Source organism: Musa acuminata, chromosome BXJ2-8 (genome assembly GCF_036884655.1).
Source record: "Musa acuminata AAA Group cultivar baxijiao chromosome BXJ2-8, Cavendish_Baxijiao_AAA, whole genome shotgun sequence".
In the NCBI taxonomy this organism is placed as follows: Eukaryota; Viridiplantae; Streptophyta; class Magnoliopsida; order Zingiberales; family Musaceae; genus Musa; species Musa acuminata.
The window spans coordinates 11,914,902-11,986,990 of NC_088345.1; the positions used below are offsets into that span (position 1 = coordinate 11,914,902).

General features: G+C 41.6%; 3 protein-coding genes across 8 annotated transcripts; all 3 read left to right on the top strand.

Moving 5' to 3' along the window:
- Positions 1-5,412: 5,412 nt before the first annotated feature.
- Positions 5,413-17,124, top strand: LOC135584362 (uncharacterized). 6 transcript variants are annotated; one of them, XM_065121005.1, is made up of 8 exons: positions 5,413-5,736; positions 6,949-7,074; positions 11,953-12,051; positions 13,685-13,827; positions 14,224-14,332; positions 15,509-15,616; positions 16,510-16,650; positions 16,749-17,124. In XM_065121005.1, exons 1-8 carry the CDS (start codon positions 5,674-5,676, stop codon positions 17,058-17,060), a joined length of 1,101 nt encoding a protein of 366 aa, XP_064977077.1. In that variant the 5' UTR covers positions 5,413-5,673; the 3' UTR covers positions 17,061-17,124. The 6 variants fall into 6 exon arrangements, 5 of the variants coding, with proteins under 5 accessions (XP_064977077.1, XP_064977079.1, XP_064977076.1 ...); XR_010489344.1 differs by lacking the exon at positions 16,749-17,124 and adding an exon at positions 16,098-16,192 and having other exon boundaries at positions 5,414-5,736; positions 16,510-16,647; XM_065121007.1 differs by having other exon boundaries at positions 5,414-5,736; positions 13,685-13,749; positions 16,716-17,124.
- Positions 17,125-31,339: 14,215 nt separating this feature from the next.
- Positions 31,340-34,655, top strand: LOC103995027 (amine oxidase [copper-containing] gamma 2). The gene is made up of 5 exons (XM_065121010.1): positions 31,340-32,752; positions 32,836-32,949; positions 33,434-33,883; positions 33,961-34,058; positions 34,151-34,655. The coding sequence occupies exons 1-5, from the start codon at positions 31,388-31,390 to the stop codon at positions 34,362-34,364; spliced, it is 2,241 nt and encodes a 746-aa protein (XP_064977082.1). The 5' UTR covers positions 31,340-31,387; the 3' UTR covers positions 34,365-34,655.
- An 11,898-nt stretch (positions 34,656-46,553) lies between these two features.
- Positions 46,554-50,727, top strand: LOC135619209 (uncharacterized). The gene is made up of 6 exons (XM_065121011.1): positions 46,554-46,973; positions 47,060-47,207; positions 47,324-47,506; positions 47,595-47,678; positions 49,678-49,759; positions 49,891-50,727. Exons 1-6 carry the CDS (start codon positions 46,735-46,737, stop codon positions 50,325-50,327), a joined length of 1,173 nt encoding a protein of 390 aa, XP_064977083.1. The 5' UTR covers positions 46,554-46,734; the 3' UTR covers positions 50,328-50,727.
- The last annotated feature ends 21,362 nt before the right edge of the window (positions 50,728-72,089 follow it).

The following is a 72,089-nucleotide window of genomic DNA, read 5'->3' on the forward strand; positions in this document are numbered from 1 at the left end:
TTGATATGAAATCCAAAGCTTTGGTTATGTGCTTCTATATGTGTTTTGGATAAGAATGAAATGTGTGCAACGTCAAATGCAACGTTAAGCTTCTGTTTCGTATTTGTTCTTTGATATATTCTGAAATGTTTTATTTGTTATTATATACTTTGAAAAATTTCAATAATCCTTGATATGCTCCGAAATGCTTCATATGCCAATGATATGTTCCGAAGCACTTCATCCGCCATTGATATGTGCCAAAATATTTTATCCGCCATTGATATGCTCCAAAATGCTTCATATGCCAATGATATGTTTCGAAACATTTCCTACGCCCTTGATATGCTCCGAAATACTTCATATATAATTGATATGCTCCGTAACATTTCATATGACATTTATATGCCTTAAACTACTCCTTATGGTAATGATTTGCTCCAACTAATATTACTCTTTTGTTATGAACAAAACATATTTCGAATGAAATGACATTGTAATTTTACATTCGTTGAGTGGCTATCTATGAACTCTTATATCCCAATCTTGTATTTAGTACCTTATTTGCTTTGAAACTGTCATATTTCATCATGGATATGTTAGTCGCTTGTTGAGCTCTATATGCTCACTCCGTTGCTATATAAATTTTTCATGATAGCTTATCGCTCGGTAAAATATTTAAATTGTGCTGAGGCTGCGGAAAGCTATAAGACTTTGGGCAAACCTTTAGTGGATTATATGTTTTTATTGTATAAGTACACTTGGTGTCTAATGGAATGTTGATGGTAAATATGAACTTATGAGTTTTGTAAAAATTTAAATAATCTCTCATGTTTAGGATTTTGGAGCGTAAGTTTAATTTGTATAATGATATGAACATGTGGTGAAAATTAATTTTTGTGATAATATAAAATCCCACACTTGTGGATTTATGAGGTGGTTCTTGTCTTGATGAGTTGATTTCAGATTTTATGATTCATCGAGTGATGTGGTATATGAATTTAAACTACACATGTTTTATGAATTATGGAATTATGGATATGAATGACTTGAATGCTTTCTCAGTATCCTCAAATGTGTAACTAGATTATGGAATGGATTATTGTTGGATCGTGACAGAGTGGTATCAGAATATGATTTAAGGATCTCTGAGATATTTGATATGTTTCATATTTAAAATATATTGAGGTAGAGTGAACTATAGTGATCGATGAAAATTTTCTTTGATGCATTTTAGGAATATAGGATGACAAGGACATTTGGTCCTCTTACTTCATCTACTTTTGATTAATTAAGTGAGATGAAAGGGTTGATCAGGGATCTCAAATCACAGTGGCACAACTACCCTTTTACACCTTGATTCTCCTTTTGATAGGTTCTTGAGAGAACATTTACACCCCATATTGCAACACCCCTCATTTTTAAAAATATTATAAGGTCTTATTTGTAATATAGGGACCTAAATGTTAATATTAGAAATATGATATGATTTGTGAAAGATTCATATTAGGTTTTAAAACAAATGGTGGACATGTGTCACTAGCTAACCTAACGTTCATGCCACATATGTTTGCTCTAAGAATAACACATAGGTTTCTTTCATGCATACTTACCACCTTGTAATCCTTATATTAGCTAAATCTAATATATTAGAGTAGAAATTAAAGGAGGAAAACTTAAGAGTTGCAGCCAACGTGGGTTTGAGAGGAGAAAAGAAGAGGAATTGAAGTAGAAGAAGGAGAAAAAGCTTTGCTTTGGCTTGAGATTTTGCATCAATTCCACACCTTTGAGACTCAAATTTGTTTAAGGTAAGTATTTTAATCCCTTTCTACATAACTCTTAATATCTGATTTCATCTTAATTCTGAAATTTTTGAAAGATTTTAGCTTCATACATGATATTTATTTCGTTTGAGAACAAAATTATGAATCTAAATTTTTTTTTAAAGATTTAACCTTTTTGTATTATTCTAGCCATAACTTTCTGCACCAAATTTTGATTCGGCCGAAACTAAATTTATCTGAAAATAGACTCATACTTCTTTCTTTTGACACTAGAATGGTAAATTGAGAGTCTATTTGCCTATCCAAACTATTATTTAAATTGACCTTATGAAATCTATAAGACAAATAATGTCGGTTTTGATCTTTCAATATTCTGTTAATTATAACTCTATGTTAAAAACACTAATCTATGCAATATATGATTTATCAAAAACTAGACTCATAGATCTTTCTGTGAATATCTAATTTGGAGCATAAATGCCTATTGAAATATCTGTTCAAATCAACTATATGAATTCTACAAAATAGAGATAATGTTATCTGACCTTTGGTTACTAAACTGTTGATAACTCAATGTTGGAATCTCCAATTCTTACGAAACTTTTATCTAAATTTAGATTTATACATCTTTTGAATAACATCTAATTTATACAAATTGGAGTATAACTGGTTATCCAAATAATTCATGCAATTACCTCTCAAATTCTATCAGAATCGAGCTTTGGTCGATTTCACCTATTCTTGTTTCATCTGTTTGGAAATTGATTTCAGCTAAAATCGTTAATTCAGTTGAGCTTTACATTATTGCTTTGAAATTCTTGTATACTCTTGTATTTCAATTATTTATATACCTGAATCTATTATGTAAAGTTTATGTTTATATCACAATGTTTCGTATAGGCACATGCATTCCGTTGTTCCGCATGTCTTTCCGATATGTCTTAATTTATTTTTCATAATACCCTTTTGTACTATGATGTTTGTGAAATTATTTGGACCTTTGCTAGAAATAATAAAGGGATTATATGAACCTTTGCTAGAAATGGTAAAGGGATTATCTGGACTTTTGCCAGAAATGGTAAAGAGTATGTGCTTAGAGCCAGGGATGCTCTAGATTATGCTGGTGGTCATTCAGAAATGGATGGACCATATTTTGTTTGAGATCTCACTTCACCAAGTTTCTGTTTCGTATTTGTTCTTTGATATGTTATGAAATGTTTCATTTGTTATTGATATACTTCGAAACATTTCATACATCTTTGATATGCTCTGAAATGCTTCATATATCATTGAATGTTGATGGTAAATATGAACTTACGAGTTTTTAAAGAACCTCTCATGTTTAGGATTTTGGAGCATAAGTTTAATTTGTATAATGATATGAACATGTGGTAAATATCAATTTTTATGATAATGTAGAATCCCACATTTGTGGATTTATGACGTGGTTCTTGTCTTAATGAGTTGATTTCAGATTTTATGATTCATCGAGTGATGTGGTATATGAATTTAAACTACATATGTTTTATGAATTATGGAATTATGGATATGAATGACTTGAATGCTTTCTCAGTATCTTGATTGGATCTTGGAATGGATTATTATTGGAGCGTGACAGAGTGGGACATTTGGTCCTCTTACTTCATCTAATTTGATTAATTAAGTAAGATGAAAGAGTTGATCGGGGATATCAAATCAGAGTGGCGTAACTACCCTTTTACACCTCGATTCTCCTTTTGACAAGTTCATGAGAGAATATTTACACCCCAAATTGTAACACCCCTCATTTTTAAAAATTCTATAAGGTCTTATTTATAATATAGCAACCTAAATGTTAATTTTAGAAATATGATATAATTTGTGAAAGATTCATATTATATTTTAAAAAAAATGATGGACATGTGTCACTAGCTAACCTAAGGTTAGCCACCTATGTTTGCTCTGAGGATGTCACATAGGTTTCTTTCATGCATGCTTGCCACCTTACAATCCTTATATTAGCTAAATCTAATGTATTAGAGTAGAAATTAAAGGAGGAAAACTTAAGAGCTGCAGCCAACGTGGGTTTAAGAGGAGAAGGGAAGAGGAATTGAAGTAGAAGGAGAAAAAACTTTTCTTTGGCTTTATATTTTGCATCAATTCCACATCTTTGAGACTCAAATTTGTTTAAGACAAGTGTTCTAATCCCTTCTTATAAAACTCTTAATATCTGATTTCATCTTTGAGCGGTACCACCAATACCACCCTTGACACAGTCTCTAAGACTATGCCATGACGGTTTCATCTGTTAGGTCACTATTTGGGCCTTTTTACTTGGCCCAACGCAGCCTAAACTTGAACCCAGTTGACTCCTAATTGAGTTAGCCTAATTACATTATAAACTGACTCAATTAGACTCAATCTAGACATAATATATTATAAGCGAATCCCATGTTGTCCGGCATGTCATTGGTTATTCCGGTGCTTCGTTCGATCCTTCGGCGTATCATCATCTCCTTTCAACGTATTGCCTAATCAACATGTTGTCTTCTCGTAATATATGATCTCCTTAGCGTAATGTCCGATCTTCTTGGCCCGATGCCCGAATTCACGGACCAAAGCATTCTCTACCGATACGTCGATCGATCTTCTGGCTTTGACATCTAATCTTCTGATATGTTTGCTTCTGCCCAACGTCTGATTCCTCCTACTTTAATCGATTTACTTTTTTTGATCGAAGCTAGTCATACATCACTTAAACGGACATCAGATAAACACTATAAATTTATTTCATCGTCAAAATCCGAGATTCAATAATTTTCCGTATGGGGATGTATTAAAAGGTTAGTTTTATAAAATGATACACCGAATAATTCATAATAAAATAAAGGCATTGATCTAAAATTTTATTGATATATTTATTTATATCAATTTTAGAAAGTCATCTCAATCATGTAAAAATTATGATTGGGTTCGTAAACAAAATTATGAAAAGTTCAATTGTATCTGTAGATAAATTTCTTCTCATTTTAATTTTTTTCTAGATATTAAGAGGCACCCACTCTCCTTTCCATTGTTTTTATTTTTTTATTAGTATCTATCGTTTCTCATAGTCTCAAAAATGCTCTTAACATGATATCTCAAAAGTGATCTTCTATCCTTTCCATTCAATCGGTCCATAAGATAAACATATCAATTATAATGTTTTATATAGACTTATAATATTGTTATGGAGGTGTCAAAGATATTATAATTTTATTAAAAAAATACTATTCTATTTTTATTTTTAAATCAATAAGAATACATATTTCAAACCTGATAATTTTATTTATATTATGTTTTGAGTCGTTGTTCTGCAGTTATAATATTTATATGTCTAAAAAAAATACGATAGTCTTATTTTAAAATAACATAACTAATGTAAAAGTCGAGTATAATATTTTTATCAAGATAATAAAAATCATATAATAATAATAATAATAATAATAATAATAATAATAATAATAATAATAATAATAATAATAATAATCTAAACAACCCGTTCCATTCCCCTCCTCGGGATTGGCCCATCTCGTCCGCTGGTGCGGCCACCCAAGCTGTGTTGTTGAGGCGGGTTGGTGGTAGCGACCAGTCTACCACATGTTTGTTATGCGCTGTATAATTGCATTATGCATCCCCAGACGAACAAACGACCCCTAAGAAATCCGCCACCTTCGGTTTATAGTGCCGCCCGGCCTTCAAGATTTAGCAAAAACCATCGCCAGTTCCTCATCCTCGGCATCTTCCCGTCTCATCGTCGGACGACGACGTCTTCCCTTTCTTCCTCTCCCCTTCTCCTCTCTCTCTCTCTCTCTCTCTCTCTCTCTCTCTCTCTCTCTGATCGACACCCTTAACATTATTCTCGCGATCATTCTTGAGACCAGAGGGAGGGATGTCACCGGCGCCTGGGGATTACGTCTACTTCAAGTCGCAAGTCCCCCTTCACAAGATCTTCGTACGTTCCACCCCAACTTCTTATTCTACTTTGCTGTTGTAAGATCTGCGAAGATCGTCGGTCGATCGAACCGTATCTGCTGTGGTTTGTGCATTTTTTTTCTTTTCCTCTTGGAGGAGGAGAGATTTTGGTGTTCTTGAATCGGTGGGCGCGCAAGAACCGTCGGATCTTGAAGTTGTTTTGCTTTGCGTTGCTTGATAGTTTGGATCTGCGGTTCAGGGAAGGGGTTGATGTCAACCCGGTTGTCCGAGACGTAGTTCTTGACCTGGCATTGGGATTCGTTGTTTGGGGTATATGTCGACTTGATTGCCACCTTTCTTGATGGTTGATGTATCGGTATGACAATACATTTCTAGAATCTCTTTCTTCTTTGCTCCTCGATCATCTCACTTGACCTAAATTTATTCGCACTTGCCCGTGCATCGTTCTTTGCCTCTAATAGAATGAGGGAATTTCTTGTTCTTGATTTGGAGATACGTAAGAGCCATAAGATCTTGTAGTGGTAGTGCTTTTCTATAGTTGCATTGCTGGATTTCTAATCTGCAGTCAAGAAAGGGTTTGGTTACCAGCGATCGTCAGCGACATGCTATCTGATTTGGCGAAAATGCGCACAGAGCATATAATGATATGTTACAAATGCTCCTTAGGTGAACCCATTCAACTAAGGTTGCTCTTTATTGTTGGGATCATTAGGTAAGAGTTGATAAGTATATAGTGAATAATAAATGTCAGTGAACCACATTAGAAAACTTTTGATGTCGTAGGAAATTTTGAAGGTCAATCACTCTGTAGTTAGATGGTGGTAAGTCACTTGTAAAGTCTAGGTTTCTGCTTATAACATGTGGTCTCAGTGAAACCTCAATCGAAATGCTTAATTGTTTGCATACCTTAATATAGTTTCAAAATATCAAGCGCTGCATGCCATGTTCTGTCGCAAGACAATAAACTAATATGGTTTAGCAGATTTAGAAGCACACTTAGTGAACTAGTTTATGTGTTTACAAACGCTTGACCCAGTGGGTGGATATGCCATCCCACTCAAGAAGAAGTGTGGGATGGATGTCAGTTTTTGTAAGGCTTCCAATGAAGCCAGGTTGATTCAGGCCACTGATTTTTTTTATTGTGTTATTTCATATCACAGATTTGATTGTTAGTTTGTGTTGTTGTTGCCTATGTGTGTCTTGATCATATTGGCTTAACATTTTTGTGCAGATTGAAAATAAACAGTGGAGATACTATGATTTTGGCCCCAAGACTGTACCTCCTCTTATTTGTATCCCTGGAATTGCAGGCACTACAGATGTCTATTACAAACAGATCATGTCCCTTTCAATGAAGGTACCACAGGGGAATTAGATTTTCACCTTGTAATACTGCTATTTAGTATTTTGTTTTGCTATGACTCCAAAACTGTGTTGACTAGAAAAAAATAGTTAATTTCATATTTCAACTGCCGCTATGATTTTGGAGTTATTTGGAAGTGAAAGACAGTTCTTCATGTAAGATCTTCATTATCATAATACAACATATTTTTAAGGATAAGATCTTTCGGATCATGAGGCTCTCCATGTAAAAATATGGACATAATGCAGCAACTGTATTGGCACTTCCATATTAAGATTCCACTAAAAGGGTTTCCAACTGGATCTTAAGAAGACTCTTTGTCACATCCCGAATTTATAAAAAAAATAATAAATCAGTATTTTATTATCCATAATTTATATAATAAACTCCCTCCTTTTCTTTTCATTCGTTTTTGAATTCAAATCTTTGTCTTTATAGTAGTAAATATTCTATTAATCAGAAAAAATGATATCTTCTTGATAAGGTCACAAGTCTCTTCCACCCAATTTTCAGATCTATTACATAGTAATAAATTATTCTAAAAATAAATATAAAATAAAAACATATCAGCAATCACACATGCTGGTAGGAACCTTAGAAAAATCATAAAGTTAATTTTCAATATTCATGAAATATAAACAAGTATCAATAATTCAATAAGAAAATATATCTATTCATCATAAAACTTATGCATAAGAAAAATGATGATAATTTCTTACATAATAAACAAAATTATGCATCAGCCACATGCAACACATACATAATAACAAAGGCGTACATCATCCGATGGTGTACTCTCTTAACAACGGATAGAGAGGCATATTCCAACAGCGGATGGAGATAATTCATATCGCACTCCCAATAGCGGATGGAGTGGTATCCCTCACCCGCCCAAGTGGGGACACGTTCCTCCCAACAGTGGATGGAGGAACCGTCTAACCATCACGTCTGACGGCTCGTTAATCCTCGAAGGGAATCGCCATACCTGCCCTCGGCAGGGATACATAAACATTCATGATCATTCATTTACACTCATTTAATCACTCATGCATACATCAAGAAATCAATATGATTAAATACTATGAGAGACCATACTTGATGTAAATCTGCTAGACTATGTTCATCGGTGGCTCCGCATTATGATGGGTCCGTAGCTCCTTTCACAGGTTGCACTCCCAATGTGAACTACTAGTCTAGTCACATCTACTACATGATACTCATCATATCAATATCATAAACATAAGAAAATAGAAAACCAATAATTATTTTCAAATGACATCTTCAGATAAAACCTTTAAATTCATTAAATCATCAAAGCATAAAATATCAATATCTCAATTATCCTCAATCAACCAAAACTCTAATTGAAATAACTCAATTGACTTAAACCAAACTCAATTTGATTATGATCTAATAGAACCAACATCAAATCCTTATAGAACCGATTTGGAATCACCCTAGACTGGTCTAATTTAGATTTGATTGATCTCAATTAGGTCAAATAAGTTTGAACTAGTCAAGTTAGTGTGGAATCACCCTAAACCAGCTTTAACTGATCAAACCTGTTTGATTTAGTCAATTAATGAGCTCGAACCAATAGAGAGGGAGGAAATTGGACTGTGTCGTATAATGCTAACCCAAACCGAATCAACCCACCTGAGTCTTGGGCGGGTAACATACACTGCATATATATATTCCACATACACTGCATATACTTGTTCCAAGTACTAAGTTGAGTTGAAGTACGACAGGTTATATAAAAGGAGCGACTATATGTCTAATGCCAATCGTGTAGTTGGGCAGGCTTAACTTCATGAACTAGGCTAAGCCTCACTTATAAGTTGGGCTGAGCCTTGCCATTAAACTAGGCCTTGCTTGGCTCGCGAGTTGGTCCTAGACACATGAGTTGGGGTCGTATCTAACCACATGAATTGGGTCGTACCTACCGCATGAGCTGGCCGACCTAGCCACATGGTTGGGTCGTACCTTACCATATGAGTTGGGTCATACATGGCCATATGGACTGGATCGTACCTAACCACATGAGCTGGCTCATGCCTAGCCATATGGTTGGGTCATACCTTACCACATGGGCTGGGTCATACATGACCACATGGACTATATCGTACTTAGCCACATGGGTTGGGTCATGCCTGGCCACATGGGTTGGGTCGTACTTTACTATATGGGCTGGCTTCTACCCGGCCACATAGGTTTGGTCATGCCAAGTCATATGGGCTAGGTTGTACTTGGTCACATGAGCTAGGTCGTAAATGATCATATGGGTTAAGTCGATTCGATATGATCGATCAACTTGACTCAAGTCAGACCCCAATTAGACTCCTCTTATCAAATTATATTTCAATATTTAAAATTATTAAAGAATGACTCAAATTCATTAATTAAAACTTTAAATTCATGATCTTAAATTTAAAACTAATTACATTATAGAAATTCATACATAATTTTTGAAACATAGATATATCTAATTAAATAAATTAGAACTACTATGTTAATCCAAAAATAAGAATTTTAATAATTAAATCAATATTAAAATTCACTTAAGCTCAAGAGATTGAGATAAATCAAATAATCATTATAACATCTCAAATCAATTATCATTATTTACTACTCATGAAATTTTGAAAGTAAAATATTATTATGCATCATAAAATAATAATAATCTCAATATCAAGATTTCAAAACATAAATCAAAGCTAATTGAAAAAGAAAGGATCCTACCTCTCTTCGATTATCCCTTCCTCGATATCATCTCCTCGGGAAGTCATCTCCTCAATCCTCCCATTGTTAGGTTTAGTGGAGAATGAGGGAGAAGTAGTCCCTTTATATAGGAGAAGATAGATCTCTCCGAAAGGTAAGTAATAATTTAATTTTTATTTTTAATTTATTTTTCGTTTACTTTCACACATAAAGAAAGTAATATAATATTCATATCTTATTGTTCACACACAAAAATGGAATGTAAACTATTTACTTCCTGAATATCAAATCACTCATTAGGAAATAAATCAATTAATAATTTAATTGATTAGTAGAATTCCTAACTTATCCATGTGATTAATAAAACTAAATTTAATTATTTCCTTAACTATAGTACACAGATATAGAAGTTAGTAATAAAGTAATATATCATTTATAGTAATTAATTTATATTAAGGGAGAAATTGTTGGTGATTACACTCTTTGATGCTGTAGTTGCCAATTTCCTTTTGGACTAGTGGAAATTCAAATAACAACACATGATTAGCTATTGTAATACCAAATTAATTATGCATGATATTGAAAGCAAGATTATCATTTTATCATTTATGTAGATGTAACTAAGAGAAAGTGATATGCATAATTTTACAGAACTTTGGATAATACAAAAACTATAGGAGAAAAAGCTACAAGAGTATTTTGGAGCCAGGAAAGTGTAAGGCTCATAAATCCTGTCTTTTTTCAACAAAATACATTGCAGTATTTTTTCTCGCTATGAAACCCTAGAGACTCCCTAATATGGGAAATTGAGGCTAAAGGATAATTAATTAGTTGTGCAGCTACTGCATGTGAGATGAGTATACAATATACTGAAGGTATTGGCTGAACTTGTTTTTTCAATCTCTATGATATTCTAATTTGTTGTTGATCTGTTTTTGTTATGTATGTTGTGATGACTTGAGAAACTTATTATTACATATTTGCATAATTGTTTGTTATAAAATTTGGCAGGATTATAAACTTCTACTAACAAGTGGTTATAAGCACTAAAGCCTCTATCAAGAGATACCATAGAACATCAGAACAACAACCTGCTGATTAGGCACAAGGAGTAGAGTTGTACTCTTCATCAAGTCTTGAGTCCTGTCATTTTGTTATTGGTTACATTTTTACTTGCCAACAACATTGGTTTCAACATGCTCAGGAATGAGACAGTGAAACTTCTTGACCTCAAGTTTTCTTAGTTTCTTTTTTGATGATTTACACTGCTTTCCTAGTTTTGTTTGATTATTTACTTGCTTTTAATCCATGTCAAATACCAACTATTATTACCCAAGTTTCTAACCATGTTCTCAATTTCCCCATTAGTCCTTTTAATACCTTGTATTATACTTGAACTTGCTACTCATAAGTCCTATCTGACATCATTTTCAGCCATTTGATTGGACGCACTGTGAATGTTGCAATAGATAACTCTCTATAATGGTAAATCAATCTTTGCATCATTCCTGAATGAAATATTGGTTTTATCTTCTTTCAGTTAATGCCGTGAAATCAGGGGATAACTCTGTTATTGTGCATGTTTTTTTTCTTGTGATTTGATTAAGTTCATACTTGTTTTGTTTGTATTTGTTTTGGATATAAATGATTATCTTACCAATGATCTGATGTTATATTCTCTCTCTCCTAAAAGATACCGTGTTCCTTTTTCTTCTTGAAAGGTTTTTAAAAAATTGATCATTATTATATTCAACCGACTTGTTCTTTCCCTTTCTTGATGTCATTCTTAACCACCAACTTTGATCTTGTTATATTTAAGGGTCCAGTTGTTTTATTATTCATGTATATGAAAAAGCGCTGTTCAAATTTGTATTGTACCCAAATTAAGGTGTTAAAGGCAAGCAGCAGGTGTTTTGTTTCTAATCTCTGGATGCCATGTTGTTTTGTATCCTGCACAGATAGGAAAAGGAAAATACTCCTTCCTCGTATTGTTGCATTGCAGTATTTCATAGTAATCTGTTTGTTTTCCTGGATCAGCACCGTTGTTGTCTGTTATCTTTCTGCAGTAATATTATCATTTTTGATCTCCACAGTTTTTGCAACATGAAAATATTTGGCACTTGCCAGAGTATAATCATGAGCTTTTTGCAGGGTTACCGAGTGATTTCTGTTGATGTACCACATGTTTGGAGTCACCATGAGTGGGCTCATGCATTTGAGAAATTCTTGGATACACTCAGTATATATCATGTATGTATATGCATTTGTTCACGAAATTTTGTTGCCTCTAATATCCAATTGCATAATTGTTATGCTCTTTTGGATTTTAGCATGTTAGAGAGTATACTCTTCTTTTCAGTAATGATTTCAGAAAGTATATTTCTTCTTACCTTAAATAGATAAGCATCACTTACATGTGTCTAGTGAAGATCAGGTGCTTGGTATGATGGTGGCCATGCAAGATGCAGTCATACCACTTATTGATAGCAGTGTAATTCATGTGACTGAATGCTAACTGCTCATAGTTTATCTGTGTGATTTGTTTAATACTAATATAGCAGGTGAGTTTATCATAGTCACATGGGTCAATCTATAGACCTATCTATAGAAATGAAAGAAGTTTCTCCATTTCTTCCGAACTCGCAAAAAAGGCACTCAAGGATGCAACTCTACATCTTATGCTATGCTGATCTTCATCATATTGGATCAATTTCTGCCGTCCAGTAGATAATGGTGGTGAGCGGTCAATAAAAGTGATTCTCCTCATAGTACAGCTTCTGCTTGAATAGTCATCATGCTCTAGTGAGATGTTAATGATAAAGTCTTTCTTGTTAATGTTATTGGGTAGACATGCATATCAGTTGTAGTGGGAGATCTTGAGGGCTTCCTCTTGCAATCAGGGTGGTTGGCAAATGACTTCAATGAAATACTCGGTCTATGCAGCTTCTTTGATGGCCGAGGGAGGAGGTGAAGTAGGTGATAAGCAGTATCGGGCTTGGAGAGGTGGTGGTACTGCAGCCATTATGGAGTCTTGGAGGGGGGTTGGTGGTTTGAAGTTCTTGTTGGAGTGTGATGTTGGTAGAGAACTATCACATGAAGTAACCAGTCGACATGTTTCACTAGAGATTTAACATGTCTCCGGCCTAGGAAGCAAGGATTGTTGTTTTGGGTATTGGACTCGTCTCGGTGATTCGTGGACCGGTACATACTAGTTAGTACTAGTGTTTTAGAGAGGTAGAAAAGGAGGGAGAAAGGGAAGGGATGGTGGAGGAACAAAGCGAGGAGGTAGGAAGAAGAGGAGATAGTAGAGGAGGAAGAGAAAGAGGAGAAGAGGCATGCTCGAGAAGTGATTTGGGCAAAGATCATGCATGGTGGTTATATGCAGCAACATCGTGGCAAGCAGTGGTTGTCAGTAGTGATTTGCGTGAGTAGCGGAGGTCGGTCGTGGTGAGAAGTCACGATGAGAAGACGGAAGCGTCGATCGCGGTGAGAAGCTGAGGCGGCGTTCTAGAGAAGCGGAAGCGATCATGGTTCCCCTTTTATATGGTGGACCGGACCGGGGGCAATTTGTCTACTTGTTGTTACTCGGATTAGTGCATACCGTCCTTTTCGAGCGAAACGTCATTCCTTGCTTAGAAGTATAAATAATCTAAAGAATCTTTATGTTCTACACATTGAATGGCCTGGTGAGAATTTAACACATGCTGATAAGCTAAATATATCCATGTATAACTCAAACTTTTTGTTCCCAACTAGCTTCTTTAAAGTCTAGAGAAGACATGCAAGTAATGTTTTGAGCTGTATTGTTGTTACATCCAAATCAAAATTTAATGCATATAATACCAAATTGGTTTAGTTTGTGGATGACTTGACTGTATGATAGGTACACCTTTATGGAACATCACTGGGTGGATTCCTTGCATTAGTGTTTGCTCAACACCGTCCAAGGCGAGTTAAGTCATTGGTTCTTTCAAATGCATTTTTGGAGACACACAAGTTTGCAGCTTCCATGCCATGGTCTTCAGTGTATTTTTCTTGCCTTAACTTCCTAAATACTAGATAAAGCTTGAACTGCTCATTCTTAAATATAAAATTTGAGTAACCAGTTTTTCTCTGTTGTCATGCTAAAAACGTGTTGATAAAGATGCAGCTCCTTTTTTGCTTAATAATCTTGTTAAATGATGTTTATGTATCTTTGTAAGTTTTGTTTATACTTGGTATAGCCTTGGCACCGATAATCTTCTACTTTATCATGTACGAAGTTGTTAAGCAAGGAAATTTGATTGCATGCATAACACTCTTATGGTTGATATGGGGTGGAATATTTCATACTCCATGTTCTAGTATCACTCTTCCAGCCAACTTTATTATCTTCCAGCCAAAAGGGAGCTTTGTTTGGACTTTATTCTTTTGATATTGCAGTGTTAACTGGACACCTTCATTTTTGCTGAAGCGGTACATCTTATCAGGAATTCGTGATGGTCCACATGAACCATTCATTGCTGACTCAGTAGACTTTGTTGTTGCACAGGTATGTTCATGAGAATGTGTCCAGCTTAAGTGATCCATTATCTTTAAATGGTTTCCTTTCAGTATGTTTTCCAGGTATTCTTAATTTACCAGTGCTGAGTTGTGCATGCTATTGCAATAATATCGTTAAACAATAATCTTAAATATTAATTTGACAAAAGGGAACTTAATGTACTAGTAGAAATTCTGTTGGGGTAGCATATGATAAAATCTGACATGATCCAGTTATGTTAATCAGTATAATTCATCCTTTATAACCATTGATTCTACCCCCAAGTTCCACACGTGCTGTTTCACTTCATTTTCTGTCTGCTGAGCTTAAAGTAGTTAGATAGAATATGCTTGTTGAATTTCATCTGTACAAGTATACTGTGCAGTTGTTATGTTAACTTTAGCTGTGTTAAGATGGAGGATTTTAATCTTTTGGACTGATACCTCTTTGGGTAATCATGAACCAGTATGGCTACTGATTTGCACATCCCAACTACAAAAATATCTTGATTATAAAATTGATTTTTTATTGACTCCACAATATTGCTTGAAGAAGAAATTAGTGGCCTGTAGTTGTTGTTCCAGTCCCGGTGCTTGATGGGGGGTTTAAAATAATCCCAGTAGCTGATCTTTCCATAGGAATACAAGGAGAATCTTTGAGACAGATAAATAATTTCTTTCACACTTGATTTGAAGTATAAGAAGATACATGCCACAAACAGGTGATGTTGACAAGGCAAAGCCAACAAATACTAGTCATAGTCTCTTAATATCAAGCCAGATTCATTCTTGGAACAGTTCAACTTTTCACCAACTTTTGAATTATGTGGAGCTTATAATTATAAAAAAAATTATTCTTGCTTGCCAGTATGTATTTCACATGTTATTCAAGGTGGGTGAGGGTCCTGTCCTTCCATGGGTTGAGTGACTAAGCTTGCATATTGTCCTGTCCCTTTCGTGGGTTAGCATTTGTAAATGATTTTTTTCTTAGGTTATCATTTTTAAATGATGAACTTTTTCCACTTTGATATTTTTCTTAAGTTGCTAGATCAGGAGACACCCACATATTTTTAAATGTCCATCATCGGTTGATGTAGAGCATCATTTTCCTTTTTATTAATGAAGCAAGCAGGCACCTATTTACTTTTGTTTCCCTTATAATATTGAGAAACATTTCCATGTGTAGGTTGAGACTTTGACTAGGGAGGATCTATCATCAAGGTTAAAGCTGAATGTTAATGTTGCATCAGTTGGCCCTCTGTTGCTCTCAGATTCCTTCATCACTATCATGGATGTAAGTTCAATACCTACATCTTTTTATTTTAAATTTATGTTATTCTATCATATTTATCAGGAGATGCCCCCAAAATTTTCTTTATATGTATGTATGTATGTATGTATGTATGTATGTATGTATGTATGTATGTGTGTGTGTGTGTGTGTTGTGTGTGTGTGTGTGTTGTGTGTGTGTGTGTGTGTGTGTGTGTGGTTTCAGTTGCCACCATCTTTTCAGATGCCATCATATTCTCCCATAAGGTTTTAAGGAAGATACGATTTTTGTGGTGTTACTGACAGAAGCAAATCAATCTTGCAACGATAATGGATTTCCAATATCTTGCAACGATAATGTTTTGGTGCATAGTTTTTAATAAACAGCCATCTGTTTGCTTATTTGGATTTTCAGAGGGCCCATATTAGATTATAGAAGCATTTAGTTTTCAATACAACTATTTTTGCTCGAACTCATATGCTCTCTGTTTGGTTGTCGATCCCAGATGGATCACTGAGGTCATGGTGCCCAACCTAAACGTCAGTTTGATTTCAATATGGAATTAGGCCTGCTATGATTTCAGTTTTTCATTTATACAAGGTAACCAAAATTTTATAATGTTACAATGTTAAAAAGTTGATAATAAAAGGTTCATTCTGACCTGTTCTGGCTTTGGATCTGACTATTGTTTTAGATTAATTTAATGGTGGTTCTTACGTATTTGGCTGGGTAGTATCAGCAGCTTCGAATGGTTGAGGTGTATAGGAAGAGTTGCTAGAACACAGGGTTGCTGGCCAATGGCGACACAGAGGCCAGGGGAAGGAAAGGATGTCATAATATAAGAGAGAGGAAGAGGGACACTGAATTAGGGCACTGTGATTGGTCCCATGTTCATTAACTGATGCAATTCCCTGCAGACAAACGACTACTGTGCTATTCCCCAACAGCTGAAAGATCAAGTGAGCGAAAGATTTCCTGGAGCTAGTCAAGCAATCCTCAAGACCGGTGGTGATTTCCCTTTTCTTTCTCGTTCTGATGAGGTCAACCTGTACCTCCAGGTAAATCTTTCAGATTCGTTAGCAGTTATTCTGCCTCATGCGTGACTTAACCAGAGGTATGGCAGCTTCATCTAAGACGGGTTGGGGTTGAAGCACAGCCAGACAAAGTACAAGATAGTTTAGAAGATGGAGATGGTGATGATACCTCAAACTACGATAATCCTTCTGGACATGGAGAAAGTGGTGCCACGGATGATCCTCAACAACCCGAACCTATGGGACCCAGTGGCGCCAGTAACGGTAACCTTCAGCCTGAATATACGGGACCCAGCGATCATAGTTTAAATGCCAACTTCTTGCGCAGAGAGACTGGCAGCATGAAAGTACTTGATTCCCTTATCCATTCTCGTGCAAGCTTCATTTATCGTCACATTGTTGCAGTACAACATTGTAAAAGTATAAAAATATAGAGGATATGTTGTCATATATATGCTAAAACCATATTATATAATTAAATTGATTGTTTGCAGTTTAGATGTTCTTGCCGTATTACATGTATTTGCCAGCATGTATTTAATAGTTTTAATCCCCACAAAACATTTTAAAATATCGTGCTTCGTTTGTACCGCTTTCCCCCATTTCTTAGCAACATTCAAATAAAAAAGACAACTAATTCAAAAGAATTTTTGGCTAACATTTGTTGGGAGCTTTGCCCTTTTGTTGCGTTGTGATACCTATTCTTTTCCTCCAAAAGATACATAAATTTTGTGGTGCAAAATATAAAAGGCATGAGAAAATTAAAAACCAATACAGAAATTAAGTTTCATCCACATAAAAGGTCATTTTAGTCTAATCCAAAATCATTGGACTAGCAATCAGAAGGCATAAACTGGCAAAGGTCATGTTTTAGTGCAAGCTACAACAAGAGTATTCCACAAAACATGCTGGAATTGCGTTGCCAGGTCCACAAAACAAGCTACAACAATATATTCTTTACTTCTTTTTAAGTGGATGTTTCCTAGTCAGTATACTTCAAATTGTTTTCACAAAAGAATTCAAATTTTGATAAAGATATCAACTCTTCCTGCGAATATGATAGAAGACATTCATAAGATTATCGAGCAGGAAATGTCTATACGAAGAGAACTAAATTTTTTCTACCAAAGAATTCAATTAGTGTGCATTAGGGTCTTCATATTACCGAGTTGTCACGGACTTAGCTGGTTTTGCCTAAGTCATGCGGCACCCTTGCGTGTCTGTCCGCAAAGATCAGCCTCTCCGAAGCCTCCCATGGTCCATTAGGACTCACAAAAGAGAGAACGGGATAGAGAAAATGTCTCATTCGGGATCCACAAGGTTTCTGAAAAAACTTTATAGATAATGTAAATTACAAATAGACTTTACAAGCTCTGAACAATTATACAACAAAGGGTCAAAATGATCCGTTATAGACCGATAATCTCTCACAAGTGTCCACATGACAACCTTTATTTACAAGCCTAAAGCGGCCACCAAACCCAACTAAAATGAGACTATTAAGCCTTCGGCCGTCCCTATACATGTTGTATAAAGCATGAACATACCAAAAGACACAGACATACATAAGCATTACATCAAACATCCTATTTAGAAGTTTGTCCATAACATTCTCCCCCACTTATTCCTTCAACGTCCTCGTCGAAGCCTTTGCCGACACTGCAACTCCACGTCTTTACTGAATCTTCAATTTTCTGCTCCAGCTGCAATGTGCCTCTTGGCTCCCAATTGCTCTCCGCTGTTGTTTTTAAGTAGTCGAACCTTTTGATCCGCCATGCTGCTTCAACTCGCCAATGACTGAGACTCTAGTGTGGGGTTGGCTGAGTTGTGTTGATCCCTGTTGGTTCCTGTGAATCCTCCAGATGAAGAAAAAGGCCATTCTTACTATGCGACAGTCTCTCAAATGCCTCATGCTGCTTGAACTAGGTGGATGCTTGTTGGAGCTTTAACGAGCATCACCTCACAAACTTCTGATGTTTTGGGTCCTTCCTCCATAAAATTTGCTCATTGACTCTTCTTTCACTTAGTTGTCACTTCCAAGTAGATTCGCATCACTTTCGCTTTCGATTGACATTTCGTTAGGAAATGAAGCGGACAATCTACTCTCAGTAGCACTGATCACCATTGGTGAGAATTTGACAACTATTGTCTTCTATTATCTTCGAATGGTCTTTGAACCTATATAGAGCTCCTCTATTGGATAAGAGAATTGGGGTACTCGGTTTTGCCCATTCTCTTAAGAGTTAAAAGGCAAATGTTACTTGACTTCGTCCGCCTCCTCGAGGTTGTACTCTATGCATCGAGCTAGTTACTGGCCTTCGCCTGCTCTTTTCTCACACTTCTGAAGCACTTGAAGTGTTCGCACTCCTTGCATTGAGTTAGTTATTATGATTTACCTTCTCAATGCCATCGAACTTCTGGAATGTATGAAGTTTTCACCCCAACTTGGAGTAATTCTTTAATAGAATTGATCGCCTCTAGGATTGTACCGTCTTATCCATCAACCCGATCGCCTACTCCACTGAGTAGCAAAGGTACAGCACCACGTACTGCCTGCTTCGTTCCTTAGTCGTGCACTCTTGCATGACCCGAAATCCTTCACTTTCGGCTATCTTGATGAGAAGTTCGTTGACATCGGTCTTACGAAGTTCCTTGGCCTCTGCCCTTCAGCCTTATCTCGGTACTTAGAGTTTACCTCTGCATGCTCCACATCCTCGGCCCCTTTCACGACCAAGCGCTCTTACTCCATGAGAGCAAGGGATCAATGGCTTTCACGGAAGTCCCGCCTCTGCGATACCATGGCGCTGCTATGCTATGGCCCTACTATCCGTTGCCTCGCATCTACATCTCTTTTCTTCACGATCAGTAGATATGTCTCTGTGGCACTCCTCCGAGTCCACCTCCATTCTAACTGATGCTTGATTTTGGGTAGCTAAGTCCCTCTGGACTCGTTGTCGCTTCTTCGCCCATTTTAACTCCCTGCTTTAACACCTCTGTGTTCTCCAAGTAGCTCCCTTTGGTCGATGGAAAGACAAACTGCAACTCTCATGCATGGCCTCTACCATCACATTATAGGGTTTGCACCAATTCTGTTTTCCTTAGCTTCCTTGGTAGCAACGTTCGCTTACTCGACCTTGTCCTCTGACTTGTCGAGCTCCCTTAAGCGAATATAGGCTCTGGAGTAGTCCAACTCTCCAACTGCTTCGATCATACCTCTACATGATCAAGTCCCTCCTATGAGACTCACTGGTACTTACATTCGAACTTTTCCCTTGGTGAAACACAACCCTCATATGCTAATGACTAAGGCTTTCATCCGATACAAAATTCGATACATGCACGAAAGACCCGCATCTACGGTACCATGGCCTTCACTCTTTGAATCCATAGCCCTTCTTGTCGTCGTGTTGTTCACCGAAGTGGAGTTTTCAGTAGCTCCCGATCATACCTCCGTATGATCTAGTCCCTTACGGGACACATTCATGTGTATCACATTGCCATGAACTATTCCACCACGATCCGCTGCACCATGTCGCCTCCTAGTGACATCTCCATTGCATTATGATCCTTGTGGGATGAACTCGAATTATGATCCATCCATGTGTGGCCTCTGCCAATACATCGCAGGATTTCTTCCACCTTCGATTTTGTTCGCTTCTTTGACAATCGACCTTCATTCACCCACTCTTGGGTCACACCTAGATGAAGCACCGCTCTAGGATAGTTCATCACCTAGTAGCTCCCGAAGTTCCCCGACTTCGCTGCAATTAGTACACCATTGTCTGGATCCTGGGCCTTTGCCCCTATCAGCACAATCTTCGCTGCGCACCGCTTCCTTCATGGCAACACTATAGCATATTCTTTAAGAGTACCCACCTTCACGTCCTCTTACCCCGTGCCAAGGCCTTCTGAACCCAACTTCGCCTCCGCAAGTTGAGTCGCCTTAGTTCCTCCATCAAATGCTTCTCCGAGATAAGATACATGTGCCCAGAAGCTCCCTTCATCTTTGGCACCATGCAAGATGAATCTGCTCTGTCAAAATGAAAGACCCATGGAACAACTTGATCATACTCTTGCCTCTGCAAGAGTTCATGTCCTTGACCTCTGTCTAAGGAAAGCAATGTGCCTCCGCTTCATGTTCTATCTTCTATGCTAGCTCCCTTCATACGGCTTGGGTACTTCACAAAGTTACACCCAAGTTGCTCCGCTCCTCGTTTTTGCATTGAGTTGATGGTGGCACTTGCACCCACCATTCCATGGATCAACCCTTCCTTAAGTCCGATCTCAATATCAACTCCAAGTGTGCCTTCATTTATGTTGCTTTGGGTCACTCCCCCACTTGATCTCACTATGCATCCACCAATGCATTCTCTCAAGTGATATCATTCAACAACTCATCGTTGCTTACTCGGTCTATTGAGTTTCGTGGAGTTGTTGTTTGTTAAGGTACTCCTCAACATGTGCGATCTGTTGCACATGATTCTCTCTCTAGAGAGCTGAAACTTATCCCTCCTGGATATCTATCTTGTTGGAGCAATATGTCTCTTCATTTCGGAGACCGCCATCCCCTTGGACTACTCCGATCTGCTGAACAAACTGTGCATTGTTCTGCCTCCTGCAAACGCACTTGCAAGATTGCGACTCCATGTCAATACAGTCCCCTGCTACACCACTCAAGGCCTAGCAATATGCTGAACTCATTGCACACTTCAGCCTCCTACGGACGTATCCTTCACATGCCGAAGAGAATGTTTCAATGCTCTATGGCGCCGAGTTTCGATCGCCTTGGGATGGCCACGAACATTCCATCGTCCGCATACAAGCCCATGCATGAGTACCAAATTCTTCGAGTTAGCAATTCCCCTGACCTCTGTGAGCTTTGCACAACTCTTTCGATCGCTGAACAACTCATTCCACCTTACATTGTCTCATCCTTTACCAAGCTTCTCGCTTGCCTTGAGCACTATCAAGTATAATTGTTAACGTCGAGTCGTAGCTCGAACTTAGCCATCTCAACCTTTATGTGCTTTGAATTCTTCCAAGCTTGCTTGTTCTCGTGGTGCCTCTTGCGCGAAGGGTTCATTCCTTTGAATGTCAATCACAGATGTTCGCTCCTCCGAGCGACTCCATTCCCTACATCATGTCTGTTTTCCCCCTCAAACGATCGCGCGTGTGTTGATTGCCCTCAACACAGCCCCGCTAGGTCCCCCACGTTTGCACGTCAAGTATTTCTATAAGTGCTTGTCCCACTCTGATACCATCTGTCACGAACTTAGCTAGTTTTGTTTAAATCATACGACACCCTTGCATATCCTTCCACAAAAGTCATCTTCCTCGAAGCCTCCCATAGTCCTTAAAGACCCACAAAAGAGAGAACGAGATAGAGAAAACGCCTCATTCAAAATCCACAAGCAAATATTTCCAAAAACACTTCATAAACAATGTAAATTACAAACAGACTTTATAAGCTCTGAACAGTTACATAACAAAGGGTCAAAATGATCCATTACAGGCCAATAATCTCTCACAAGTGTCCACATAATACAACATTTATTTACAAGCCTAAAACGACCATCAAACCCAACTAAAATGAGACTATTAAGCCTTCGACCGTCTCTCTATATGCTATGCAAAGCATGAACATACCAAAAGAGACGAACATATATAAGCATTACATCATACATCCTGTTTAAAAGTTTATCCGTGGCAAAGCAACAACCAAAAACTATGTAAATGTTCCATTTTCAAGAATGTATTATATCTCAAAACAAATTCCCCCCAATGAGTCTGTCTTGTACTAGATAATAATACACCGTAATTGAAGATTATTACAGACCATTAGCCAACAAATCCAAAACTTAGGCCCAGTACAGAAGAATCGTAATGAAATGCTAGAACATGATGCATAGGCTTAGATTCTTTAGCTTTGACCGTAAACCAATTCAGGAGCATCTAGGTAGTTTCAAAATGATCTTTCCAAAATCCAGGTTCTAACTGATATTGGGAAAACGATATTGGCTCTAGTTCAATTCTAGTTCTGAAAAGCAAGAGAGAGATAAGATAAACGCGTAAGGTTTCTTTACCAGATGTGGAAAATACCGCAAGGGTTTCACAGGGCGGGCCATCTGAAAGTTGTTTCGAAGTATTGGAAGAAGACTTGGGGAGGTGCAGTGATCGGGAAACCGGAGAAAGGGTTTCAAAGGTCAGGAGGAGGAAGATTTTGGGAGGACATGGCCGACGGAGAGAGCAAGGAGGCCTGTTCTCCGATCATAGCAGCGAGCCCGATCTACAATTTGGTCGGCCAGGAAATTTGGATACGAAATTCCTGGGGATTTTGTACTAAATAAGGAAAATCTTATCAGAGAGAGCACCATGGAAGAAGGTGTTAGTGTAAGTAACTTTTTTAGCCGTGGCCTCGGGGCCGTCGCGGCTTTGTTCGGGTCCGGAAGGCGGTGATCTCCTTGGGGGCGCTCCTCGGGGTCTCCCAGCAGCCGAGCTCGGTGGTTCGGGTCGGGAGGTCGGGTCGTCCCGGTCGGGAAGAAGCTCCGCCACAGCGCCAGGAAGAGGCGACACCATCTCGCACCTGCACACAGGTCGGGCCAGGAGCTCGGCCCGACCCCTCCGACGATCAAGTTAGAGAAAGATGTGGAGGGGGTTTAGGAGGAGGAGAAACCTCCGTCTGTTGAGTGTGTGATCTCCCCTTTTTCTAAGGGCTCGGGGGTATTTATAGAGGGGGTTTGATGTTACCTGATGTAGCTGTCTGCAGGGCAGGACTGTGCCTTTGGTTGCGTGGGAGGCCAAGCTGCTGCAGGGTATGGCGAGCCTCGGGCAGTGCGTTGGTCAGGGGGATGACGTGTCACATTGCCATTTTTTGCCATATCATATGCCCCCCCGAAAGGAGCTATGCGTCGGTTCTTGCATGCAGAGGGTCCGATGCATGGCTTTTTACTTCAGGTGGGCTGGTCATGCATATCCGAGGCGTATGACGTAGGCGGGCTAGCCGCGCGGACGTGTCTCGTGCAACATGGGGCCGAAGTGCGCAACTCAGTCAGGAAGCCGAGCAGGGTTAGATTCGGGGCCGATAGAGCCGATGAGGGCTGAGGAGCACAACGCAGGCGGGGTGACCGCGCAGGTGTGATCTCGGGAGGCGTAGAGCCGAGGGCCGAGGAGCACAACGCAGGCGGGGTGACCGCGCAGGTGTGATCTCGGGAGGCGTAGAGCCGAGGGCCGAGGAGCACAACGCAGGCGGGGTGACCGTGCAGGTGTGGTCTCGGGATGGCGTAGAGCCGAAGAGCCGAGGAGCATGGCGCAGGAGGGCAGGCCGCGCAGGCGTGGTCTCGGGTGGCGTAGAGCCGAAGAGCCGAGGAGCACGACGTAGGCGGGCAGGCCGCACAGGCGTGGTCTCGGGTGGCGCAAAGCCGAAGAGCCGAGGAGCACGGCGCAGGCGGGCAGGCCGCGCAGGCGTCGTCTCGGGTGGCGTAAAGCCGAAGAGCCGAGGAGCACGGCGCAGGCGGGCAGGCCGCGCAGGCATGGTCTCGGGTGGCGTAAAGCCGAAGAGCCGAGGAGCACGACGCAGGCGGTCAGGCCGCGCAGGCGTGGTCTCGGGTGGCGTAGAGCCGAAGAGCCGAGGAGCACGACGCAGGCGGGCAGGCCGCGTAGGCGTGGTCTCGGGTGGCGTAGAGCCGAAGAGCCGAGGAGCACGACGCAGGCGGGCAGGCCGCGCAGGCGTGGTCTCGGGTGGCGTAGAGCCGAAGAGCCGAGGAGCACGACGCAGGCGGGCAGGCCGCGCAGGCCGCGCAGGCGTGGTCTCGGGTGGCGTAAAGCCGAAGAGCCGAGGAGCACGGCGCAGGCGGGCAGGCCGCGCAAGCGTGGTCTCGGGTGGCGTAGAGCCGAAGAGCCGAGGAGCACGACGCAGGCGGGCAGGCCGCGCAGGCGTGTCCTCGGGTGGCGTAGAGCCGAAGAGCCGAGGAGCACGACGCAGGCGGGCAGGCCGCGCAGGCGTGGTCTCGGGTGGCGTAAAGCCGAAGAGCCGAGGAGCACGACGCAGGCGGGCAGGCCGCGCAGGCGTGGTCTCGGGTGGCGTAAAGCCGAAGAGCCGAGGAGCACGGCGCAGGCGGGCAGGCCGCGCAGGCGTGGTCTCGGGTGGCGTAGAGCCGAAGAGCCGAGGAGCACGACGCAGGCGGGCAGGCCGCGCAGGCGTGTCCCGGGTGGTGTAAAGCTAGAGGGCCGAGGAGTTCGGCGCGGGCAGGCTGGCCGTGCAGACGTGTCTCGGGGTTTATGGAGCCGAGGGGCACGACGCGGGCGTACTGGCGGCACTGGTCTGTCTCGGGAACATGGAGCCAAGGAGCACGACGCAGGCGGCTGGCGGCGCAGGTGTGGTCTCGGGCATTACGCGACCGAGGAGCACGACGCAGGCGGGCAGACCGCGCAGGCGTGGTCGCAAGGGCCATGCGACCGAGTAGCACGATCAGGCGGGCAGGACGCGAGGACGTGGCCTCGGGCACCACGCGGCCGAGGAACACGACAGGCGGTCGGGCCGCGCCGAGGTGGGTCTCGGCAGAGATTGGCCGAGGTGCTCGGTGCAGGCAGGCTGCGACCGAGGGACGCCGCTTAGGCGGGCAGGCCGCGCTGAGGTGGGATTTCGACAGAGAGTCGCCGAGGTGCTCGGTGCAGGCAGGCTGCGACCGAGGTGGTGGGCTTGGCAAGCATGGAGCTGCGGTGTTCGGCGCAGGCAAGCCGCGGCCGAGGGGCGTGAACCAGGTGGATATGGCCGTGGAGGTCGGCGCGGGCAAGCTGGCCGTGCAGACGTGGCTCGGGGTTTATGGAGCCGAGGGGCACGACGCGGGCGTACTGGCGGCACTGGTCTGTCTCGGGAACATGGGGCCAAGGAGCACGACGCAGGCGGGGTGACCGCGCAGGCGTGGTCGCGAGGGTCATGCGACCGAGTAGCACGATCAGGCGGGCAGGACGCGAGGACGTGGCCTCGGGCACCACGCGGCCGAGGAACACGACAGGCGGTCGGGCCGCGCCGAGGTGGATCTCGGTAGTGATTGGCCTAGGTGCTCGGTGTGGGCGGATAGACCCCGCATGGGGCTGAGGCAGCAAGCTGCGATATCAGCCGAGCAACTGAGGCGGGCTGGCCGCGCATGGGGCCGAGGCAGCAGGCAGCGCCGTCAGCCGAGCAGTTGAGGCAAGCTGCCGCGCATGGGGCCGAGGGGCCGAGGCAGCGGGCTGCACCGTCAGCCGAGCAGCTGACGCAGGCTGGCCGCGCACGGGGCCGACGCAGCAAGCTGCGCATGGTGTCGAGGGGCCGAGGCAGCGTGTTGGCTGCGCATGAGGCCGGGGCAGCAGGCAGCGCCGTCAGCCGAGCAGTTGAGGCGAGCTGTCGCGCATGGGACCGAGGGGTCAAGGCAGCGGGCTGCACCGTCAGCCGAGCAGCTGACGCAGGTTGGCCGCGCACGGGGCCGACGCAGCAAGCTGCGCATGGCGTCGAGGGGCCGAGGCAGCAGGTTGCGCCGTCGGCCGAGGGCCGAGGCAGCGTATTGCTGCGCACGGGGCCGAGGGGCCGAGGCAGCGTGTAGCGTGTTAGCTGCGCACGGGGCCGAGGAGCCGAGGCAGCGTGTTGCTGCACACGGGGCCGAGGGGCCGAGGCAGCGGGCTGCTTGCTGCGCATGAGGCCGAGGAGCCGAGGCAACGCATGAGGTCGGCTCGGGTAGAGGAGGTCTCGGACAGGCTGTGGCCGAGGAGCCGAGGCAGCGTGCAGCGTGTTTGCTGCGCATGGTGCCGAGGGGCCGAGGCAGCAGGTTGCGCCGTCGGCCGAGGGCCGAGGGCCGAGGCAGCGTGTAGCGTGTTAGCTGCGCACGGGGCCGAGGCAGCAGGCAGCGCCATCAGCCGAGCAGCTGAGGCGGGCTGCCGCGCATGGGGCCGAGGCAGCGTGTTGCTGCGCATGGGGCCGAGTGGCCGAGGTGTCAAGGCAACGGGCTGCACCGTCAGCCGAGCAGCTGACGCAGGCTGGCCGCGCACGGGGCCGACGCAGCAAGCTGCGCATGGTGTCGAGGGCCGAGGGCCGAGGGCCGAGGCAGCGTGTTGCTGCGCACGGGGCCGAGGCAGCAGGCAGCGCCATCAGCCGAGCAGATGAGGCGGGCTGCCGCGCATGGGGCCGAGGCTGCAGGTTGCGCCGGCAGCCGAAGAGCTGTCGTGGGGTGGCCGCGCATGGGGCTGAGGCAGCAGGCCGCGCCGTCAGCCGAGCAGCTGAGGCGGGCTGCCTCGCATGGAGCCGAGGGCCGAGGCAACGTGTTGCTGCGGACGGGGCCGAGGGCCGAGGCAGCGTGTTGCTGCGGACGGGGCCGAGGAGCCGAGGCAACGTGTTGCTGCGCACGAGGCCGAGGGGCCGAGGCAGCGGGCTGCTTGCTGCGCATGAGGCCGAGGAGCCGAGGCAGCGCATGAGGTCGGCTCGGGTAGAGGAGGTCTCGGACAGGCTGTGGCCGAGAAGCCGAGGCAGCGTGCAGCGTGTTTGCTGCGCCTGGTGCCGAGGGGCCGAGGCAGCGTGTTGCTGAGTGGACGAGGCAGTGAGGCAGCCGAGGCAGCGATGCTGCTTGCCGGTTGCGCATGTGGCCGAGGTGGTCTCGGGTAGGCTGTGGCCGAGGAGCTCTCGGGTAGGCTGTGGCCGAGGAGGTCTCGGGTAAGCCATGGCCGAGGAGGTCTCGGGCACGCGGGCAATTTGGCCGCGCATGTGGGACGCGGGCGGGGTGGCCGCACGCGTGGGATCGAGGGGTCCGAGGCGCGTGGGCTGGTCGCGCGCGTGAGGCTGACGCGGACGGGTTGGCCGCGCGTGTGGGGCCGAGTGGCTGAGACGCGCGGGTTTGTCGCGCGTGTGGGGCCGAGTGGCTGAGACGCGCGGGCTGGTCGCGCGCGTGGGGCCGACGCGGGCAGGCCGGCCGCGCGCGTGGGGGCCGACGCGGGCGGGCTGGCCGCGCGTGTGGGGCCGAGCCGCGCGTGTGTGGCCGAGGAGCTCGGGACGCGCGAGCTGGTTGCGCGCGTGGCCGAGGAGCTCGGGACGCACGGGCTGGTCGCGCGCGTGGCCGAGGAGCTCGGGACGCACGGGCTGGTCGCGCGCGTGGCCGAGGAGCTCGGCACGCGCGGGCTGGTCGCGCGCGTGGCCGAGGAGCTCGGGACGCACGGGCTGGTCGCGCGCGTGGCCGAGGAGCTCGGGACGCACGGGCTGGTCGCGCGCGTGGCCGAGCTGGTCGCGCGTGTGGCCGAGGAGCTCGGGACGCACGGGCTGGTCGCGCGCGTGGCCGAGGAGCTCGGGACGCGCGGGCTGGTCGCGCGCGTGGGACGCGGGCGGGTTGGCCGCGCGCGTGGGACCGAGGGGCCCGAGGCGCGCGGGTTGGCCGCGCGCGTGGGGCCGAGTGGCCGAGAGGCCGAGGAGCCGAGACCGGCCCCAGAAGTCGCTGCTGCTGGTGCAGGTCGGCTGCAACGGAGCGACCAAGGAGAAAGCTAACGTACCGTCATTCCGGGCCCTCCTTCTAGCGCCATTATGTTAGTGTAAGTAACTTTTTTAGCCGTGGCCTCGGGGCCGTCGCGGCTTTGTTCGGGTCCGGAAGGCGGTGATCTCCTTGGGGGCGCTCCTCGGGGTCTCCCAGCAGCCGAGCTCGGTGGTTCGGGTCGGGAGGTCGGGTCGTCCCGGTCGGGAAGAAGCTCCGCCACAGCGCCAGGAAGAGGCGACACCATCTCGCACCTGCACACAGGTCGGGCCAGGAGCTCGGCCCGACCCCTCCGACGATCAAGTTAGAGAAAGATGTGGAGGGGGTTTAGGAGGAGGAGAAACCTCCGTCTGTTGAGTGTGTGATCTCCCCTTTTTCTAAGGGCTCGGAGGTATTTATAGAGGGGGTTTGATGTTACCTGATGTAGCTGTCTGCAGGGCAGGACTGTGCCTTTGGTTGCGTGGGAGGCCGAGCTGCTGCAGGGTATGGCGAGCCTCGGGCAGTGCGTTGGTCAGGGGGATGACGTGTCACATTGCCATTTTTTGCCATATCAGAAGGGTTTCAAAAAGATTTGCGGAGGTCATGACAGACTCAGAGAGGGCGAACCAGGAGCAATCAGGCGCCAGCCCTGATCTGGCCATTGATCAGAAGGGAAATTTCAATCCAGGACTTGAAAAGGGTTCTTCACCAAATCTTGAAAATGGTGCAAAAAGCGGCCTCGCAGAAAGGTTTTCAACGGAATTAGAAGAGGAAGATCTGGAGAGGTCATATGGAACTGGGGACGGCGAGACAGGAGGGTGGCTCCGCCCATCAAGGCGGTATGCGTCCCGATCTATCCAGCGTGGACGATCTGGAAACTTCGATCCAAAATATACGGAAATATTCGCCAAGCCTGGAAGATCTTACGGGGGATGATGAAAGCGGGCCATCAGAAAAGGGTCTGAAAGCATCGTTGGAGGAAGGTTCGGGGAGGCCATGGCGTAATATGAGAGGACGGCCCCCTCGACACAGCGGCACCCGCCCCGATCTAGTCATTGGGGCGGCCGACTGAAGGGGGTCTTTACAAGATCTGAAAAATCTCACCTAGGGCGCAGAGAGCGGACCATCCGAATAAGGTCACAATGCGTCGGAGGAAGAAGATCCCGGAAGTTCGTGAGCGGCTCAGGGAGGGCCGAGCGGGAGCCATTCGCCGTTTGCTTCTAGGCCGGTTTCTTTCCTTGGGTGGCTTCCGATAAAAACCGACCCACGGAGGAAGGGGATCGCGACGGAGAGGAGGGGTAAAGCGGGGCTTGCAAAAGGACAGCCGGCGGTCCGATCGCGCGGAGGGGGCATAGAAGGGCAGCGGGAGGGGAGGGAAAGGGGAAGGGGAAGCCCTTCGGGAGATGTAACAAACCCGTATTCAAACCCCGAAGCCTTGAGGGGAGCGGGAAACCCTTCCGCCCCTCTTTGTAGGAAACCCCCATCAGGAGATCTTAAATTTCTCGTAGTCTAATTTGTTACATGCAATATAGAAGGCGTTTCCCGTGAAACGATAGCTATTTGAATGGGCTTGGGCCAATAATGGGCCTTTAATCATCAGTGCATGGAAGTTGGAACCCTTGACAATGACCGTGTCAAATATTCCATGTATGAGATCGGATTTGGATCCCAAATGACCGCTGTAAGATCATTCAAAGGCATTCAAAATAGACATAACCAAACACGATAGGCAGGTTCGGATCCCTATGATCAACTTGTATTGTCTCTCGGGAGCCATGACCACCAGATATAGATTCACGTTTCCAGGGGAGGGGCGCCCTGCACTGCCCATTCTTTATTCCACGGGAGAGGATAGAATCGTGGCACAAATATATGCAAGTAAGATACGAAACGCGATTCTCGCTGGTTCCGCGTTATCGATGAATTATCATCTTAAGTTCCTCCCATATGTAAGGGAGAACCACCCACGTATTGAATCAGTATTTGGACTTGGGGAGTCGTCTTTTTTTTTTTTTTTTTTCTCTCTTTAAGCATATATTACTTATCTCAAATTCAGACATGATTGATAAGGGAGATAATGCATAATAAATTTCGGAAGAAGGTCGATAGTAAAAAAGGAATGAACTCGTAAAATCAAAAATAAAATTCATCACCAAGTTTAAAATCAAATAGATACAAAAAAATCATCACAAGACTTACCATTCAAGGATGCATCCAAGAGATACAGAATTTAAGAGAGCATTCCAAGAGAGCTTATGTTAATATCATCGTTTCAAAAATTATTTTAAACTCATAAATATCAAAATAAATATTAGTACATGAAACAATCATTCAGAATTTTGAAATTAAGTATTCTAAAGTTGGTAACTAACTTCTTTAATGCATTCTTTAGTCACGAAGAAAATCACTTTGAAACAATTATAACTTTATCCAAAAACTATGCTCATGAGCTATCATATTTGAATCATCCGAGTTAAAAACTATAAGACAATATTATAGACTGAAAAATATACTATAGTATTAGCATATTATAGCAAAGCAAGCACTCCCATGTCAATAATTATGATCAATCGAAGAAGAGCATGTATTTTCACTTTTCTTAATTGATTGTAAGAGTGATAATCATAAGAATCAACATAAAATGACTCATCATATATATTCTCAAGATACTAATTAAATACTTTTGAAAATCTAAATCTAAAATCAATTTAAGTATTAGAGAAAAAAATATTTAGAATATCTTTAACACAGTTAGTTCTATAGGATTCTAAATCTACAAAGCCGAATGAGTATACCGATGAAGATCGAACTGTGACAGATATAGGCTTTGAACCAACATCCAATTTCAATAATTAATTTTTAATTTAACAATTTGACTTTGACTCCTGACGAAAGAGCATTGATAAACATATTTAATTTTACACCGTACGAAAAGTAGGGGAATCATGGAGATTCCAAAAGAATCAGAAGAGCCATCTCGAATCTTGACAAACAAATTGGGTCCACTAATGGCATCCTCGTCAGAGTGTGTTGGATGCTGCGTGCTTGGCCTTCAATAATTGCTCGATCAAGCCTTCCTTTTTATTTTGGGAATAGTAATCGTTTATTTATGTCGTTTCAGAAAAATATGGAAATGTGTGGATTGCGAGAGAAAATTAGGAGATTCTCCAGCGATATTTCCGGCAGAGCTGTCCTTTGCTCTGTCTCAATCTATGCCGTCAGCCTTCACTAGTCCTTCTTAAACGCCACCACGCCCCCCACTTCGTTTCCACATAGAGCTTAGGTCGAAAAGGACAATGGAGTCCACTTCCTTCATCCGCTTCCTCTTCCTCATCCTCGCCGCCGTCGTCCTCCTACTGTTCACCCGCTCATGGATCCATCTCCCCTCCCCCGCCGCCGATGAGCTTGATTTACTTGATTGCAACCGCTTCTCCTCTTGGTGCACCTCCAAGAATCGCATCCAAACCAAGCAGACCACACCTTCCTCTTCCTCATCCACAACTCGGTCCGCCTCCTCCTCCTCTGCCGCTGTTCGTGACCACTCCGACGACGTCCCGCGCCACCCCCTCGACCCGCTGACGTTGCGAGAAATCTCCGCCGCCCGGTCCATCCTCCTTTCCCAGTCTCCCTTCTCCTCCTCGCCATCCTCCGTCATCTTTCACACCCTCACCCTCTCGGAGCCCGATAAGTCCTCCGTCGAGGCATGGTCGAAAGGTTCTCCTCTCCCTGCTCGCCGCGCCTCGGTAGTGGCGCGCTTCCAGGGCGAGTCCTACGCGCTTACAGTCGACCTCGCCTCCGGCGCCCTGACCACCCTCCCCATCCCGGCCTCCGGGTTCCCCACCATGACCATCGAGGACATGTCGTCCTCGACGTGGGCGCCGCTGTCGGACGCGGCGTTCAACAGCACCGTCCTCGCCAGAGGCGTGCGCCTCTCGGACGTGGCCTGCCTCCCCATCTCTCCCGGCTGGTACGGCGAGAAGGAGGAAGGCCGGCGGCTGATCAAGGTGCAGTGCTACTCGGCGGAGGGCACGGCCAACTTCTACATGCGGCCTATCGAGGGCCTAACCGTCCTCCTAGACATGGATACCAAGGAGGTGGTGAGCATCTCCGAACAGGGGCGGGGCATCCCCATCCCCAAGTCGGCCGGCACCGACTACCGGTACGAGGCGGTGGCGGGATTTAACGATGACCCGCCGCGGCTGGGGCTGAAGCCGATATCGATCGAGCAGCCGGCGGGGCCAAGCTTCGAGGTGGAGGAGGGGGGGCACATGGTGCGGTGGGCCGGGTGGGAGTTCCACCTCAAGGCGGACGCGCGGGCCGGGGTGGTGGTGTCGCGAGTTCGGGCGAGGGACCCGGACACCGGAGAGTGGCGGGGCGTCATGCACAAGGGCTTCGTGTCGGAGCTCTTCGTGCCGTACATGGACCCGACTGACGCCTGGTACTTCAAGACCTACATGGACGCCGGCGAGTACGGGTTCGGCCTGCAGGCGATGCCGCTCGTGCCGCTCAACGACTGCCCCCGGAACGCGCACTACATGGATGGCGTGTTCGCCGCCGCCGACGGCCGGCCCTACGTCAGGGAGAACATGGTATGCATCTTCGAGCGGTATGCGGGCGACATCGCGTGGCGCCACTCCGAGAGTCCGATCACTGGCATGGATGTAAGCTCACAGAACACACAATCCAAAGGCGGTCACGCCAATCTGATCGAATGAAATGCATCATTAGTGTGACTTGTGAGCAGATACGGGAGGCGAGGCCGAAGGTGACGCTCATGGCGAGGATGGCAGCGTCAGTGGCGAACTACGACTACATCATCGACTGGGAGTTCCAAACAGATGGGCTGATCCGTGTCAAGGTTTGCGTTCATGCACTCAGATCTTTTTGCTCATTTGTTCCTTTCTTCCCTCTGTTCTTCCTCTTTACGTTAGCAAGTGGCAACGTAATTCGTCTGACATAGGACATAGGACATGTTGATGGCAGGAGCCAACGACATAAGTTGACTGCATCCAACGCTTCTAGCCCGCAATTGTTGGATTTCACTAATACAAAAAATCTTAGGCTTCCTGTCCTCGTCAGCTCCTCATCTAGGAAGTCTTGATCGCAAGGCTTCAATCGATGCCTGCATCGGAAGACAACATACAAAGATCATAGCTGTAGATTCTTCTTGTACAAATAGATGCAGAGATGTGCTCTGTTTGGTGATGCTATTTACGAGCGTATGCTTCGGCGGCGGCACTGCTTGCTCTGTTTCTTAGACGTATTGCTCTACGGCATATTGACACCATGAGAGTCTTAGTTTCGCGATGCAATGTGTTCTGTGCTTGAAATGAAACAAGCAGGTTGGGCTCAGCGGCATTCTCATGGTGAAAGGAACCCCGTTCTCGCACCTGAACCAATTCCCGCAGAACGAGGACATGTACGGCACCATCCTGTCGGAGAACGTGATCGGCGTCATCCACGACCACTACATCACCTTCCACCTCGACCTGGACGTCGACGGCGCCAACAACTCCTTCGTCAAGGTCAAGATGGCGAGAGAGGACGCCAACCCCGGGGAGTCGCCGAGGACGAGCTACATCAAGGCCACTAGGGAGGTCGCCAAGACCGAAAAGGACGCGCAGATCAAGATGAAGCTGTACGAGCCATCGGAGTTCCATGTGATCAATCCGTCCAAGACCACGAGGGTCGGCAACCCGGTCGGCTATAAGGTGGTGCCCGCTGCCACGGCGGCCAGCCTGCTCGACCACGACGATCCCCCGCAGCGAAGAGGCGCATTCACCAACAACCAGGTGATGAGGACCGTGTTTACCATGAGAACTCACAGCTTCACTTTCACGCTCGCACTGACGCCTCCTTTGGATGCTAGATATGGGTGACACCGTACAACGAGAGCGAGGAATGGGCGGGCGGGCTGTTCGTGTACCAGAGCAAAGGGGAGGACACACTGGCTGTTTGGTCTGAGAGGTAAGGAACGATGCTGCAGTACTGATGTAACGGTGAGTTGTGGGTGCTCTTCGTCTCCGAGTGAAGTGACCGTGAGAGGCTGTGATGTGCAGGGACAGGGCCATCGAGAACAGGGACATCGTGCTGTGGTACACGTTGGGATTCCACCACATCCCTTGCCAGGAAGATTACCCGATCATGCCGACCGTGTCCGCCAGCTTCGACCTCAAGCCGGTGAACTTCTTCGAGAGCAATCCGATCCTGAGCGCGCCGCCAAACTTCGAGAAGGACCTCCCCGTGTGCGTGGCCGCAGCAGCATCCGCCTGAGGGCGCTCGTGCTTCCGGGGTGGGCGGTGGAGTGTTACGTGTATAGGGTGCTCTGTATTGTGTGCTTGATGGAATGGAACAACGGGTGTTGGGATTTCCATGTCCACAAAACCTTCTCATGGCCTGTACTGTTAAGCTGCTCTTCTGTCGCATGCCATGTTCCTCCTTCGCAGACTCTTGATTTCTTCCGCTGACGAGGATCTAACGAGAGTTGGATCTAAGGTGTTGCATTGCATGATGTAAAGAGGCACTACGAGCAGCAATAAATAATGGTTTGGTGGTGTGGAAGCACTTCGGTGTCCGACGTCATCGCCTGTGCTCCTTTCCACTCGCACAGAATTCAGTGATGGCATGCGCTGATGATTGAGACCAGCAACATCCTACATCTTTAGATGCATATTGCCATTGTAAGATAGCGTCCAGACACAAAGGAGATGTTACCGAATCCACTGGGCATTCCACTAAAATAGTGAAAAGATGTCATAGGAGTTTCATTCATGAGGTACACGGCAGTATTCAAAACTGTTCCAATCCCACGCATGGTATCTTCTTTATTAACCAAAATAAAATGTTCCACGTAGTGTGGTCTTTGTTGGGCAAAAAACATGATTGTGGAAATGAAAAATGAGGATCATGATTCATGTCCTGTGTCATCACCATTCAGAATAGCAAGAAAGAAAGTTTGAATCAAGGTGATGGGTGATCATGATCATTATTTCTCATTTCAGATCTAGATTATACTGGAACATTGGAATATATAATAGCGCCATTATTTTTATAATCACTGAATAGTTTGTGATATGATACAATCATTTTGGTAAATATTTTAGTTAACTATCGGAAGGAATCTTAATTAAATTTAATTTTTTTAATCAGGGATTTAGGTATGAAGAATCGTAAGATGATTTCGTTTTAAATAGAGATTTAAGTAAAAAAAAATTAAATAATTAAGATTTATTCTTATAAATATACACCGAGTATCAAAATTTTGAAGAAATAAATCAATAGGACGTGACGAGCAAAAGGGAGGACAAGGCTTTAATTGGACGAAAGCCGAGTAGCCATTTAGATCCATTATTACTAAAGAAACTACACTTGCCAAAAGAAATTGATTATACCAAAGAAACTGCAATTGCCCAAAAACAAAACAAATTCTGATGCAACAATACTAACACATCAAGTCATGAACTGACAACAAAAAAAATAAAGAGATAAACACTAATAGAAGTCCCTAATGGTAGCGAGATCGAACAATCAAGAGAAATGTCTTTAGTGATGGGATAAAAAAAATTATATAGTAAAATTAAATAAAAATTATAATATACCAAGATTTATATTAAAAACTTCTCCGACATGAAAGATAAAAACCACGAGATAAAATAGAAAAAAATTAATATAACAATAATGAATGTACACATGAGTCTCTTGCCTAAAACTCAAGTAACCATCACAAGAGAATAACTAGGATAGGATTACGTTAGTGTGTACAATATCTAAAATATCTGTAAGTGATTACAACAAGAATCGACTATAAATCTGATCTAACTTGTGGTGACAATACTGTTTGTGATGGGGATATAAAGCGGAATAACCTTTGTATATGAACAAATACTAGAAGACCATAATATGTAGCGGAATTAAATGAAACCACAATCAAATAGAACACCAAGATATACGTGGAAAACCCCTTCAATGTGAAAGGTAAAAACCACGGGGCAAACTAAAGATAATCCACTATGAGAATAATGAATATACAAATCTCAATCTCTTGCCCTAAACCCTAGCAACAATCACAAGAGAATAACTGGGATATAAGGATCATGTCACTGCCTACAATATCTAAAACCTCCCCAAGTAATCACAGCAAGAGTCTACTATAGATTTAATCTAACCTGAGATGAGAACACTACTAGATGATTGAGAACATCCTCTCTGCGTTGTCCTTGAGTTCTTCCCTTTCTTTCTCTTCCTTTTCTGCATTGTTTTCCTCTTTTTCTTTGGAATCCCGTGGCTGTTTGCTTCTCCCACGTTGCTGCCCTATTTATGCCTTTTTCTGTATCCAAAACGTAGCCACCACACCCCTTAATGCTAATTAGGGTTAGATTAAGAAGGGATGAGCTGTGGGCTACCCAAGCCCACTATGGGCTGAATTTATGGGTTGCCAGCCCAACAACCTCCCCCTTCAGCCCATAAGGTAGGCTGTCCCATGACTCCTCAATGTGAAGCTATGCCGACCAGCTATCGGCATATCTCCTGTCTTTCTTTTGGTAAAGTTTTTGTCAACATGTCTGCTTCGTTATCATCTATGTGAATTTTCTAAAGCTGCAACTGCTTTTCTTCAAATTCATTTCGAATCCAATGGTATCTGACATCTATATGCTTTTCTAAAGCTGCAACTGCTTTTCTTCAAATTCATTTCGAATCCAATGGTATCTGACATCTATATGCTTTGACTTGGAATGAAACATTGGGTTCTTACATAAATGGATGGCACTCTGGCTGTCACAATGCACCACATAATTTTTCTGTTTCATCCCTAATTCTTATAAAAATTCTTTCATCAATAACATTTCTTTGCATACCTCTATAGCAACAATATATTCTGCTTCTGTGGTGGAGAGAGCAATATACCTTTGTAACCTAGATTGCCATGACACAGCTCCCCCTACAAAAGTAAATACATAACCTGAAGTAGACTTTATCATATCTATATCTCTTGCCATATCTACATCTATGTAACCTGTCAACACATGTGGTCCACCTCCAAAGCTTAAACAAACCTTAGAGCTCCCTCTGAGATATCTAAAAATCCACTTCACTACTGCCCAGTGCTCTTTGCTTGGATTTGCAAGAAATCTGCTAGTAACACCAACTGCATATGCGATGTCTGGCCTCGTACATACCATTGCATATATTAAACTTCCAACTACTGAAGCATAAGAAACCTTTTGCATTTTCTCCTTCTCCTCATCACTTGACGGACTCTGTTCTGAGCACAACTTGAAGTGACCTACAAGAGGAGAACCAATTGGTTTTGCATTGCTCATACTGAATCTTTCCAATATCTTTTCGATGTATTTCTCCTATGACAACCAAATCTTCTTATTTTTCCTGTCATGAGAAATCTACATACTTAGTATTTGCTTTGCTGGCCCCATGTCCTTCGTTGCAAAAGGCTCACTTAGTTCTTTCTTCAATCTATCAATTTTAAACATATCTTTTCCAAGAATAAGCATGTCATCAACATAAAGTAAGAGAATAATAAAATTCTTACCAAACCATTTGATGTACACACAATGATCTAAAGTCGTTCTTTTGTATTCATTTTCTATCATAAATGAATCAAACTTTCTGTACCACTGTCTTGGAACTTGCTTTAACCCATATAAGCTCTTCTTCAATTTGCAGACAAAGTTCTCTTTACCTTTAACTTTGAAGCCTTCTGGTGCTCCATATAATTTCCTCCTCCAAATCCCCATGAAGGAAAGCTGTCTTCACATCTAACTGCTCAACCTCTAAGTCCTGGCTAGTAGCAATACCAAGAGCAACACGAATAAAAGACATTTTAACAACAGGAGAAAAAATTTCTTCAAAGTCAATACATTTCTTTTGACCAAAGCCTTTCACAACCAATCTAGCTTTGTACTTAGGTTAAGAACAATATTCTTGAGTCTTCAACCTAAAATCTCACTTGTTCTTCAAAGCCTTCATTCCATTTGGTAGTAGCACCAAATCATAAGTGTGATTCTTCTGAAGAGTATCCATCTCTTCTTGCATAGCAACTAACAACTTCTCTTTCTGCTCACTTTCAACTGCTTCCTGGTAACTCTTTGGTTCACCTGCTTCTCTTTCTGATCACTTTCAACTGCTTCCTGGTAACTCTTTGGTTCACCTGCATCAGTAAGCATCACATACTCATATGTAGAGTATCTTCTGGAAGGTTGACGTTATCTAGAAGATCTTCTCAACTGAGGTTCTGCGGGAAGTTGCTCTCCTACTTCTTCTTGCTCAATATGTCCTCCAGGTAGATCAACGTTAGGCTCTACACCATCTTCATGCACATCTCCCCTATCACCCTGATATACTGGAGGAATAACTTGGTCACAATCTGCTAATCATTCTGCAGAAGTATTGGCTGGTGCCTTCTTCTTCAAATCTTCAAAGGTTTGATCCTCAAAGAAGACTACATCTCTGCTTTTAAACACTTTCTGCTTTTCTGGATCCCAAAGCCTGTAACCAAAATGATCATGTGAGTAACCAAGAAAAATATATTCTTTAGGCTTACCATCCAGCTTGAACCTCTCATTATCTGGAACATGTACAAATGCGCGACAACCAAACACTCTCAAATGCTTGTAGGAAACATCTTTCCCTAACTATACATGCTCTGCAACATCACCATCTAGGGTTGTACATGGTGATAAGTTGATCGCATCAACTGTAGTCCTCAAAGCCTCATCTCAAAACCTTTTGGGTAGCTTAGCCTGTGAAAGCATACATCTGATTTTTTCCATGATGGTGCGGTTCATTCTCTCTGCAATTGCATTATGCTGAGGTGTACTAGGAACTGTCATCTCATGTTGGATCCCATGTGACCTGCAATAGTCATTAAACAATCATGTATACTTACCATCATTATCTGATCTTATACATTTCAATTTTCTTTATGTCTCCCTTTCAACCTTGGCATGAAACTCTTTGAAGACATTAATCACCTTATCTTTAGTCTTCAAAGCATAGGCCCAAACTTTTCTGGAAAAATTATCTATAAAAGTGACAAAATAAAGTGCACCACTTATACCAAGAACATCAATAGATCCACCATGAGTTTTTGTCCTCAAAGGACCACATACATCTATATAAACATGGTCTAAGACATGTTTTTTTCTAGACAAAGCAGGACTAGCAAATGAAACTCTATGTTGTTTACCTGCCAAACAATCAATACAAGGGTTCAGATGTATACCTCTGAGGTCTGGTAATACCTCTCTCTTGGAAAGAGCTTACAGCCCCTTCTCGCTCATGTGTCCCAGTCGCCTATGCCACAACTGCATGCTGAAGTCTTTTTCTGTAGTATTTAACTGCTCACCATAAGCTTTAGCCTGCAACTTGTACAAAGTATGACATTTCTTTCAATTAGCTATAACAAGAGAACCCTTACTGAGCTTCCATTACCCTTTGTGAAATCTGCTATCATAGTCTTCATTATCTAGCCTTCAACTGAAATTAAATTCAGCCTCAAGTCAACCACATGCCTCACATCCTTAAGCACAAACTTACAGCCTAGGTTGGTCTTTAAATGGATATCACTCATGCCTATGATGTCTGTTGTGTCATAGTTGCCCATCTTGACAACACCAAAATTTCCAGACCTGTATATAGCAAAAAACTCCCTCCGTGGTGTAGCATGATAAGAAGCACCTGTGTCAATCACCCACTCAAGATCCCGACACACACAAGAAAAAATATCATCAGAAGGAGACAAAATCAAATAATCACCACCCTGCATTGTAGTTGTGATATTATCTTTTGGCTTTATAGACTCCACTTCTTTTCCCTTTTTCTTGCTCTTCTTAGGTTGCTTACATTGGTTCTTGTAATATCCTTTCTCACCACAATTATAGCAAACAATATCTTTTCTTGATCTTGACTTACTTCTACCTATGCGTGAACTGCTTCTAGACTTTGACCTTCCTCTGTTCTCTGAGATAAGTGTTTGTGAATCATTCTGAGATGTTGCCGAACTCTTTCTTCTCAACTCCTCATTCAACAAACTGCTTGTTACTTGACTTATAGTGACAACACCATCTGGCGCAGAATTCCTGAGGGAAACCACCAGTGTCTCCCAACTTTCTAGTAATGAACTAAGAAGTAACAATGCCTGCAACTCATCATCAAGAGACATTTTCATAGAGGATAACTGGTTAGTAATACTTTACATTTCATTCAAATGTTCAGTAATAGAAGTACCCTCTCTATATTTTAGGTTCACAAGTTTTCTGATCAAAAAAGCTTTGTTGCCAGCTGTTTTTCTTTCATAGAGACTTTCCAACTTTTTCCAAAGAGAATATGCAAAAATTTCAGTAGAAACATGGTGAAAGACACTGTCATCAAGCCACCGTCGAATAAATCCAATTGTTTTTCGATCTAACCTCTTCCACTCATCATCTGTCATAGTTATGTGTTTTGCACTATCCCCCTGCAAAGGTCCATACAAATCTTTGCAATACAAGAGATATTCCATTCTTGGTTTCCATATCATCCAATTGTTTCCATTTAAACTAATCATGCGAGAAACATTACTGGCCTCCATGTTCAAATACAAAATTAAATCACCAAAACCCTTGCTCTAATACCAGTTGATGAGGATATAAACAGAAATAACCTTTGTATATGAACAAATACTAGAAGACCATAATACGCAGCGGAATTAAATGGAACCACAATCAAATAGAACACCAAGATATACGTGGAAAACCTCTTCAATGTAAAGGATAAAAACCACGGGGTAAACTAGAGATAATCCACTATGAGAATAATGAATATACAAATCTCAATCTCTTGCCCTAAACCCTAGCAACAATCACAAGAGAATAACTTGGATATAAGGATCACGTCACTGCCTATAATATCTAAAACCTCCCTAAGTAATCACAGCAAGAGTCTATTGTAGATTTGATCTAACCTGAGATGAGAACACTACTAGATGATTGGGAACAACCTTTGTCTTCTTTCATTTCTTTCTCTTCCTTTTCTGTCTTGTTTTTCTCCTTTTCTTTGGAATCCCATGGCTGTTTGCTTCTCCCACGTTGCTGCCCTATTTATGTCTTTTTCTGCATCCAAAACGCAGCCACCACACCCCCCTAATGTTAATTAGAGTTAGGTTAAGAGGGGGTGAGCTGTGGGCTGCCCAAGCCCACTATGGGCTGAATTTGTGGGCTGCCAGCCTAACAGTTTGGATGATCGAGAACAATCTCTTTATTGTCCTCGTCTTCTTCCCTTTTCTTTTTCTCTTATTTTTCTATCCTCAATTACCATTACTACTTCTTCTTTTTTTCACAATTACCACTACCCTCTTTTTCTACCCTAATCGTCGTACCTTTACGTTAAAAGAAAAAAGAGTTTAAATCAAAATGAGCTATGAATTATTAAAACCTGGGCTGAATAATGGACTACTTGCCCGATATTTAACACTCTTATTAAGTAAGAGAACAAATATCCTATTAAACAGGACAAACAAGCATACGCGTAATGCTCGAGAAATTTAAGATATTTTTTAGATCCCTTACTTAATTTTAGTTAAGTAAATTAACTAAAATTTACTTACTTTTAGTTAAAATTAAAATTTTTAGTTACTCTCAAGAAATTTGAGATATTTTAGTTAATCTGAGAAATTAAAATTTACTTAATTTTAGAAATTAAAATTTGAGAAATTTGAGATATTTTAGTTAATTTGAAAATTTTGAGAAATTAAAATTTACTTAATTTTTAGTTAAAATTAAAACAAGCAAACGAACTAAAATTTTAGTTACTCGAGAAATTTGAGATATTTTTCATGTTCGAACTAATTTCACTGACTTTAGACTCTTTCATGTTTATAGCGAGGATAATAATTATGCAAATTATCTCATTAAATTCGTCAAAACCAATAGATCATCTTTTGTATGACACGATGATGAACAGTTGTGTTTCCTTGATTTATTGTGTGATGATCTCCTCGGGACAGATTGTAACTGTATTAATAGATTTACTTTAAAAAAAATCTAATCTGGAATTAATTAAATAGCCCAAAATTGTGTACATTGTGAACAAATTTAAATTCGATTAATTGGATTCAAAGTCGTCGTAAAAATTTGAAATAAGAGTCACACATATGGCCACATCCCACTTTCTTGCATGCATGAAACCCTTTAATTAGATGGCATTTACTGGTGCTTAGCTTCCTTAAGAGTATAATAATTTAAGAGATCCAATGAGGGTTTTAACTAATTTAATTGGTAAAGAATATGATAGTTTATTGTAATAATGTCTCGTAGCTTTACTAATGATTGTCGTAATCACATCAATTATTACCCAAAAAAATACAATTGTAAAAGAAAAATCGATTATTACCAAAGATAATGCAATTACCAAAGCTTCTATCTAATCCGGAATTAATAAAGTAGCCCAAATTTTGAGCAAAATTAAATTCGACTAATTGGACTGAATTGTTTGCAAAAAATGGAACTAATAGTCATACATTCTGAACCATTCCTCGTGCTATAACTCGTGAATAATGCAATCGACACTTATCGTGAAAAATGAAGTGCTGGAGATCGATCATATCCGCATACACATAGGAAGAAAGAGAAAGGAAATGGACGTCTCATATCATGTTTTACAAGTGGCCGATAGTGATAGGCTTGTGCTTTCGCGGTGTGGCCCAAATCTCGTGTTCCACAATTGTATCTGCAATTCTAAGAGATCACAAAGTTTTAAGAACGTGTGTATATATATATATATATATATATATATATATATACAATAAATTTTGGAGAAAATTTTAATCTTTATTAAAAATTCTAACAGTATTTTTTTGTTAATACCTAAAATATCTTTAGTCATTGAACCTTTTTTTCTCATTTTCCTATGGATCGATATATAAGATGAAGCCGTCGAGTTACAGTATTTATGATAATATAAAAATATTAGAATATAATATTTTTTGATAAATTATAATGTGTTCTTGGCATATATAGATATTATATACAGTAAATTCCGAAGAAAAGCTTAATTTTTTTTTAACTAAAATTAGTAATGGTATCTTTTTTTTAACTAATACCTAAAATACCTTTAGTCATATATTTCTTTTTTCTTATTTTCTATGGATCGGTCCATAGGACGAATTGATCCAATTATAATATTTTTATACTGTCTTACAATATTTTTTATAATATAAAATATTATAGTATAATATTTTGTGATAAATTATAATGTATTCTTGGTATTGCTGAAAACAATATAACATAATGTAGAAAAAACTATAACGTAGTATAAAATACTATAATACTATGTTTACGTACTACGTCATAGTGTTTTCTTGATCTTACTTAAAACATTATAACTGGATATAGATTGGTAAAAAAGGAATAATTAATTGACTATCAAATCAAGAATATTATAAATACTAGATAAAAATGACCACATATTATTTTTTAATAAAAAAATAAATAATGTAGATACATTCGATTCGAATTCAGACCCTATAATAAAATTTCAAGTTATGTATTAGATAAGCTAATTAATATATTTTACATATATTTTTTTTAACATTATAAAAAAAATCATATATTTTGTCCGTTTACTATAGGAAATTAACATGTTGGAATATCATATCTTTTTAATTTGAGATTTTAAGGGGGATGTGAAAGAATTAGATGTACACAGCGTGTGAGAATTCAAATGATTCCTCGGAATCGCGATCCACGTGCCTCGGCACGACTCCATCACCGAAATCGTTGTCCCTATTGGATTATGGCACGAGTCCCAATTGCATAACCCAAAAGTCGGTTCTATAATTTCTAATGATGTCGACGGTTGAAGACTCGGTAACGAAATCGATTCCGATGCCGGACCGAATGATGAGCATCGATCAATAGCGCTCGTGAATCTCCAACATCTCGACGATTCCACACGCCTCTCTTTTCCTTCCCCTGAGCAAATTAGGATTCCTCCGTGCCTTCTTCCCCCCCGTTTCTCCTATCATTATATAAGCCCTCGTGCCGTGTTGCCCTCTTCGTCTTTGACACACACAGCGCTTCCTCGCCTCGACCACGCTCGTGCAGACTGACCTTATGGCCGCTCCGAAAACACAGTGGTTCAGCTCTCTTATCAGCTCGACGGGGAGCTTCTTCTTCGCCGGCGAAGGGAAGGCCCGAGGAGGAGGGTTCGGGAAGAAGGACAAGGAAGAAGAGAACAGAGATGAGAGCAACGAGTCCGGCCTCGCGCCGCCGAACAATGAGTTGCAGCCGCAGCGGAGGGCAGCACGGTTTGCTGTGGAACTCGACGGGCTTAACTGCTTCGAGACCGTTGTGCTCCACTGAGGAATCAACGTTCGCAGTACTCAATCCTCGGGTAGGGTAGAAGATTGTTTTACTACTTTGGCTATTATGTCATAGAAAGATGCAACCATCAGATCGATAGGAAAGTCCAATTAAGATATGCTGTTTTCTTTCTCTTTGAAATTGTCAGGCTCCTGTCGAATATGCTGCATCTGCTCCCTTTTCCCTTCTTCCATCGTCTCTTTCTTGAGGCAACCATCATTCAAAATATACTCTACGTTGATTTGTACTTTACGTCAATACGATCGTGTATATCATTGAGATTCATTTTAGGCTGATTAAGCTATATCTATTATCAAAATAAACTTTAGGATGATTGGGCGGCACAATCATCAAAATGAACGTTAGATTGATCTGATTACTCGTGTCATCAAAATATATTTTAAATTATTCAACTGTGCATATCATTCAAATGTGTTTTAGGTTTCTTACAAAGAAAATGATTCACCAATAGTGATTCAAAAGCTAATGATTCCTATGATTAGAACGTAGACGACATATGGTCGACATCTTAACACCACGTGATCGACATCTCAGTGCCATGTATTTGATATATGACCGATGAGGTTGAATTGGTTGGACGTTACTACATCTCGGATTCGATGCGATATAGTTATGATATAATTATGATCAAGTTTATGAGAAGCGTGTAATAGCTTCCCAAAATCGATATTGATTATGAAAGTAACAATACTAAAAGTCCACTATAAAGAGGCTCCCCAAGTAAGCTATTGAACACTTTCCCGAATACAATTCAAAGCATAAACTAAATCTTTCAACCTTAATTAACTTAAAGGATGGATATTATCGAAATACTCTCCACATAATTTTATAAGTTTGAAAACCATAAAAAATGGACAAGTGTAGAAAAATCAACTTATAGACTAACTCAAGATGAAATCTCGATTGACTTTAAATTATAATCCCATATATTCAAACAAACAAATTCTGATTTACTCGTTAACAAGCTTGATCGAGTCATCCAAATCCCTCTTTCGCTTCAATCAATGCAAGTAGCCATGATTCGATGAAGTCAAAAAGGTAAGCCAAGTTCCTAACTCTTGACCTCGAACAAGTCCACACGCAAAAAAAAGTGCAAATGCGACCCTCCTTCGGAGAAAGAACGACTCGTAACTCGTCCTCATAGAAAAGCATATCTTTTGACATCGTTAGGTGCAATCCCCCAAGTCGTACATAATTTACAAGCTCTTGTTTCCTATATATATATATATATATATATATATGATATGATATGATATGATATTAGACAGAATGGTACTACTTCAAACAAAGGTCACGGACTAGATTTATTTATGTGAAGAGTGGTCACGTTTGGCACGCTCAATAAATTTGTCCCCAATTATATACTAATGTAATATATGTGCAGAGTGGGCTGTCCAATTGTTGTGATGCAATATAGGCAGAGTGCGATAGTAAAAATATTTAGTCCAATGTCGGTACGGTTATTATTTGTGGTCACCACTTACTTTTTCGTCATTATGTTCAAATATTATCATCCAAGGAAATATTACGGTGGTTAGTATATTTTGAACATAATTAAATAATCATCTTTAGGTATGATGATTAATGTATAATATATATAAAAAAATATAAAGATATCTATTTTTTAAACCTATTTAATCTCTATTTTCAAAAGATTATGCGAAAATCCTACTCATCTTAGTCTTGATCGATCGTGGAATACGTACTTAAGTTCATCTTAATCTTCGAATGAGTATTCAAGTCTCTATTTCGATCGTGGATAGTTACTTTGAAAATTAAGCTCTCAAAGTATGACACTTGAATATTTTATTTTTGATATCCGACATAGTCTAAGATGTTAATGAAAATAATAAACAGGTAACATGGAGTAGGGAGGGATGCCAAATCGGTCACGGTCAAAATCTTTGACTCCTCTACTCCGTCCTATTAATCCTTTTCTGAGGAGGCAAACGTGGGTAGGCAGTCCAAACTAGCAGCGCAATATTATCGAAGCGGTCGATTTGGTCTTTCACCGACCCATTTGGGATCCGCCTTTACTAGCGAATCGTCAAGACGACTCGCCTCATATTTGTTCTCTATCCTCCCCGCTAAGAAAACACGCGGTGGTGGTGAGTCGCGGAGCTAATCCCAATCGAGACGCCTTCTCTCCTCATCCCCTAATCTCGCTCTCCTCCACCACTCCCTCTCGCTCTCCCTCTCCCTCTCCGTCTCCTTTCTTCCGCTCTAATCCCTATCCCTATCCGAATCCGATTCTCCTTTGCTGCGCGATGGTGGTGATTCTGGAAGCCCTGGTTGAGATCCTGCGGAGGCCCACGGTCGCAGATGTTGCCGTGGAGCTCGCGGCCTTTGTGGCCCCCCTCTGGATCGCCGTCTTCGCCGGGCTTCTGCTAGGGTGGGCGTGGCGGCCCGGTTGGGCTGCCGGGCTGAGCGGCGCGGTGAAGACCGAGTCTGCGCCTTCGCTTGGCCCCCATTCGGCGGCGCCGTCAATGAAGGCGGTCGAAGAAAGGTAGATTGGGTCTTCACGTTGACTTGTAGTTGTGCTGTGAATCCTCTCCCTTGTTCGCGGGTCAAGTCGGTTTATGGGATTTGCAGGAGGAGTGAGAAGCTGGCGGTGACCGAGGAGGACTTGCAGCACCTGTTCCGGCTGGTGGAGGTGACGGATGGGGGGCCGGAGTGGCACAAGATGATGGACAAGTCGTTGCCTAACATGAGATATCAAGCATGGCGGAGAGATCCCGAGGTAGGATTTAGAACCATACATGTATTTGAGTTGCGTATGTGATCGACTCATGAAATTGTTGCTTAGTGGTTTGTGATAACGCGCAACTGAGCCATAATTCGTCGCGTTCATGCCAGACTGGTCCACCGCAGTACCGCAGCAGCACCTTATATGAGGATGTGACGCCCGAAATCGTGCGGGACTTCTTCTGGGACGATGAGTTCCGGATCAAGAATGGCTGGGATGATATGCTCCTCGAGCATACCACACTGGAGGAGTGCCCGACAACAGGGACGATGGTAGTTCAATGGGTTCGCAAGGTATGAGAAGCGATGGATTCTCTTACAGTTGTAAGAACTGCTTTTACTGCTTGCCATGTCTGTTTATTGTTTTTCTTCTTGTCCGCAGTTTCCTTTCTTTTGTAGTAACAGGGAGTATATTATTGGTCGCCGCATATGGGAGTCAGGAAGAACTTACTACTGCATAACAAAGGTATGGATGCACATAATAGTTCTTTGTTCCGGATGAATGTTATCATCTCCAGATGGAATTGCTTCTTGCAATTACTAATTTTTGAAGCATGAAATGAACTTACATGGTACTTTGACAAGTATGCATATGAGAGTTCTTTGTCATGGGAATGCATCTCATCATCTTTGAATGCCTTTGCTTTTTGCACGTAATCGATTTTGAATCATAAAATGGACTACCTGGTACTTCAACAAGGATGTGAAAACACACGATGCAATTGTTTCAATTGATGAATCAGAATGGTGTGACAACTTATAGACCTACGGGAAGAAAAAAAAAAAAAAAGAGAACCCCCCTTAAGAAACTTTAATTAGAAAAATCCAGTAAACATGAGTATATATAATGGCTACTTCATTAAGGTATCTAATTTTTTGGAAAATTATTGAAAAATCAATTTGTTTAGGGACACTACAGAAGTACTTTGTGGAAACTTCTGGTGAGGATTTTATTTTTCTGAATGTCGTTGATGGAAGGATGGAATATGATTGGGTCACACTTCGATGTGTAAGATAGTGACATCTTTTATAGAGAGTTAAAAAAAAAACCTAAGATTGATGTGTTGTATGCTCATTGTTACTTATAATCTCAACTCTTTCTTCTTCTTGTGAAATGAAAAAAACCTTTCTTTAAGTGAAACAAGGTCTTTGCAATGGCTCTTTACGTCCGACTTGAATCCGGGTAGAATTGAGAAGAGAGAAGCACACGATCCATGTTGTGCAGGGTGAGTTTTGCTATAATCAACTTCATGAAAGCCACATCTAGTACTATAAGCCCCATCGATGAGAACAAGAGGAATCCTTGTTTCAAACAAGGAAAAGAAAAACATGTAACTGTAAGAGGGAGAAGGAAAATGGGCCAATGGTGTTGGTGTGCCAAAGTAAAATTTCAAGTACAGAAAAGTGGAAGTGAATCATGCTGTGGGTCATCTTAGTTTAAGGGACTGGTACTAGAGGTCATCATAGTGCTAGTGACTAAGCACTGCAGATAATCCACCAATCAATAATTGGTTCTTAACCACTAAATCAAAATGGATATTAAAATTATATTTTTTCTGAAAGCACCAAAGCATTGTGATTTTAAATGTATAATATGATTGAGACTGTATTGAGCATAGATCAGCTTTAATAAATATACGGATGGATAGGTTTTATTGCATCTTAACTCTTATAAATTTGGATCATTTTACTTGCAGGAGTAACTTTTATTCCGATGAAAAGGTTAACAATGCTTGTTAGGTTTTTTGTTTCTGTACTACAATCGATAACTAGCTCTCTTTTAAGTGTCAAGATCTGTGGCTTGTGATATTATTATTGTCTTTTAACGGTTGTTAGGTTGTATCTTGCCCCCTTTGTTTTTGAAGATCAAACGTATCTACTTATGGGTATTTCGATGATTAATATCCATGCTTTATTGGACAAAACTGAATGGAGCTTGTTTGTGCTTTATTGCCTACTTTATTGGGCAAGCAACAGAATTTGACAGAGGAAAGTGAAGTAGGTGCTGAATATTTAGTCATTAAAGTAGGCAAGTGGAGGGAAGTGAAGGAAGTGAAGCACCTACTTTATCGCCTGAGTTGAATTACTAGCACAGAACTTGCTTGTGCTTTATCCAAGAAAGAAGAAGGTTTCTGTTTTAGGAGAATATTTAGTCATTAAGTTTTTGGAATTATGCTTACAAGCTATTATCCATCTTTCCTGGTACAGCCTTTGTTATTTGCAGATTGATCTACTGCTTTCTTCAACACCTTCAGGGTATTTAGATATGTATTTGTGATTTTACAATTGCTGGATCATGCTTGTTCATTTTCTGCATTTTGAGTGAGTACCAGTGTGATGTGGGCTTTGCTAATAAAAATTGAGCTTTTACAAATCTGTGCTTATGCCCACTGAAATGGGAACATATATTTCCTTTTAAGGTGAAAGAGTGACATTTAAATTTGGTCATCTCTTACATCTTTCAGGGAGTGCCACGCCCTGCTGTGCCTAGGCGCAACAAACCAAGACGGGTTGACTTGTATTATTCCAGCTGGTGCATTCGTGCAGGTGCAGAGCTATACTTTTTTTTTTTCCTTCTTTTTTTTCTCCTACAACAAGTAGATAACAAATTGTTGTCTTACAAGTTTCTTTTACCCTTCAAACAACCAATGTATGTCTTCATGCTTTTGCATATCCAGCTGAATCCAGAAGAGATGGCCGGATGACTGCCTGCGAGGTTCTTCTGTTTCACCACGAGGATATGGGCATCCCATGGGAAATTGCAAAGCTGGGAGTTCGGCAGGGGATGTGGAGTTGTGTTCGAAAGATCGAACCTGGCCTGTGTGCTTACCAACTTGCCAGGAGGTCCAATGAGCCATTGTCTCGGTTTGCTTTCATGGCACAAATTAACACCAAATTTGATGCCGACAAGTTGAGATCATTTGAGACCATCACTGATTTATCGGGCAATGTTGTAGAAGCAGAGAAACAGAAGAACTGGACCAGTAGCATACCCAAGTTCCTGGTAGTTGGTGGTGCTGTAGCCATTGCATGCACTCTTGACCATGGCCTGTTGACCAAGGCTGTTATTTTTGGAGTTGCGAGAAGGTTTGCGAACATTGGGAAAAGATTATAGATGAATATATTCAGGATCTCTGCATATCAATCACATTGGTGTTTGCAAAGTCTAACCGGTTGATGTGACAGGATTGGGAAGGGCAGATTTACTCAAGTTACAGAAGAGATATAGACACAAAGAAATTATGAATCTTATTGGAGTCCAATTTCTTCAAGGTTTGTAAGAAGCCCTTTCAGTTTGATTAATATTTCCCTAGAGCAATTCGCGGAAGAACTCTTTTAGGATTGTGGTTAGGGAGACTGTGTTGATGTATCGCATGTCACAGGTTATAGAGGCTATCAAATGTTCCTCTAGAGGCTATCCCAACAGGTGGATTCACTGGAAATGTCTTTGTACTCGAGGAATCTCTTATGTATAGCACATTGTACCTCTATTAGTCCATTTTATTTGTCTCTTATGTGAATCTTGTGTATGGTCTGTGAAGCTGTGGGTAACAGTGAGGAATTCTTTCAGATTCCATGCCACAGATTTTAGTAGCTACATCTCGTTTTATACATTCGTTGCCTTTAATACAAGGTTTCCATGCCGATGCGTCATGGGCAATGTTTCCATGCCGATGACAATTAATATAGGTTTCACCGGCGCAACACTTTGGTGGGTTCTAAATCGAATCCGAACGGATGTTCCTAATCAAATCCCAATTAGATCTGGGTTTGGTTCTAGCTCGAACTGCACCGATGGTTCACAATTATAAATAAATAAATAAATATATATATATATGTATATATATATATATATATATTAATTTTAATTAAATAATTACAAAAAAAAGGTAATTTTAGTTCAGGCTCAGTCGGACGCTTGGCATGTGCTTTCATTGCTATTTACAATAAGAAGATGAGGTAGGAGACTTTACCGTATAAAGTTGTAAATGTAAGTGATCGAGGGCAGTGAGCAAGTAATTTAGTGGGCGATGAGAATGAAAAACATAAAATAAATGATATAGAAAGAAATCATATCGGATTTATAGTGATTCGGTTGTCGTGACATATATTTACTTCCGATTTCTTCTTCGTTGAGGTAATTAGTATCCACTAACAGTCTTCTTTCAATGGGTGAAGACCAACCATCATCTTACAACTCTTTCTTCTTTTTATAGGTAATTAGTATCCACTAACAGTCTTACCTCTCTTGAATGATCACACAACTAGATAAGAGAGGAGGAGGACACTTAGCAATTTTACAATCCAAAATCTCAATATTTTTGTTCACAACTTTCGTTGCTATTTTATATAGGAAAGAGTGAGGTATTTATAAGCCTCAACGACTTCAAAAATAAAGTCAAAAAGTATCTCATTTGGGTTTTCAGAGAATCACCGCCAGTACTGGATGATATCACCGCTAGTACTAAACGGTACCACCACCTATAAACTGACACTAGGTGGTATCATCGCTAGTTTGGGTGGTACTGTCACCTAATAGAACTTCAAAGACTGAGCTCTAACGGTACCACTGCCTAATAGGATGGTACCACCGTCTAACAGCATTAATTGCCGATGGTACCACCACATAGTCTCGGTGGTTGAGCCATAAGCGGTACCATCGCCCAGTCTGGGTAGTGCCACCACCTGATGTGGCTTCAAATAACTAAATGGGTCATCCAATCGGCCCAATTCAGCTATATTAAAGGCTCAATTGACCCATAATTGAGTTAGTATGATTTTTCTCAAAACTCAAATTAAAATCCTAACTACGATAATTAAGACTAAAACAATTATGATACAAGTAATCTAAGTTATCTGACACGTCAATTGTTCAACTAAACTCTCGACGAACTTCTAGCGCACTCTTGGTGATCTTTCGGCGAGCTTTCAGTGAACTCCCGGTGAACTTCTGGCAAGTTTTCACAACATAATCTGATCCTTCGATGTATCTCCCGATTCATCTGGTCCGATACCTGATCATTAATTCCGACCCAACTTTGATTCTTCTTTAATCGTTTTATCTTTCTCACAATCGTAGTTAGTCCTGGATCACTTATCTCAATACATGGATTAGATAAGTCCTGCATCACAATCGTAGTTAGTCCTGCATCACTTACCTCCAATGATTAGCTCCTTAGGATGAGCATGTATCTACATCCAATCTTTAGGTAAGGATTCTTTGGAAGAAGATGCATCCAAGTTGCTTGGGAGAGGAGAGTTTTTATTCAAATTTAAAATATCAAAATTAAGATCACCATCAAAATCATTTTTCTTAAATTCGGAAAGCTTATCAAACACTACATGAATAGATTTCTCTATAACCAAAGTTCTTTTATTAAAGACATGAAAAGCTTTAGATGTAGAGGAATAACCAAGAAAAATGCTTTAATCGGATTTTGCATTAAATTTTTCCAAGGCATCTTTTTCATTTAAAACAAAATATTTACAACTGAAAACTTTAAAAAACAAAATATTGGGTCTTTTGTTGTTCTAAAATTTATAGGGAGTTTTGGAAAGTTAGTCTTATAAGAACCATGTTCATGACATAGCATATCGTGTTAACAACTTCACCCTAAAAATACTTGGGTAGGCTATGCACATTAAGCATGGTTCTTGTCATTTCTTGTAAACTCCTATTTTTTCTCTCAACAACTCCATTTTGATGAGGGTTTCTTGGAGTGTAGAAGTTATGGTTATACCTATTTGAATCATAAAAGTTTTTAAAATCATGGTTTTAAAATTCACCACTATGATCACTTCGAATAGAGGCAATCATAAAGCCCTTTTTATTTTATATTAATTTATAAAATTTTAAAAAATATTTAAATCAATCACTTTTATGTGCCAAGAAGTATGTACAAGTGTACCTATTATAATCATCAATAATTACAAAGACATATTTACTATCTCTGTATCAATTGGTTCAAATAAATCCATATAGATCAATTGCAGTGGTCTAGAGGTGCTTATTTGATTCTTTGATTTGAAACTATTTTTTATTTATTTTCCTAATTGACATGCATCGGTCTTTGACAAACTTGATGCTAGACATTCCTTTTATAAGTTCTCCAATTAAAATTCGAGAGATTAATTTCATGCTAGCATGACCTAATCTCTTATGCCAAAGTCATGTATAATTGTTTAAAGCCAAAAAACATGTTTCATCATAAAAATCATCAATATCAATAGTATACATATTATTATTTTTTAAGACAATCATAGATCTATTTTTATGTGGTATTTCAATGATACAAGCATTAGATTAAAATTTGATAATATATCCTTTATCATACAATTGACTAATGCTTAGTAGATTATGTTTTAAATCATATACTAATAACATATCTTCAATTAAAGGGTTTTATTTGTTACCTATATTTTCTTTGCCAATAATTTTTCTTTTGTTGTTGTCTCCGAAGGTGACAAATCATTCTCTAGTTGAAATTTGAGAGATTAGTTTCATGTTAGCATGACCTAATCTCCTATGCCAAAGTTATGCATCATTGTCTAAAGCCAAAAAATACGTTTCATCGTAAAAATTATCAATATCAATAGTATACGTATTATTATTTTTTAAGGCAATCATAGGTATATTTTTATGTGGTATTTCAATGATATAAGCATTAGATTCAAATTTGATAATATATCATTTATCACACAATTGACTAATTCTTAGTAGATTATATTTTAAACCATTTACTAACAACACATCTTCAATTAAAATGTTTGATTTTTTACCTATATTTCCTTTGCCAATAATTTTTTTTTGTTGCTGTCTTTGAAGGTGACAAATCATTCGTTTTGGCTAGTGGGCTTAGAGAAGTATGTTGGATCTCTAATCATATGCCTTAAGCATCTACTATCAAGATGCTAGTCATAAGTGCCCAGTAAGCCAATCACGTGAGTGATGACATGTGTGACTTGACAAGCAATCGTTTTGCTTATTATATTTTGGCATTTATCACTTTATATTGACTATTGCATATATGCATGTATATATTGTGATGTCCTTAGATCTGTGCAATGAGAATTGGATCGTGATGAGATCACGATAATGAGACTGATTCGCCTTTAAACACAGATCCTAAATAATCCCGGTCATAGGTTACTCAAGAGGGACATCGAGATAACCGGATAAACTGATGTGCTATATACCCGTCCATATGATGGATCCAACTGGTCTTAAAGCTGCTCTTGTGGGGACACTAAGGATATAGTACAGGTGCTCATTGGAGAATGAGTTCACTAATTGATCCGCTTACAGAATGTTGGATGGTTGATGATACCTTATTATCAGACAGCGATTCCGTAGTCCCAGTGGTATATCTGGTCCTTAGACTTGAGATACTAAGGATGTCCTGTATAAGTGTTTCATTCTTTGATACCATACTTATAGGTTTGGATGTCCTAAATCTAGTACAGTTGGTCACCGGGAGTGGTAGTCAATCTTTTGAGGGCTATTGAGTATCGATAGAGGATCATCCACTCTCGGTATCATGAGAGCAATATTCCATGTGTTCTTGCTTAGACAAATCTTTAGCTAAGGTTATTCGAATTGAGATAGAAAGAGTTCTCCGGGAGAATCCGATTAGAGCAAGACTCGAGTAGAAACCGTAAGGGTTTGATATCACCATGCCCGGTATACGGTCTCTGGGATATTAGATGGATGAGGGACTATATGTATATGGTAATTAAGGATAGATAGGTCCAATGGATTGGATTCCCCTGTATCATTTGGGGACTACGGCGTAGTGGCCTAGTACGTTCGTAGTTGATGAGTCAAGTGAATTATTATGAAGATAATAATTCATTGAGCCAGAAGGAGTTATGACAGGTATGACTCACGGCTAACTCGATATTGGGCCTAGAGGGTCACACACATATGGTAGGCATTGCGATGAGTAAAGGTTCAGATATGAGATATCCGCTAGAGCCCATATCTTATTGGATATCCAATAAGCCCATGAATTATTGGATCCCATGAACGAGATCTAATAAAAGCCCATGAGAGATTATTGGATAGATATCCACTAATATAAGAGGCTTGGGTAGTTGGATGAAGATCCAATACCCAATAGGGAGGATCCATTAGAGTTAAGTTGATAGTGGACCTCTATAAATAGGAGGGATTCAGTGGTTCATAGGCTAGAACTTTTGCTTGCCTCTCCTATTCTCCTCCCCCTCTCCACCTCAGAGTAGGCCTGGGGTTTTGAGGAGCGTCGTCGCAACCATGCTGCTAGTCATAGGTGCCCAGCAAGCCAATCACGTGAGTGATGGCACGTGTGACTTGATACAGAATCTTTTTGCTTATTATATTTTGGCGTATATCACTTTATAACTATTGCATATATGCATATATATATTGTGATGTCCTTGGATTTGTGTAATGGGAATCAGATCATGATAAGATCACGATAATAATATCGATTCACCTTTAAACACATATCCTAAATAATCCCGGTCATAGGTTACTCGAGAGGGACATCGTTATAACCGGACAGACTGGTGTGTTGTATACCCGTCCATATGATGGATGCAGCTGGTCTCATAGCTGCTCGTGTAGGGACACTAGGGATACAGTACATGTGCTCATTAGAGAATGAGTTCACTAATTGATCCGCTTACGGAATGCTGGATGATTGATGATGCCTTATTGTCAGACAGTGATTCCGTAGTCCTAGTGGTGTATTTGGTCCTTAGACTTGAGACACCAAGGATGTCCTGTATGAGTGCTCCACTCTTTGATACCAGACTTATAGGTTTGGTTGTCCCAGATCTAGTACAGTTGGTCATTGGGAGTGGTAGTCGACCTTACGAGGGCTATTGAGTGTCGATAAAGGATCATCCACTCTCGGCATCATGAGAGGAAAATCCCATGTATTCTTGCTCAGACAAATCCCTGGCCAGGGTCATTCGGATTGAGAGAGAAAGTGTTCTCTGGGAGAATCCAATTAGAGCGAGACTCGAGTAGAAACCGTATGGGTCTGACAGCACCATGCTCGATATACGGTCTCTGGGATATTAGAGGGATGAGGGACTATAAGTACACGGTAACTGAGGACAGATAGGTCCAATGGATTAGATTCCCCTGTATCGTCTGGGGACTACGGCGTAGTGGCATAGTACGTCCGTAGTCGATGAGTCAAGTGAATTATTACAGAGATAATAATTCACTGAGTTAGAAGGAGTTCTGACAGGTATGATTCACGACCAACTCGATATTGGGTCTAAAGGGTCATACACATATGGTAGGCATTGCGATGAGTAGAGGTTCAGATATGAGATATCCGATGAAGCCCTTGTCTTATTGGATGCAGATCCAATACCCACTAAGGGAGGACCCATTAGGGTTTGACAGGGGGCCTCTATAAATAGGAGGGATTCAGAGCCTCATAGGCTAGAGCCTTTACTTGCCTTTCATATTCTCCTCTCCCTCTCCACCTCAGAGCAGGCCTAGAGTTTTGAGGAGCGTCGTCGCAACCCTACTGTGTGGATCACCGCTAGAGAGGAGGACGCTTGACCTCCTTCACCCTCTCCTAAGGATCTGCAAGGGAACAGAGATATACGATCTCCCTAGGTAACACAATCTACTCTATACGCAGTTTTAAGTTTCGCGGATTTTGCGTACCAATCTTCGCACGACGACTAACATCTCTTTGGGAATCGGGGATTTTGTTTTCTTGTTCTTCCGCTGCGCATATGATGTCACCCCCAAGATTTACCAACAGTGGTATTAGAGCCAGGTTGTTCGTGCGAATGATTGTTTTTGAACTACGTGTGTTGTGTTTAGGAAGAATTTTGACGTCAAAATCGTTGACGCAAAAACAAGGAGGGCAGCAACAGTTGCTGCCCTCGATCTGCGTGCGTGCAACGCAACCGAAGGCGGGCAGCATAGGGGGTGCGTCTGCAGCAGCCGGGCGGCGACTGCGGTCGCTTCTCCCGCGTGGTAAGGTGCCGCAGGGCAGCGGCGCCTGCCGCCGCTGCTCCCGCGGGCGAACCCCCCCCACAGGGGCGGCCGCCCGGTGGGACAGCACCGCCTGCGGGCGTTGCCCCACCGGTAGAACCGCCCGCGGGGGCGCCCACCTGCAGCGGCAGCGCCGCCAGCGGGCGTGCCGCTTGCAGGCGAGGGCAACGCCCTCGCCCCGTCGCACAGGCCGCCGGCAGCAGGGTGGCGGTGGCGGTAGCAGTAAGAGGGAATTAGGGTTTTGGGCAAAAAGATAGTTTTGCCATTGTGAATTTGAGAAATTCCAGTTTTTGTCTTTTGTCCAAATTATGAAAATACCCTTAGGAATTGAGAAATTCCCTATATGTCCCTGATTTCAGAAAATATTAATTAATTAAAAGGTTTAGTTGATTATTATTTTTATTATTATCTAGTAGTCCTACATGATGATGATTATTTATACATGTGATGTATGATGTGTGGACGGATGATCATGGACCGTGTGATGTGTGTACTTGTGATTATTATTATTGAGGTCTGCGAGCCTCCATTATATTTCTCGTTTATTGTCGGGCCTGCCTGCCTATGATTAAGTTGTAATTACTTGAGGAGGCGCAGCGGGAGCGTGGATGCAATAGCGGGACCCACGAGACGTGTTAGGATCGGAGAGGCACTAAGAGGGGGGGTGAATTAGTGCAGCGGTAAAGTACGATAAACTTTTTCCGATTTAAACACTTTCGAAAACTTCGTACGAAAAAAAGCAACGTTTTCGTTTGAAACCGTTTCGATTGCGTTCTAACTTGAAGGGATAAGTAAGACGGAGATAAAGAAGTAGAGCATTAAAGTGCAAATGATTTGCAGTAATATAAATGACAATAAGTAAATGCAAACCAGAGATCACGCCGATTTTACAGTGGTTCGGTCAAATGACCTACATCCACTTGCGAGGCCCCTCTTCGATGAGGCTCTCACCTTCCACTAGCAAATCTCTTGAAGGGGAAGGGTAAATATCCCTCTTACAACTTTTTACAAGCGGTTCACTCTCTTACAGATTTTTAGCAAGAAAGAAGGAGGTGAACACTAGCAAATTGAAAACAAGACTAGCAAAGACTTTTCTAAGACCTTTCTCTCAATCAATTGCTTCTCAAAAAGTTGTTATCTCAATTGAGATTTGAGGGGTATTTATAGGCCTCAAGAGGATTCAAATTTGGGCTCCAAAATTTGAATTCTCTTTGGGTTCCCGATGCTGGTGGTGCCACCGCCTATCAGTGTCAGACACTGACAGTGGACTGGCGGTGCCACCGCCCAGCCGAGCGGTGCCACCGTCCAGCTCTCGGGTGCTGGGCGGTGCCACCGCCTGGCTCTTGGGTGCTGGACGGTGCCACCGCCCAGCTCTCGGGTGCTGGGCGGTGCAACCGCCCAGTCTAGCGGTGCCACCGCCAGACCCTTCGGTTCACTGGTTGAGCTTCAAATTTAGCCCAAACCAAGTCTAATTTTGGGCCCAATTGGCCCCTAACCAGGATATAGGATTATCTCTTAATCCTAATCCTAATTACAAGTGAACTATATAACAAAACACATCCTAAGCAAGTTTTCAACCGTGAACATCGAGTCTTGTTCCGGCGAGCTTTCCGATGAACTTTTTCCGACGGACTCTCAGCAAGCTCCCGATCTTGTGATGACTTTAACGAGTAGCCGAGCCTTCTCGGCGATCTCCGTGAACCTCCGACGATCTCTTCGACGAACTTCTGAAAATTCCGACAGGTTCCCGATTTCTTCTCGGTTGGTTCCGGTAGCATCTCCGACGATTCTTCGGACTCTTAAACGTCCATCAAACTTGACTCCGGTATTCTTGCTTTGTGTTTTCTGGTTATCGTAGTTAATCCTGCACTCTTAACTCAATAATATGGATTAGATCAATTAACCAATCAATTGATTTTATCATCAAAATCCGAGATTCAACTATCTCCCCCTTTTTAATGATGACAATCAATTGATGACGGAGTTAAACATAACTCCCCCTTTCTATATGCCATATTATGAGAAGATGAAAATACTTGAATTTTATCCATTGAATTCAAGCATAAACCAATAAGTTCTAACCGTAGAACTTATCGTTATTCTCATTAAGCAATTGTAAATACGAAACTTCGTTGAAAATCATAAGTCAAATAATATGGGATGATTTTTACTACGACAGGAGATAAAGATTTTCAACATGAATTTCATGATATAGATATAAGGCATGCTTTCAATATGATCAATCAATCTTGTGATATTCTCAAGGGTTTTGCAATGCATTTTGCAAGGCATATAAGACATTCATACAAGCTTTTGCAATTCATATAAGTCATGCTATCAAAATAGTACAAGTCATCACTTTTCTCCCCCTTTGTCATCAACAAAAAGGGAATGAGACTTGAAGCACAAAATTTGTGATTATAACATTGATCATACAAAAATTTTATCATCCAAAATTAAGTATGCTAAAATATTTACGCAGAGTTCATCATAAAGGAAAATTCAACATTCATCCATTTTATCAAATCTCTTCTTTCTATAAATAACAAAAATTGTAGGTGTACAAGGAAGAGATTGTGAAAAAAAAAATATTTCAAGTAGTAACTCCAATAAGTCAAGATCATAATTCGAATACAAACTCATTCAAATTCAAATTGTCAACTTGAAACTCACAATCAAGCCATCAAAATCAATTTCGAGATTCACAAAATATCATAAAATCATTAATCTTGATTAGATGGGAGCGGTGTTTGACTCAAGATAGGATAAGATAATTTAACATGTCATTTAGAATCAAAAGAGAAGGATTAGATTCACCGAGGAACGGAGAGAGGATGAAAAAACTTTACGGAAAATTTATTCAAACAAGTTTATTCTTAGGGACAATTTAACATACCTAATTCCCTTCTAATGAATTCAAATTGGTCTTCATTCAAAGCTTTTGTAAATATATCTGCTAATTGATGCTTTGTGTCAATGAATTCTAGAACAACATCATTGTTAAGGACATGATTGCATATGAAATGATGCATAACGTCGATGTACTTAGTTCTAGAGTGTTGAATTGGATTTTTAGTAAGACATATGGCACTAGTATTATCACATTTTATGGGAATGTTTTTAAAGTGAATTCCATAGTCTTCTAATGTATTTTTCATCCAAACAACTTGTGTACAGCATGCACTTGCAGCAATGTACTCGGCTTCCACCGTAGATAGTGTAACTGAATTTTGTTTCTTGGAAGTCCAAGAAACAAGTGCATGTCCTAAAAATTGGCATGTTCCGGATGTACTTTTTCTATCTATCCTGCATCCGCCAAAATCGGCATCTGGATAAGCTATTAAATCAAAATTTTCAGATTTTGGATACCATAGTCCTAGATTTGTAGTTCCTTTAAGATACCTAAATATTCTTTTAACAATTTTAAGATGAGATAATTTAGGATTTGATTGAAACCTAGCGCAAAGTCCTACACTAAATATAATATCCGGTCTAGTCGCGGTGAGGTAGAGTAGACTACCTATCATTCCCCTATATGTTTTTTTATCAAAATTTTCACTATTTTCATCCATATCTAACTTAGTCGCAGTACTTATAGGAGTGTTTATTGCTTTTGAATTATCCATGTTAAATCGTTTTAACAATTCTAATGTATATTTAGATTGGTTAAGAAATATACCATCCCTAAGTTGTTTGATTTGTAATCCTAAAAAGAAAGTTAATTCACTCATTAAACTCATTTCAAATTCATGACTCATACATTTGGCAAATGATTCACATAGTGATTCATCCGAAGAGGCAAAAATAATATCGTCAACATAAATTTGCACAATAAGAAAATTATTTTTAAAATGTTTAATAAATAATGTAGTATCAACCTTGCCTTTGGTAAAATTATTTAAAATAAGAAAGGAACTAAGCCTTTCATACCAAGCTCTAGGAGCTTGTTTCAAGCCATAGAAAGCCTTAGTCAATTTGAATACATGATTAGGAAGAAGAGAATTTTCAAATCCGGGAGGTTGTTCGACATATACTTCTTCGGAAATAAAACCATTCAAGAAGGCACTTTTGACATCCATTTGAAATAGTTTAAAATTATTACTACTAGCATAGGCAAGGAGCATCCTTATGGCATCTAATCGAGCCACGGGAGCGAAGGTTTCTTCGTAATCAATACCTTCTTCTTGGTTGAAACCTTTGGCCACTAATCTAGCCTTGTTTCTAACCACGATACCATTTTCGTCTTGCTTGTTTCTAAAGACCCATTTAGTACCAATGACTAAATGGTCACTAGGTCTAGGAACAAGCTTCCATACCTTATTCGTCTCAAATTGATTTAATTCCTCTTGCATTACAATAACCCAAAAATCATCTTTTATGGCTTCGTCAATGCATTTAGGTTCGATTTGAGAAAGGAAGGCGGCGTTAGCACAAAAATTCTTGAAAGAGGAACGAGTTTGAACCCCTTTTGATGTATCTCCTATAATTAGCTCCTTTGGATGAGCATCTATATACTTCCATTCCTTGGGTAAGGAAATTTTGGAAGAAGGTGCATCCAAGTTGCTATTTTGAGGAGGGGGTTCATTTAAATTCAAATTATCAAAACCAAGATCATCATCAAAATCATTTTTCTTTAAATTAGAAATTTTATTAAAAACTACATGAATAGACTCTTCTATTACTAAGGTTCTTTTGTTAAAAACCTGAAAAGCCTTAGAAACGGAAGAGTAACCAAGAAAGATGCCTTCATCGGATTTAGCATAAAATTTTCCTAAGGCATCCCTTTCATTCAAAGTAAAGCATTTACAAGCGAAAACTTTAAAATAGGAAATATTTGGTTTTTTGCTATTCCATAATTCATAGGGAGTTTTTGATAGGGATGGTCTTATTAGGACCCTATTCATGATGTAGCAAGCCGTATTTACGGCTTCGGCCCAAAAATACTTGGGTAGACTATGTTCATTTAACATTGTTCTTGCCATTTCTTGTAGGTTTCTATTTTTTCTTTCAACTACTCCATTTTGTTGGGGATTCCTCGGAGTGGAGAAGTTGTGATTGTATCCATTAACTTCACAAAAATTTTGAAAGTCACAGTTTTGAAATTCGCCACCGTGATCACTCCGAATTGATGAAATCATGAAACCTTTTTCGTTTTGAGTGAGTTTACAAAATTTAGAGAAACACTTGAAGCAATCACTTTTGTGAGCTAAGAAATAGGTCTAATTGTATCTAGTATAGTCATCCACAATTACAAACGCATATTTGCTTCCTCCTAGACTTGTGTCAATTGGTCCAAATAAGTCCAAATGAATCAATTGTAATGGTCTAAGGGTGCTAATTTGAGTTTTTGGTTTGAAACTAGTTTTTATTTGTTTACCTAGTTGACATGCATCGCATACTTTGTCCTTAATGAACTTTATATTTGGAATTCCTCACACTAATTCTCTAGATGAGATCTTAGATATTAGTTTCATACTTGCATGGCCTAGTCTTCTATGCCAAAGACAAGCATCATCATTTAAAGCGGAGAAGCACATTTCATTACTTAGTTCATCAAGGTTGATGGTGTAGACATTATTTTGTTTTAATGCAATCATAGTTATGTTATGGTTTGGTTTTTTAATAATGCACATATTTGATTCAAATCTAACGATATAACCTTTATTGTATAATTGACTAACACTAAAGAGATTATATTTCAATCCATCAACTAGTAAGACATCATCAATAGAAAATTTTAATTTGTTATCTATGGTTCCCTTGCCAATGATTTTGCCTTGGTTGTTGTCTCCGAAGGTGACATACCCTTCTTCTTTGCTAGTGAGCATAGAGAAATGAGATGGATCTCCAGTCATATGTCTTGAGCATCCACTATCTAGATACCATCTCTTGCTCCTAGCTTGTGATGGTGTATGTTTCTACAAGAAGGGATTATTTTTAGGTACCCATTTTCTTTTGGGTGCCTTAAAAACTTGTTCATCATATTGCATAGAATTGATCATGGTTCCTTTAGGAACCCAAATTAGTTTGTTCGGACTAATTTTCTTGAATGGACATTTATAAGTTTTATGTCCATATTTGCAACAAAAGTTGCAATTGCTTTGGTGTCGAACATGTAAGACGGGGCCTTTAATGAAAGTGGTTGGATTTTGGTGAGGACTTCTCACAAATCCGATTCCACTTCTTTTAGGAACGTGACCCTTATTTGTAAGGATCATGTTCAAAGATTTGCTACCAACCTCGAATTTCTTCAAGGTGTCCTTAAGTAGCAAGTTCTCCTTTTGGAGAGATTCTAGATCGTGGCATTTTATACATGGAGCTAAACTACCATGATATTCAGTTTTTAATTTATCGATATTACAAGTGAGACTATCATGCTCCTTTTTTAGCAATTTATATTTTCTACTAATTGTCTTACATTCATCAAATAACTCATGGAAAGAATTTAATAATTCATGATAAGGTAAATCTGCATTAATTAAATCCGTTACCTCTTCTCCGATGGCCATTAGGGCGTAATGAGCAACTTGCTCGGTGTTGGACTCCTCTTCTTCGGACGCGCTTGAATCATCCCACGTTGCCTTGAGCTCCTTCTTCTTTGATGTTCTCTTTTTAGCTTGAGGATAATCGTTCTTGTAGTGTCCCGGTTTTTTGTACTCATAGCAAATCACTTGATCCTTTTTGTGTTCAAATTTATTTTTTGTATTATTTTTAAATTTATTCTTTATTAAATATTTTTTAAATTTTTGAGTCAAAAGTGCAATGTCATTGTCACTATCCTCATCACTTGATATTCCTTTCAAGTGGTCTTCTTGTGATGTGAGTGTCATATCCTTCCTGTTCTTTGGAAGGAGGTTCTCGAGCTCATCATGAGTTTGACATGTCATTTCGTAGGTCATTAGAGACCCAATAAGTTCTTTAAGAGGGAATGTTTTAAGGTCTTTAGCCTCTTGAATTGTTGTAACTTTTGGATCCCAACTTTTAGGGAGGGATCTTAAGATTTTAGTTACTAGTTCAAAGTTAGTAAAATCTTTACCAAGATCTTTGAGTCCATTGATGACATCCGTAAATCGGGTGTACATGTCTCCGATGGACTCACTTGGTTTCATTCGGAAAAGTTCGTAAGAGTGCACAAGGATGTTGATTTTGGACTCTTTCACTCGGCTAGTCCCTTCATTAGTGACCTCAAGAGTTCTCCAAATATCAAAAGCCGAATCATAAATTGAAACACGATTAAATTCATTTTTGTCTAGTGCACAAAACAAGGCATTCATAACCTTTGCGTTTAAAGCAAAAACCTTCTTCTCCGATTCATTCCATTCGCTCATCGGAAGAGAAGATTTTTAAAATCCGTTTTCAACAATAGTCCAAAGCTCGAAATCCATGGAAATGAGGAAGATCCTCATACGAGTCTTCTAATAAGTATAATCCGACCCATTAAACAAGGGTGGACGTGTGATAGAATGACCCTCATGTATGCCGGAGTAAGCTATCTCTCTTGGGTATCAAACTAAATATGAGAGTGAACCTAGCTCTGATACCAATTGTTAGGATCGGAGCGACACTAAGAGGGGGGGGTGAATTAGTGCAGCGGTAAAGTACGATAAACTTTTTCCGATTTAAACACTTTCGGAAACTTCGTACGAAAAAAAGCAACGTTTTCGTTTGAAACCGTTTCGATTGCGTTCTAACTTGAAGGGATAAGTAAGACGGAGATAAAGAAGTAGAGCATTAAAGTGCAAATGATTTGCAGTAATATAAATAACAATAAGTAAATGCAAACTAGAGATCACGCCGATTTTACAGTGGTTCGGTCAAATGACCTACATCCACTTGCGAGGCCCCTCTTCGATGAGGCTCCCACCTTCCACTAGCAAATCTCTTGAAGGGGAAGGGTAAATACCCCTCTTACAACTTTTTACAAGTGGTTCACTCTCTTATAGATTTTCAGCAAGAAAGAAGGAGGTGAACTCTAGCAAATTGAAAACAAGACTAGCAAAGACTTTTCTAAGACCTTTCTCTCAATCAATTGCTTCTCAAAAAGTTGTTGTCTCAGCTGAGATTTGAGGGGTATTTATAGGCCTCAAGAAGATTCAAATTTGGGCTCCAAAATTTGAATTCTCTTTGGGTTCCCGATGCTGGCGGTGCCACCGCCTATCAGTGTCAGACACTAACAGTGGACTGGCGGTGCCACCGCCCAGCCGAGCGGTGACACCGTCCAGCTCTCAGGTGCTGGGCGGTGCCACCGCCAGACCCTTCGGTTCACTGGTTGGGCTTCAAATTTAGCCCAAACCAAGTCTAATTTTGGGCCCAATTGGCCCCTAACCAGGATATAGGATTATCTCTTAATCCTAATCCTAATTACAAGTGAACTACATAACAAAACACATCTTAAGCAAGTTTTCAACCTCGAACATCGAGTCTTGTTCCGGCGAGCTTTCCGACGGACTCTCAGCAAGCTCCCGATCTTGTGATGACTTTAACGAGTAGCCAAGCCTTCTCGGTGATCTCCGTGAACCTCCGACGATCTCTTCGGCGAACTTCCAAAAATTTCGACAGGTTCCCGATTTCTTCTCGGTTGGTTCCGGCAACATCTCTAACGATTCTTCGGACTCTTAAACATCCATCAAACTTGACTCCGGTATTCTTGCTTTGTGTTTTCTGGTTATCGTAGTTAATCCTGTACTCTTAACTCAATAATATGGATTAGATCAATTAACCTATCAATTGATTTTATCATCAAAATCTGAGATTCAAAAAGACGGACGATCGTGATGCATAAAGATGCATCAAGATGTCAACGGAACCGACGAGGACGAGATGGACGATCACAGGGCATGGAGATGCACCGTTGCACACATAGATCTTGATGTGAGTGATTAGGCCGACTGGCTCGGGCCTAATCATATTAAGTTGTGGTCCATAATCATCTGGTGTGATTGCTTATACATATACTAGATATGTATATATATTTGCATGCGATGTAAATATATATTAAATATGTATATGTGTGACATGTCATATTAGGAGACCAAATCATAGAAATATCTCTCGATAATATTAAGTCAGTAAACGTGAGACAATTAGATTGACCCACGTGGCCTTCCATCGTTATAAGTAGGAACCGATTCCCGGTGTAGGTTGAGTTGGTCGAGTCCCTCAAGACTCACCTATATCGCGATTCGTTATCTTGCTTACGACATAGAGATGTCACCGGTGACCTGAGAGCATGGTATGCTTGGTCGAGTCCCTCGAGGGTATATCATCAAATCAGACTCATCTTGTAACGAAGGTGTTGACTTAACCGAGCATCATAGTTGGTCGAGTCCCTCGAGGCCATGGTGATTCGGAGGCCGAACAGGATGGGAATCACAAGGAGTTGTGATCGGCAAGAGTTGCCTACCTTTTAGGCTTAGTGTGATTGGTCGAGTCCCTCGAGGTTACACTAAGACGCTGATTGGATACTGATCCCCACTAGAAGTCTGTCGAAGACTTCCGTTTCATGTGATGAGGGTGTCGCGTGACTCGTTAGTAAAATAGTGAAAGCATATTAAGATAGAAGTCCATATCTTGATAGTTTATTTCATGCAAAATCTACATGTTATTCATTTCTGCTGCATCTTTATTTTCAGAAAATGTCGCTTTCAAATCCCTTATGTGGCATACTTGATGTCAACTGCCTCACTGGTCCAAATTATATGGATTGGCTCCGTAACTTGAGAATTGTTTTCACAGCGGAGAAAATCGTGTACGTCCTTGATACAGTGATGCCTACGCCCGAAGAAGGGGCAAGCGAGGATGAGATCGCTCACTACGTGAAGTACATTACCGACTTCACTCTTGCTCAGTGCTATATGTTGGGCTCTATAACTCTTGAGTTACAGAGACAATATGAAAAGATGGATGCCAGATCCATTCTCCTATATGTCTGCAAATTGTTTGAGGAATAGGGAAGGACTCAGCGATATGAGATATCCAAGAGCTTCTTCCGTGCTAGGATGACTGAAGGGACACCGGTTCAGAACCATGTCCTAAAGATGATTGAGTGGATAGAGAAATTCACAGGTCTAGGAATGGTCCTAGAGGATAACTTGTGTGTAGACATTGTGCTTCAGTCCCTACCAGATTCCTTTTCACAGTTCATAATGAATTTTAATATCAACAAGCTTGAGGTGACTCTCCCAGAGCTCATCAATATGTTGAGGGAGGCAGAGAGTACTATTAAAAAAGAGAAGCCAGTTCTTTACACTAGTGAGACCAAAAAGAAAAGAAAAGCAGAAAGGTCCTTTAAGAAGGGAAAGGGCAAGGGCAAACCAGGTAAAACAAAGGTTGCTAAGAAAGACCCAGCAAAGGACAAAGGCCAGTGCTTCCACTGTGGTAAAGATGGCCACTGGAAGAGAAACTACAAAGAGTACCTTGCAGAAAGGGCGAAATAAAAGCTTGGAGAAGCTTCAGGTACATTCATGATCAATCTCCAATTGTCAGAATTTTGTGATAGTGCATTGGTGTTGGGAAATCATGGGGGCGACATCACATGTGTAGCGGAAGAACAAGAAAACAAAATCCCCGATTCCCAAAAAGATGTTCGTCGTTGTTCGAAGATTGGTGCGCAAAAATCCGCGAAACATGAAACTGCGTATAGAGTAGATTATGTTACCTAGGGAGATCGTATATCCCTATTTCCTTGCAGATCCTTAGGAGAGGGTAAAGGAGGTCAAGCGTCCTCCTCTCTAGCGGTGATCCACACAACAGGGTTGCGACGACGCTCCTCAAAACTCCAGGCCTGATCTGAGGTGGAGAGGAAGAGGAGAATATGAAAGGCAAGCAAAGACTCTAGCCTATGAGGCTCTGAATCCCTCCTATTTATAGAGGTCCCCTATCAAACCCTAATGGGTCCTCCCCTAGTGGGTATTGGATCTACATCCAATAAGACAAGGGCTCCATCGGATATCTCATATCCGAACCTCTACTCATCGCAATGCCTACCATATGTATGTGACCCTCTAGGCCCAATATCGAGCTGGCCGTGAGTCATACCTGTCAGAATTCCTTCTAACTCAGTGAATTATTATCTCTGTAATAATTCACTTGACTCATCGACTACGGAAGTACTATGCCACTACGCCGTAGTCCCCAAACGATACAGGGGAATCCAATCCATTGGACCTGTCTGTCCTCAATTACCATGTACATATAATCCCTCATCCATCTAATATCCCAGAGACCGTATATCGAGCATGGTGTTGTCAGACCCATATGGTTTTTACTCGAGTCTCGCTCTAATCGGATTCTCCCGGAAAACTCTTTCTCTCTCAACCCGAATGACCCTGGCCAGGGATTTGTCTGAGCAAGAACACATGGGATATTCCTCTCATGACGCCGAGAGTGGATGATCCTCTATCGACACTCAATAGCCCTCGTAAGGTCGACTACCACTCCCAATGACCAGCTGTACTAGATCTGGGACAGCCAAACCTATAAGTCTGGTATCAAAGAGTGGAGCACTCATACAGGACATCCTTTGTGTCTCAAGTCTAAGGACCAGATACACCACTAGGACTACGGAATCACTGTCTGACAATAAGGCATCATCAACCATTCAGCATTCCGTAAGCGGATCAATCAGTGAACTCATTCTCCAATGAGCACCTGTACTGTATCCCTAGTGTCCCTACACGAGCAGCTATGAGACCAGCTGCATCCATCATATGGACGGGTATACAGCACACCAGTCTATCCGGTTATCACGATGTCCCTCTCGAGTAACCTATAACCGGGATTATTTAGGATATGTGTTTAAAGGTGAATCGATCTCATTATCGTGATCTCATCACGATCCGATTCCCATTGTACAAATCCAAGGACATCACAATATATGTATGCATTTATGCAATAGTTATAAAGTGATATACGCCAAAATATAATAAGCAAAAAGATTCTGTATCAAGTCACACGTGCCATCACTCACGTGATTGGCTTGCTGGGCACCTATGACTAGCAATCTCCCACTTGACCTAAAGCCAATTACCTATGTGTTTGATCCCCATCAGACCCCTGTGACGCTCAAAGACAAAATGAGACAACGGCTTTGTCAGTGGATCTGCAATGTTATCTTCGGATGGAACTTTTTCCACTGCTACATCTCCTCGGGTTACGATCTCTCTGATAAGCTGGAACCTCCTCAGAACACTTCTGATGAGACCTGGGTTCCCTTATTTAAGTAATCGTCTCATAGTTGTCGCAATATAAGGAAGTCGACTTCTTGCTATCCGGAACGACTCCCAAATCTGTGATGAACATCTTCAACCAGACTCCCTCCTTTGCTACATCTAATGCAGCAATGTACTCCGCCTCTATGGTCGAGTCAGCAGTGGTATCTTGCTTGGAACTCTTCCAACATACTGCTCCTCTATTCAAGGTGTACACATACCCTGAATTCGACTTGCTATCATCGACATCAGACTGAAAACTTGAGTCAGTGTAGCCTTCAATCTTAAGGCTATTACCTCCATATATTAGTAAAAGATCCTTAGTCCTTCTCAAGTACTTAAGGATACACTTTACTGCTTTCCAGTGCTCCAAGCCTGGATCCGCCTAATACCTGCTCGTGACACTCAGAGTATGCGCTATATCAGGCCTAGTACATAGCATGGCATATATGATAGACCCTATTGATGAGGCATAAGGTATCATATCCATGTTCGCCCTTTCTTAGAATTTTCAATGCCAAACATTTTGACAATGGTTTCTATGTACCTGGACTGGGACAAGCCAAGCATCCTTTTGGATCTATCTCTATAGATTCTAATCCCCAAGATATATGATGCTTCCCCTAAGTCCTTCATGGAGAAGTGTCTAGATAACCAAGCCTTCATTGTGGATAGCATTCCTACGTCATTCCCAATGATGAGGATGTCATCCACATATAGCACCAAACAGGTGATAGCGCTCCCACTTACCTTCCTGTACACACAAGGCTCATCTTCGTTCTTAACGAAGTCATAAGATCTGATTGCCTCATCAAATCTTATGTTCCAACTTTGGGAAGCTTGCTTTAGTCCATAAATGGATCTAAGCAACATACACACCTTATCTGGGCAGTTCTTGGACACGAATCTCTCAGGTTGCATCATATACACCTCCTCCTCGAGGTTCCCGTTGAGGAATGTGGTTTTCACATCCATCTGCCAGATCTCATAATCATAGTGTGCTGCAATAGCCAATAGAATTCTGATGGATTTTAGCATTGCTACGGGTGAGAAGGTTTCGTCGTAGTCAACACCTTGCCTTTGACGATACCCCTTAGCCACTAGCCTTGCTTTATATGTCTCTACCTTTCTATCTACTCCGATCTTTTTCTTAAAGATCCACTTGCAACCGATGGGTACAATACTTTCGGGTGCATCAACTAGGTTCCAAACCTTATTGGAGTACATAGAATCCATCTCAGAATTCATGGCTTCTTGCCACTTCTCGGAGTCTATACTCATAATAGTCTCCTTGTAGGTCTGAGGATCAATATCCTCAAAATCCTCTCCTCTAATATGTCCCACATATCTCTTAGGAGGATGAGATACTCTATCAGACCTATGTAAAGTTGAAAATTGTGTATTAGGTACATGAACAGACTTGGGCTGTAGAGTGGTGCTTGAGCTTGGTTCTCCAACCTCGCTCAATTCTATCATTCTCCCACTGTCTCCGCCAAGAATGTGTTCCTTCTCAAGGAACACTGCTCTCTTAGCTATAAAGACCTTTTGATCCTTGAGATGAAAGAAATAATACCCACAAGTTTCCTTGGGGTGTCCCACAAATTTGCATCGCTCTGTCCTTGATTCTAACTTATCGGGGTTGTGTCTTTTAATGTAGGCAGGGCAACCCCAAATCTTAACAACCTTAAGATCAGGCTTCTTCCCTTTCCATATCTCATATAGTGTAGACACTACCGACTTAGTTGTAACTCTGTTCAGAAGGTAAGCTGTGGTCTCTAGGGCATATCCCTAGAATAAGATGGGTAGGTCAGCGAAACTCATCATGGACCGTACCATATCTAATAGCGTACGATTCCTCCTTCCAAAGACACCATTGAGCTGAGGTGTATAAGGAGGTGTCCATTGGGATAATATCCCATGGTCCTTGAGGAACTGAGTAAACTCTGTACTTAAGTACTCACCTCCTCGATCTAATCGAAGAGTTTTGATACTCTTTCAAGTCTGGTTCTCCACCTCATTCTTATACTTTCTGAATTTCTCAAAGGCCTCGGACTTGTACTTCATTAAGTACACATATCCATACCTTGAGAAATCATCAGTAAATATAATGAAGTAGGAGTAACCTCCAATGGCATGAGTTGACATGGGTCCACATACATCACTATGTATGAGTTCCAACAACTCAGTGGCTCTCTCTCCAGTTCCACTAAATGGAGAGTTGGTTAGTTTTTCACGAAGGCAAGGCTCGCAAGTTGCATATGACACATAGTCGAATGGATCTAGATATCCATTATTTAGCAACTTTTGAATCCTTCTTTCATGGATGTGACCTAGCCTACAATGCCATAGGTATGCACTGTTCACCTCATCTCGTTTCCTCTTAGACACTTACATTCATGATATGTGGAGTAGTGTCTTGCATAAATAAACCTTTATGCAATATTCCTCTCGTCAATCTCCCCTCGGCTTTGCTAGAATTTACAATAAATTGTAGATGTGATAAGCAATATTGGTATCCAATACCAATGCATTATCACAAAAATCTGTCAATTGGAGATTGATCATGAATATACCTGAAGCTTCTCCAAGCTTCTATTTTCGCCCTTTCTGCAAAGTACTCTTTGCAGTTCCTCTTCCAGTGCCCATCTTTACCATAGTGGAA

What these genes read in the sequence shown, in the direction of transcription:
- LOC135584362 (XM_065121004.1), top strand. Translation starts at nt 5,674, where the DNA reads ATGTCACCGGCGCCTGGGGATTACGTCTACTTCAAGTCGCAAGTCCCC. An exon ending in TCCCCCTTCACAAGATCTTC is followed by an intron (nt 5,737 to 6,948) that starts GTACGTTCCACC and finishes ATTTTTGTGCAG; the next exon opens with ATTGAAAATAAACAGTGGAG. An exon ending in TCATGTCCCTTTCAATGAAG is followed by an intron (nt 7,075 to 11,952) that starts GTACCACAGGGG and finishes AGCTTTTTGCAG; the next exon opens with GGTTACCGAGTGATTTCTGT.
- LOC103995027 (XM_065121010.1), top strand. Translation starts at nt 31,388, where the DNA reads ATGGAGTCCACTTCCTTCATCCGCTTCCTCTTCCTCATCCTCGCCGCC. An exon ending in GTCCGATCACTGGCATGGAT is followed by an intron (nt 32,753 to 32,835) that starts GTAAGCTCACAG and finishes ACTTGTGAGCAG; the next exon opens with ATACGGGAGGCGAGGCCGAA. An exon ending in CTGGCTGTTTGGTCTGAGAG is followed by an intron (nt 34,059 to 34,150) that starts GTAAGGAACGAT and finishes TGTGATGTGCAG; the next exon opens with GGACAGGGCCATCGAGAACA.
- LOC135619209 (XM_065121011.1), top strand. Translation starts at nt 46,735, where the DNA reads ATGGTGGTGATTCTGGAAGCCCTGGTTGAGATCCTGCGGAGGCCCACG. An exon ending in CATGGCGGAGAGATCCCGAG is followed by an intron (nt 47,208 to 47,323) that starts GTAGGATTTAGA and finishes CGTTCATGCCAG; the next exon opens with ACTGGTCCACCGCAGTACCG. An exon ending in TAGTTCAATGGGTTCGCAAG is followed by an intron (nt 47,507 to 47,594) that starts GTATGAGAAGCG and finishes TCTTGTCCGCAG; the next exon opens with TTTCCTTTCTTTTGTAGTAA.